General features: G+C 45.6%; 2 protein-coding genes across 2 annotated transcripts; both read right to left on the bottom strand.

Moving 5' to 3' along the window:
• Positions 1 to 5331: 5331 nt before the first annotated feature.
• LOC135545158 (homeobox protein Nkx-2.5-like) lies at positions 5332 to 6955 on the bottom strand. Its single transcript, XM_064972790.1, has 2 exons — positions 6503 to 6955; positions 5332 to 5972 (listed from the first exon to the last, which is right to left on the bottom strand). The coding sequence occupies exons 1-2, from the start codon at positions 6834 to 6836 to the stop codon at positions 5359 to 5361; spliced, it is 948 nt and encodes a 315-aa protein (XP_064828862.1). The 5' UTR covers positions 6837 to 6955; the 3' UTR covers positions 5332 to 5358.
• Positions 6956 to 21176: 14221 nt separating this feature from the next.
• Positions 21177 to 37028, bottom strand: LOC135545157 (stanniocalcin-2-like). The gene is made up of 4 exons (XM_064972789.1): positions 36703 to 37028; positions 26443 to 26585; positions 22582 to 22793; positions 21177 to 22266 (listed from the first exon to the last, which is right to left on the bottom strand). The coding sequence occupies exons 1-4, from the start codon at positions 36839 to 36841 to the stop codon at positions 21900 to 21902; spliced, it is 861 nt and encodes a 286-aa protein (XP_064828861.1). The 5' UTR covers positions 36842 to 37028; the 3' UTR covers positions 21177 to 21899.
• Between the last annotated feature and the right edge of the window lie 35061 nt (positions 37029 to 72089).

Here is a 72089-nt window from a genome sequence, read left to right as displayed (position 1 = left end):
GGGTACAGTGCTGACCAACCAGGGCAGAAAAGCTAGCAGCAAGGTGAACAGTACTGGGTACAGTGCTGTCCAACCAGGGCAGAAAAGCTAGCAGCAAGGTGAACAGTACTGGGTACAGTGCTGTCCAACCAGGGCAGAAAAGCTAGCAGCAGGGGGAACTGAGCAGCCCAGGCACCAGGGCAGAAAGGCTAGCAGCAGGGGGAACTGAGCAGCCCAGGCACCAGGGCAGAAAGGCTAGCAACAGGGGGAACTGAGTAGCCCAGGCACCAGGGCAGAAAGGCTAGCAGCAGGGGGGAACTGAGTAGCCCAGGCACCAGGGCAGAAAGGCTAGCAGCAGGGGGAACTGAGCAGCCCAGGCACCAGGGCAGAAAGGCTAGCAGCAGGGGGAACTGAGCAGCCCAGGCACCAGGGCAGAAAGGCTAGCAGCAGGGGGAACTGAGCAGCCCAGGCACCAGGGCAGAAAGGCTAGCAGCAGGGGGAACTGAGCAACCCAGGCACCAGGGCAGAAAGGCTAGCAGCAGGGGGAACTGAGCAGCCCAGGCACCAGGGCAGCCCAGGAAAGGCTAGCAGCAGGGGGGAACTGAGCAGCCCAGGCACCAGGGCAGAAAGGCTAGCAGCAGGGGGAACTGAGTAGCCCAGGCACCAGGGCAGAAAGGCTAGCAGCAGGGGGAACTGAGTAGTCCAGGCACCAGGGCAGAAACAAATCTGAAAAGCTGTGGCAGTAATCACATAGTCACCGATAAGGAACCATGCATCTCTGCCTTTCTTCAGATAAGACCCAGAAAAGCAGATTACTCTGACCCGTTTCCCTCTCCTGCTCCCTTTCTTTCCACCGGGGGTGGAGGGTGGGGGGGTATTTTTAGGTTGGCGTGGACCTGTTATCTGACGTTGTCTTTTCAACACTTTGTAAGGGATGTGTGTAGAGGGGGGCTGGTAGCTGCATGACCTCTCCACCCTCTTTGTGGTGATGGTCTCACATGTAATTTGGGAAATATAAATCTGTTTTCATGTTGACGTTTCTGTTCAGTGTACCAATAAAGGCCTCTGACTTTGTCTACCTGAGTTGCCTCAGTTGCGTGTGTTATATGTCATATCTGACTCTGAATCAGTGGGGACAGACTGTGCAGATAGTGGTTACAGCGTTGGGCCAGTAACCGGTAGGTTGCTGGTTCAAATACCCAAACTGACAAGGTGAAAAATCTGATAAGCCCTTGAGCAAGGCACTTAACCATCATTTGCTCCAGGTACGCTGTACTACTACGGTTGACCATATACAACCACAGATTTTACTGCACCTATGTGACAATACAACATAAAAAAACTATTTTTGACAGTGACACGCATTAGTGAGTACATGTGGAGAGAGTCAATAGACCTAAGAGAAGGCTAAGCGGTTCTGACTCGTTTTAAAGTGGCAGCCATTGTGTTCGGCCAATTCCTCATCCCGTCCCTTTAGCTGCACACTTATAGCAGCTCTATGTCAAGCAAATGGAGCTATTCTTACAGAGCACCGTGATAGTGTCAATCAAGAGGAGAGGTGTGCATGATCTTGAGATGTGAATAGGTCCTGTTTAGTGGCAGGCCCTGAACTGTGTTCCACACTGAGTACCACAGAGTGAGGGGAAGTGGGCTCCCCCACACAATGCTGCCTAAAGGGCTTTTTAATGTGCTACAGGGCCTTCAGAAAGTATTCACACCCCTTAACCTTTTCCACATTTTGTTATTACAGACTGACTTTAAAATGGATTAAATTGGGATGTGTCACTGATCTACACACTCCTCCATAATATCAAAGTGTGTCTTTAGAAATGTTATTAATTACAAATGAAAAGCAGGTATTTCAGTTTCCAACCCTTTTGTTATGGCAAAAGCCTAAATACATTCAGGAGTCAAATAGTACTCAAGTCACATAACAAATTGCATTGTATTTTTGATCAACTACCTCATCTCTGTACCCCACACATACAATTATCTGTAAGTCTCAGTCGAGCAGTGCATGTTTCCAATGCCTCGCAAAAGAAGGGCACCTAAAGTATTGGTAGATGAGTAGGAAAAAAAATGCAGACATTGAATATCCATTTGAGCATGGTAAAGTTATTAATTACCTTTTGGATCGTGTATCAATACACCCAGTCACTGCAAAGACGCAGGCTTCCTTCCTAACTCAGTTGCTGGAGAGCAAGGAAACCGCTTAGGGATTTCACCATGAGGCCAATGGTGACTGTAAAACAGTTGCAGAGCTTAATGGCTGTGATGGGAGAACTGAGGATGGATCAACAACATTGTAGTTACTCCACAAAACGAATCTAATTGACTGAGTGAAAATAATTAAGCCTGTAAAGAATAAAAGTTTTCCAAAACTTGCATCCTGTTTGACCTTTATTTAACCAGGCAAGTCAGTTAAGAACAAATGCTTATGTTCAATGACGGCCTAGGAACAGTCGTTCTGCCTGTTCAGGGGCAGAACGACAGATTTGTACCTGGTCAGCTCAGGAGTTTGAACTTGCAACCTTCAGGTTACTAGTCCAATGCTCTAACCACTAGGCTACCCAGCCGCCCATTGTGACAAGGCACTAAAGTAATACTGCAAAAACTGTCCTGAATAGAAAGTGTTATATTTGAGGCAAATACAATTCAACACATTAAGTACCACTCTCCATATTTTCAAGCATAGTGGTGGCTGCATCATGTTATATGTATGATTGTAATCATTAAGGACTGGGGAGTTTTTCAGGATACATTTGTTTGTGGAATGGAGCGAAGCACAGGCAAATTAATAGAGGGGAAACCATGTTCAGGCGTGTGAATAATGAAGTCAATGTTATATTTCTGTATTTCATTGTAAATACATTTGCTAACATTTAAAAAAAAAAACAACATGTTTTCACTTTATCATTATGGGATAGTGTGTGTAGATGGGTGAGAATATATTTAATCCATTTTGAATTCAGGCTGAAAGGCAACATGTGGAATAGGTCAAGGGGTATGGATACTTTCTGAAGGCACTGTATATAAATCTTTTGTAAGACACTGGATAAGTGTCTGTTAAATTACTAACATGCAATTATCATATAGGCATATTAATGTAGGTATCAATAAATATTATGGCTATTACTTGTCCACTCTACAGGCACATTAAACAATGCTGTTTTAATTTAGGGCCTGCATGTGCAGTGATGGTTTTGTAGGTTATTCGGTGCCGTTTCAAAATACATTTGTCAGTGTATTTCTGGGGGCCTGTGGGCGATTTCAGAATTTGACTGTGGATCAGCGGTAACTGTCTGATTAATGATGAGGATGATGAACGCATTTCCCCAAACCCTGAACTGTTTCTGCTGACGAGACGTCTGATGGACTTTAAACACAACCCCTCTGAACGTCACAGACCTTTCTGTAAATATTTAAATTATGTCAGTGATGCTATCTCGCCTAATGGGGACTGACATGCACCTGTAGAAGAAGGTCTAACTGGGCGTGACCTTGTAGGCCGGACCTATAGACTTAGCCTATATACAAAAAACGTCTAAAGCCCTCCACATATTTTTCTTATTTAGTCAAAATTGCGTGACATGCTCCAAACATATTTTTTGGAGAGGCCGGCAAGTCGTTGTGTTAAAAAACAACAACTTTAGTTTCCGGTTATAGTAGATTGAAGGTCTCTAATAGCCACTTGAATGGTTTAACCTGACGTTAAACATACGTGAACCGCTTTACGGGTAGCGGGTGCGATTGTTTGACATGGATTACTGGTAATGTGTGCTGGCTATAGACAATGGCAATTACTATAGGCTACCGTGATGGAAGATTTTCCTGATATTAAAACACACTGACATATGGTATCTTTATGTGCTAGGATTGGCCTGGTGTTTATTCAATTTGTAGGCTAGTGAGTCGTGAAACTGAAGAAAAAACCCTGGAGATTTAATGGTTGTAAAGTTAAAAATGATTTAAATGCTTTAGATTGTGTGATCTTGAACATTATTTCCTTATCGATTTGACAATTGTTGTCGTCTAGGCCTATTGTAACGATTTTAGTGTAGGCTATTATTATATAGGATTAATAATACAATGCAATTAGGCGAATCCATGTTTTATTAAGCATAATAGTAATGAATATTAGAAATAAAATACTACATTTAGACTTTTAAATAATTAATGGTTGATAGAATTCGTAGTGATAGGCTATAGTTCTATGAAAGCACTAGGCCTAAAATTATAATTGGTCGATAAGTTACATTTCATATTTAGAAATAATTTCTAAATAATTGATGATGATTAGAAATAATAAGGTGATATAATTGTATCCCGTTCTAGTTGTTTGTTCATATTTATTCATTTACAAAAAAATGTCCTTCAGGACAATGGTTTAATGTACTAAAGTAAACAATACTTTTGAAGTAATACTTAAGTAGTTTTTTGAGGTATCTTTACTTTACTATTTATATTTTTAACAACTTTTATTTCACTACATTCCTAAAGAAAAGTATGTACTTTTTACTCCATACATTTTTTCAAAAGTACTCGTTACATTTTGAATTCTTAGCAGGACAGGAAAATGGTCAAATTCACACACTTATCAAGAGAATATCCCTGGTCATCACTGCTGTCTCTGCTCTGGTGGACTCACTAAACATATGCTTTGTTTGTAAATGATGTCCGAGTGTTGGAGTGTGCCCCCTGGCTATCTGTAAATAAAATAAAACAACTAGAAAACGTGTCCGTATGCTTTGCTTAATATAAGGAATTTGAAATACAGTACATTTTAGTAATTACATTTACTTTTGATACTTAAGCATATTTAAAATCTTTAGGATTTTACTCAAATAGTATTTAACTGGGTGACTTTCACTCTCTATTAAGGTATCTTTACTTTTACTACAGTATGACATTTGGGTACTTTTCCCACCACTGCCTCAAAATATGTCCTTTCGTCCGCCCCCGTGAAATAGCCTATGAAATTCATGCAGAAAAATTATAATTTACATAAAAGAAAAGCTTTATTTACATATAATACGTGTATTAAGTACCTCCAAACATAATTGCCTTACAGTACATTTGTGAGCTGAAAGAAAACGGTGATAGTGAGGGTAAGATGTCCACTGACAAATTGTATACATATTTTCCCTTCCCACTGAAGTAGATACCTACATCTCATATACAACTTCACAATTAACTCCCTATTCCATCTCAGAAACGAGTAACCTAATGAAAGAGTTTGCCAGTCAAGAGTTTGCCAGTCGAGGTACAGTACATGGAATATATCGACATAACACTCAAGTAAGCCTATGCATCCATTGCAAAAGCGCATGCAATTTAAAACCATTTGTCTGACGATAATGTTATATTCCGATCCTTCGTTCACCACGCTCGGATTCCATGTAAAGAAGACACTCCATTGCCGGACGGAAACGTGTTTGGAACGTTATTTAACTCCCCAATGCCGAAGTTGATGTAATTCCCGTTGTTTTGTGAGGGCTGGATAGACTGCACCGCAGTGGTGGGATAGTCACACGCATGGTTCATATTACAGCCAGGACTGGGATAATTACTGAACGCTGGGTAACTGTTATACGTGAAATGGTTAAGGCCCACATTATATGAACTATTATAGGTCGTCGAGTCTCCAAGGCAGGGCTTCCCATCTCGGACCAGTACTGGGACTGAGATGCGTCTCGGCGGCGGGATACCGACCATCTCCAGGCTCTGGTCCTGTCGCTGTCTCTTGCACTTGTAGCGGCGGTTCTGGAACCAGATCTTGACCTGTGTAGGGGTCAGTTTGAGCACCCCGGCCAGGTGATCTCTCTCCGGAGCCGACAGGTATTTCTGCTGCTTAAAGCGACGCTCCAGCTCATACACTTGCGCCTGTGAGAACAGCACGCGCGGCTTCCTGCGCTTCCGGGGTTTGGTGGGCAGATCCGGGCCCTCTGACTTCAGGTCCACCACCGGCTCGCTCTGAGAGATGTAGGACATGTCTAGTGGAATAGAAATAAACGAATAAATTAAGACGTATTTAATTTAATTCCAGTATGTTAAATTGTATGAATGACCCAACAATAGGAATTCAGCTCGGAGACTTTTAGCAAGACATAGTTTAGACAAGCGTTCTAGGTCTGCCCTACATCCTAGAGTCCAAAAAGTAAAATGGGTTCAGTCGATTATGATTGCTATATTTTCTAAATTGTAATCAAACTTCCATGGAACTGTTTGGTATCCCGACGAGAGAATTCAATCTAAACTTCAAACAACTTTCCTTTATTTTCTCCTTAATTGTAAAATAGATTAGGCCTCTTTGACTGTTCTTATTCCAGAATAAGTGTGTACACTAGTAGTAGCATTACTATTACATCCCTTGTGAAATGTCTTATCCTTAGCCTACACGTTTTAGATTGTGTCCGACGCAAATCTGTTTAGTTACTTACATAATTATTCAGATTTTCACATCGGCATAATTATTCAGATTTTCACTGAGGGCTGTTTCGATGTCAATATCATAAACTGCTACCTTTTCTGTATTCCACCGCCAAGCTGTCCGTCTTGCCATCCTTGATGTCCATTTCTAAGAAAGATTTCCCATAGAAGGCAGCGGCGAAGTTGAGTGCAGTATTTCTGTTGTCTTTAGCCTCATGGAGCTCCTCTCCAAACAGCGAGCCTCCAGACGACATCTCCCGAAGCGGCTCCTGTTTCAGGCGGCCCAGCATGCAGGAGGAGGTCGGTAAGGCACATTCCATCCGTGGAGAGATGTCAAGTGAGACCAGATCTTCAGCACTAGTGTGCTGCTCCAGGTTTAATATATCCTTAACCGAGAAGGGTGTGGACGTACTGGGGCTGGAAAACATTGCCAAAGAACAGTTGATCTGACATATAAATGGCAACAAACCGATGATTCCAAAATCTCCTCTTCTTAGTAATATTTACTGAGCTCAAGTACTCGTTCGTTTGTTTAACCGAGGGGGATCTTGACTATCAACTCGAGTCCCTAACTTTTCTTGGCCTCTTTCTGCTATGCATGGGGAAAGAGAGAGGGGGGATGAGGGGGAGGTTAAGTCTCTCATTGGACGTTGTTAGGGGGCATCCTATTGGTGTTACCAGTTCCGGTGATGTTGAAATAATAGCTGGTAATGTAACCCTACATGTCCGTGGTGCATCTGAATCCAGAATGCAACTTCAGCCCCATGACGCACCGTCACAAACACGCCTTTTGTCCTTAATAGATGGTTGGAATTTATTATCATTTTTATTAATTTTTCCCCTAAAATGTATATGGTTGAAGGCAAAAGAGTATAGAATAAATACTGGAACCTTTTTCTATGTGTGCACGAGCCTGTCTGTTTTGTTCTGTTTAATAGTTTAATGATGATACATATTATTTATTATTGCTTAGCCAGTTGCACAACTGAATGCATACACCCGAAATGTGTCTTCCGCATTTAACCCAACTCCTCTGAATCAGAGAGGTGCGGGGGGCTGCCTTAATTGACATCCACGTCATCGGCGCCCGTTGAATAGTTGTTTGTTAACTGTCTTGCTCAAGGGCAGAACTGCAGATGTTTCCACCTTGGGGATTCGAACCAGTGACCTTACGGTTACATGCTTAACCGCTAGGCTACCTGCTTCCCTACATAAAAACAAGTGCAGAGCATAAGATCATAAAATCATAAAATCGATTACATGAACGAAATCAACATTTAAATTAAAGGACCAGACGAAACAGGATGGTTGGGTAGAGGATATGAACCTGGTTTAAGGTCAATATTTAGGGGGTATGGTTGGTGATAGGGTACAAACCCGGTTTAGGGTAACTGTGTTGGTTGGGGGACACACAGGGATGGAGAGGTATACTGATAATGCACAAAGGGGTGGGAATAAGAGCAGACAGACAGCAAAGCGTCTAGGTGGAGGGAACTTCCCTGGCAGCAAGACCATAGGGACCAACATGTCTCTTCCTCCGCTGGCCTGACTTTCAGGAAGTGATAACAGACAACAAACCAGCATCCACCCACGCAGCACACCCGGGCTAGAAGTGTCACACATAACATGTAGCCTAGTGGTTAGAGCGTTGGACTCGTAACCGGAAGGTTGCAAGTTCAAACCCCCGACCTGACAAGGTACAAATCTGTCGTTCTGCCCCTGAACAGGCACTTAAACCCACTGTTCCTAGGCCCTCATTGAAAATAAGAATTTGTTCTTAACTGACTTGCCTAGTTAAATAAAGGTAAAAAAACAAACATTATTGAAGCCATGCCTTATGACACATTTGTCTAGAGCTACATTATGTACAGGCTATGTACACCACAAATGTACACTAGGCCCTACTTTTGTACACTACAAAATTCGGGCCTATCATATGCCTAGTTATTCGATAAGTCACGTTATTCTCTAACAATGCATCCAATAAAAGATTAGTAGGACAAGGTTTTTGGGGACAATTGGTGGCGTAAAAATTCCAAGGGGACCTCGCACATGGCTGGCATCACACCCATTATTAATGCTGGTGGAGACAGCGGTGCCGAGACAGACAGTATTATCGTTTGTTTTATCTTCAGCAGCGTTTAACACAGACCCCGGGAACTAAATGGGTCCCTCTGTCTCCGACCCGGCTCGCGGTGTTTATAGTTTTTAAGACTATTTGCGCGCATCGAAAGCTGATGAATGGTCGCGAGGAGTAGAGCGTCAACACTGCCGTGTCTCGCGCAGCAATAATTGGTGAAATAAAGTAAACGAACCGAACTCAGACGAGCCTCAGTGTAGCGCATGGAAACCGTTTCATTCTTCATGTCAGATTCTTTCCTCTTAACGTTCGCAAACAATTAACATTGAGTTGGCTGCAGTCTGTTGTGACGAATCTCAATAAAAGTTTGAAGGTTATTCACAGTTGATGACAGACAGGCCTGTCCTCGGGCCTTCAGGCCTATCTGACAGAGTTTGAGTTAATTCCATTTCAATCTTAATTCATTTCATAACATGGAATTTCAGTTGCATTGACCTCAATTCTGCAAGACCGACTGCAAAGCTCTCAGTGTCAACTGGCCAAATGAAACGTGACAGGCCTCTTTGATGCATGGTTCATATCCCTAATGCATTCTTTCTCTCTCTCTTTCTCTCTCTCTCTGTCTCTCTCTCTCGTTTCTCTCTCTCTCGTTTTCTCTCTCTGTAGCTCTCTCTCGTTTTCTCTCTCTCTCGTTTTCTCTCTGTATCTCTCTCGTTTTCTCTCTCTCTCTCTCTGTATCTCTCTCTCATTTTCTCTCTCTCTCTCTGTATCTCTCTCTCTCTCTCTCTCTCTCTCTCTCTCTGTCTCTCTGTCTCTGTCTCTCTCTCTGTCTCTGTCTCTGTCTCTCTCTCTCTCTTGTTTTCTCTCTCTGTATCTATCTCTCATTTTCTCTCTCTCTGTCTCTCTCTCTCTCTCGTTTTCTCTCTCTGTATCTCTCTCTCATTTTCTCTCTCTCTCTCTGTATCTCTATCGTTTTCTCTCTCTCTGTATCTCTCTCTCGTTTTCTCTCTCTCTCTCTCTCTCTCTCTCTCTCTCTCTCTCTCTCTCTGTCTCTCTCTCTCTCTCTCTGTCTCTGTCTCTCTGTCTCTGTCTCTTTCTCTCTCTCTCTCTCTCTCTCTCTCTCTCTGTATCTCTCTCTCGTTTTCTCTCTCTCTCTGTATCTCTCTCGTTCTCTCACTCTCTCTCTCGGACTCTCCCTCTTTCTCTCTCTCTCTCGATGAAAAAGTACGAACATGAATGCACTCACTAGTATACATGGCTCTGGATAAGAGCATCTGTTAAATTACTAAAATGTTTTTTTTTTTTAAGTACAATGTATTTCTCTCCCTCCCCAAACCGTCTTTCCTTAGCACCAGTCAGATAAAGCGATAGATAAGGCTGCTTAAAAACTTCCGCTGGACGGGATAATTGAGAATATTCTGGGGCGCTGTGTGTGTGTTTTATCTAATGAGTCTGCGACTGTTCCCGTGTGTAGACTGTGGGGAAAGCGGCACGAGCAGACGCCACGCGCATTAGCACCGGGGTCTGGCGTCTTTCCGCGGTCCTCGAGACCTGTCAATCATATTGGTGATCTCGACACCTTTTTAATGGCGCTGACTAATTACCTCGGAAAGATAAACAGGTTTAATCGTTGATCTGATAAACAATTAGATTAAATATCGTCGATCATTGATTTTTAGCCTAATGGAAGTCGATATTGTTATGCAGTATTCAGTTGTAGCCCATCTTTAGGTCTACTCTACTGTGGATGTTAGTTTCAATTAACTTGCCCTTCGAGATAAATTAAAAAATGTATTAGTGCGTGATTTAGACAAACAACTGTTATTAGTGTTTTTTTTGTCACAGATTATGTGACAAACGTAGATTTATTTGTTTTGGGATTAAATTAAGATAAATCAAATTAGGCCTACAGAAATATTGAAATTGTCATTTGTAAATGGAGAATGCTGTTTGATCAGACAATATTGTTAGGTGTGATGCAGTTAAATGTTCGTTCTAAAAGAAACATAATAAATGATTATTTGATCATTATGAATTAGCATTTAGGCCTACCACATTTCCATAATGTTATTTATTCAATGCAACAAAACTAATTTAGCTAGATTCAATACATTTGTTCATCAGTCATCTGAGAATGTCGCCAATATGCCTTTATGGCCTACTAAAATACACATTTATCACATTTGAATTGTTTATATTAAATCATCCATATGAAGTTGACCTATTTAGGTTGTTTGCAAACACTTATGGATTTGTTATGTCAATTACAAACACAAGTTATTGTTTGGTAGGCTGAGAGCCAACAGAAGTTATGTGTAGGCTAGACCTAAATAAAGTGGGAAAACATAATAATTAACAACTAACACATTACCTTATCATGAATATACATTTTGTAATTGTAACATTAAAAAAATCATACATCTGATTCAAATATTCAAATATGAACACAATTTAAAAATCATAGTCCTAAATGGTTTAATCTTGTATTGTCCCAACACAGTCGAAACAAAGTCCCCTAAAGTATTTTTTCACTCTCAACACCTGTTTGAGGTTGAAGAGTTCATCTGTTCCCCTTCATATAACTCTATTCCCCCCTGTATCAATTAATCCTCAGACACAATACGGTACAACTCTCTCTTTCTTCTCTCATTTTCTTTCTTCCCTCTCTCTATTTCGTGCTCTCTCTGCCTCTCTGTCTCCTCTTGCTCTCTCTCTGTCTCCTCTCTCTCGCTCTCTCTGTCTCCTCTCTCTCGCTCTCTTCTCTCTCGCTCTCTCTCGCACTCCTCTCTGTTTCCTCTATCTCTCTCTCTCTCTCTCTCTCTCTCTCTCTCTCTCTCTCTCTCTCTCTCTCTCTCTGTGTCTCTCTCTGTCTGTCTCTCTCTCTTCTCACTCTTGCTGTCTCTGCCTTCTTTCTCTGTCTCCTCTCTCTCGCTCTCCATTCCAAGGCCGGACAACATGTGGTGACGGATCTGTCACCCAGGTGTCTCTCCATCTCTCTAACACCCAGATTAATTCCATATAATATTAGCAACAGCTGGATCCAGATAGGATTGTATCATCTTTAGTTTTCTTGACATAGCTGTGGCCAAGACAGAGGCTGTTCCTTGCTGTGTCACTGGCAGCCCTCTGGACAGTTAGGTCAGGTTAGGACACAGACATGCCCATTCTCTCTCAGAATACTTGAATATGCTTTATTTATACACACACATATATATATATATATATATATATATATATATATATATATATATATATATATATATATATATATATATATATATATATATCTATATATATCCCTTTATTTAATGTATCTGTGGATTTTGTCACCCAGAATTGTGTTTTGTTTTTGGTGGCTGTCACATGACATCTTTGTCAGTAGTCCTAGTACACCACCATGTGGTCATTACTGTAGTTGAAGCAGTGTGCATTGTGATGTGTGAGCAGCCATGTGAAGTGTCTTCTGTCTGTGCACCATTTGACTTAAATTCTCCTCTCCTCTCCTCTCCTCTCCTCTCCTCTCCTCTCCTCTCCTCTCCTCTCCTCTCCTCTCCTCTCCTCTCCTCTCCTCTCCTCTCCTCTCCTCTCCTCTCCTCTCCTCTCCTCCTCTCCTCCCCATAGACCTCTAGACCCTCCCCATAGACCTCTCCTCTCCATAGACCTCTCCTCTCCTCCCCATAGACCTCTCCTCCCCATAGACCTCTCCTCTCCATAGACCTCTCCTCTCCTCTCCATAGACCTCTCCTCTCCTCCCCATAGACCTCTCCTCTCCTCTCACCTCTCCTCTCCTCTCCTCCTCTCCCTCCCCATAGACCTCTCCTCCCCATAGACCTCTCCTCCCCATAGACCTCTCCTCTCCATAGACCTCTGCTCCCCTCCTCTCCCTCCCCCATAGACCTCTCCTCTCCTCTCCATAGACCTCTCCTCTCCTCTCCTCCCCATAGACCTCTCCTCTCCTCCCCATAGACCTCTCCTCTCCATAGACCTCTCCTCTCCTCTCCTCCCCATAGACCTCTCCTCTCCTCTCCATAGACCTCTCCCCCCTCTCAGCTCATGTTCTGAGGCTTGGCTGGGGATCAGTGAATGTGTTACTGAGTTCAAGGTAGTGTGATGGTCCCTATGGGGGATGATATGTGTTCTGGCCTGTATTACGTGCTGTGATAGTTTGGTCTACAGCTTTTCCCAGCTGATGTTGGGCCTCTTAGGTCTCAGATCTCTTCTCAATTAAAGCATAGAAGATAATCAATCATTGTCAAGATGGTGAAGTACAGGGCTATGTAAATCTTACCATATGACACGTGCCAAACTCATTCCACGGAGGGTCAAGTGTCTGCAGGTTTTCTCTCCAACCTTGTACTTGATTGATTGATTAAGGTCACTAATTAGTAAGGAACTCCCCACACCTGGTTGTCTAGGTCTTAATTGAAAGGATAAACCAAGGGGCCTCCCGAGGGGCGCAGTGGTCTAATGCATTGCATCGCAATTACACACCCGGGTTCGATCCCAGGCTATGTCACAACCAGCTGTGACCGGGAGTCCCATAGGGTGGTGCACAATTGGCCCTGTGTCTTCCGGGTTAGGGGAGGGTTTGGTTGGGGGGGGGTCTCTGCAGGCGACTCCTTCTGGCAGGCCGGCCGCCTGCAGGCTGACTTCGGTCATCAGTTGAACGGTGTTTCCTCAGACACATTGGTGCGGCTGGCTTCCGGGTTAAGCGGGCGGGAGTAAAGATGCACGGTTTGGCGGGTCATGTGTTTCGGAGGACATGTGACTCGACCTTCGCCTCTCCCGCGCCTGTAGGAGAGTTGCAGTGACGAGACAAGATCGTAAATGGATCGCAATGGGATATCAGGGAAAAACGAAGAAGAAGAAGAAAGGAAAAAGCATAAACGTGCAGACACTCGGCCCTCCGTGAGTTTGACACCCCTGCCCTGCGATGTACAGAGCAGCTGCTTTTCTCTTTACCTGATCACCTGGTGTCCCAGGTCTCAATCAGCCCCTGGTTAGAGGGGACCAATCAAATAAAGCAGGGCAACCGGCTTTGAGTTCCACATTAGAATTTGAGGGTGAAGTGTGGTGCAGGCTGATAGTTAGGTGGTTTGTATTGCCCATGACAAAGATATTCACAGGCTTACATTTTTCAGTGTTTTTGTGATAAATATTAGAAAGTGAAATTTAAGTTCATTTCCTTGTGTACATGAATATATTTTGGATTGTGAGACAGCTAGTTTGTTTCTTTCTGTAGTTCTGATACTGTAAGATCTGCCATGACAGCCGGTTGTTGTTATGTAGTGATCATTGTAACTTCACAATAACATTTTAAAGGTGTAAGGGGGTATTTAAAGGTGTAATCAAATCACAGATGGTCACATTTCTGTGTGATATGCCTCTTTTCACAACAATGTGTCAGACTGATTCTGAAAAGTATGATTGTGCAGTATGTGGTTTGCCCTGAAGGAGGCGGTATCACACAATATTACACTATAATGATCGGGCACGTTCAGCACGACACAAGTTTTAAAATGTTCAGATAGAAATACGTTACGTAGAACAAACATGGCCCTCTGACCTGTAGAACAAGGAATAATGTCTGCTCTATTCATGGCGTTACTATCTGCAATGTTTGACAACATTTGGCAACTGAATGTTGACCTGGTGTTGAAGAAGACATTAATTGTAGCTGAGAAAGTCCACCCTCAGTGTCTTGTGCATTCAAATAATTCCTTGTCTTATCTATGTGGTATGCATATTTTTCAACATATCTTTCTGGATAGTCGTGTCAATATTATCTAAGTGGAAATAATTCCTCTGAATTGTTGTCATGCCACGCAGTTCATGATCAGAGCTACCTACTGAACACACAAAACCTTGATGACTAAACACAGTGTACAAAAATATCCACAAAAAAAGTCACTTTTAATGATAACAAGATACATTTCTGTTGATTTTGATTTCAGAGTTTCATAGTACTGTTTGTATACACATTATCAGACACGTGAAGTAAAACCAGACTACATTCTGCAAGGTCATTCTGATGCCCAACTGGGGTGTAGAGGAAGTGATGTACTGTAAGGAACACTGAGAAACAAGAAGTAGGAAGCCCTGCCAGTCTATTTCTCCTGGAACACAAAATGAAGAAGATAGTGACAGAGTATGGAACAGATGGTCAGTTACAGTCATTTACATTCTTAATAGAGTTACACACCTGGTGCCCAAAGATAAGTCAATACACTGCAATAGGTTGTCACATCATCTGAATAGAAACAGAGGGTGAGGATAGCATGACTGGCCAACAGACACCTCAGAACTACAAGAAGAGGTGGAAGAAGGAACAGGGAGGACGTGGAGGAGAGAAATCTAGAAATTGTGTCTCCTCAGGAACCGTTGAGTGTCGTTCTCATCCTCCTTTCCCCTTCATCTCTCTCTCTCCCCGTGCGGCCGGCCAGCTCTTGGCTGTAGCACAGAGGAATTCTCTGGTGGCCTTGGTAAATATACAATTTAGAATAACAGCGGACTGAGCCCCAAAGTGTGGACTTGCTGGGTTGCGTCCCAATGGCACCCTATTCCCTATATGGTGCACTACTTTTGACCAGTGCTCATAGCACTACTATGGACCAGGGCCCATAGTAGTGCACTATGTAGGGAATAGGGTGCCATTTTAGCATAGGACTCTGGAAATGAAGAGAGAGAGGGGGCAAGAACAGAACGCGTTCATACCACCTCCTCTACCACCTCCTCCTCCTCTACCACCTCCTCCTCCTCTACCACCTCCTCCTCTACCTCCCCTGGTCTGACCTGGGGATTATACAGGAAGACACTGTTGATTGGCTGCTTCCAGTTACTTGATTGCATACAACGCTTCGATGGCAGAAAGCACAATATTTGTGTTATCTCCCTGGGGTAATGCCTAAGCGTTTAGCTCAGTGGGCTTTCATAGTCTTGTGGTGTCACGTTAGTGTACAGACTGTCTTCAGTTAGAGTGGTGAGTCTGGAGATGGCTGTACAGCAATCAGTGGTATCATAAGGACAACACCTGTCAATCAATCAATCAATCAATCACACAAATCAATCATACTAATCAATCAAATCAATCACACTAGTGATGCTTGCTGAGATGCAGTTACTGGGGTGCTACTGTCTGTAGGACTATCTGGAGCATGTCTGTAGCACTGTCTGTAGAGTCTCTGTAGGACTGTCTGTAGCACTGTCTGGAGCACGTCTGTAGGACTGTCTGTAGCACTGTCTGGAGCATGTCTGTAGCACTGTCTGTAGGACTGTCTGTAGAGTGTCTGTAGGACTGCCTGTAGCATGTCTGTAACATGTCTGTAGGACTGTCTGTAGCGTGTCTGTAGGACTGTCTGTAGCGTGTCTGTAGGACTGTCTGTAGCGTTTCTGTAGCATGTCTGTAGGACTGTCTGTAGCACTGTCTGTAGCGTGTCTGTAGGACTGTCTGTAGGACTGTCTGAAGCCTGTCTGTAGGACTGTCTGGAGCGTGTCTGTAGGACTGTCTGTAGCGTTTCTGTAGCCTGTCTGTAGGACTGTCTGTAGCATGTCTGTAGCGTGTCTGTAGGACTGTCTGTAGCGTTTCTGTAGCGTGTCTGTAGGACTGTCTGTAGCGTTTCTGTAGCATGTCTGTAGGACTGTCTGTAGCATGTCTGTAGCGTGTCTGTAGGACTGTCTGTAGCGTTTCTGTAGCATGTCTGTAGGACTGTCTGTAGCGTGTCTGTGGGACTGTCTGTAGCAGCATGTCTGTAGCATGTCTGTAGCACTGTCTGTAGCGTGTCTGTAGGACTGTCTGTAGCATGTCTGTAGGACTGTCTGTAGCGTTTCTGTAGCATGTCTGTAGGACTGTCTGTAGCATGTCTGTAGCGTGTCTGTAGGACTGTCTGTAGCGTTTCTGTAGCATGTCTGTAGGACTGTCTGTAGCACTGTCTGTAGCGTGTCTGTAGGACTGTCTGTAGCGTGTCTGTAGCATTTCTGTAGCACTGTCTGTGGCGTGTCTGTAGAACTCTCTGTAGCGTGTCTGTTGTGTGTCTGTAGGACTGTTTGTATGAATGTCTGTAGGACTGTTTGTATGAATGTCTGTAGGATTGTCTGTAGCGTGTCTGTTGTGTGTCTGTAGCGTGTCGGTAGGGCTGTGTGTAGCGTGTCGGTAGGACTGTCTGTAGTGTGTCTGTGGGACTGTCTGTAGAGTGTCTGTAGCGTGTCTGTAGCGTGTCTGTAGGACTGTCTGTAGCGTGTCTATAGTGTGTCTGTAGGACTGTCTGTAGCGTGTCTGTAGGACTGTCTGTAGCGTGTCTGTAGGACTGTCTGTAGCGTGTCTGTAGCCTGTCTGTAGGACTGCCTGTAGCATGTCTGTAGCATATCTGTAGCACTGTCTGTAGGACTGTCTGTAGCACTGTCTGTAGCGTGTCTGTAGGACTGTCTGTAGCGTGTCTGTAGGACTGTCTGTAGTGTGTCTGTAGTGTGTCTGTAGGACTGTCTGTAGCGTGTCTGTAGTGTGTCTGTAGGACTGTCTGTAGTGTGTCTGTGGGACTGTCTGTAGGACTGTCTGTAGTGTGTCTGTAGGACTGTCTGTAGCGTGTCTGTAGTGTGTCTGTGGGACTGTCTGTAGCATGTCTGTAGCGTGTCTGTAGCGTGTCTGTAGGACTGTCTGTAGCGTGTCTGTAGCGTGTCTGTGGGACTGTCTGTAGTGTGTCTGTGGGACTGTCTGTAGCATGTCTGTAGCGTGTCTGTAGCGTGTCTGTAGGACTGTCTGTAGCGTGTCTGTGGGACTGTCTGTAGTGTGTCTGTGGGACTGTCTGTAGCATGTCTGTAGCGTGTCTGTAGCGTGTCTGTAGGACTGTCTGTAGCGTGTCTGTAGGACTGTCTGTTTGAATGTCTGCGAGTCTGTTCCCACAACAACAGAAATGTTTGTACCTAAGAGTCCAATAAAAGTTTCAATAATTAATATTTAAAGCGAATCAATTGAAAATCACCTTTGAATTGTTCTAGTGCTACTTACTGTACGACATTGTCACCCCAGTCGAGTGAACTCTATTAAACCTCACAGAGAGGAGTCACTACAGATGGAACCAGCATGTTGAGGCACCTGGATGCATTAGCACATTAGCTGAGATCAGAGGAGGGTTTTCTGAGAGAACTAAACCTACGCTATGTCTGCAACCCAAATGGCCCATACGGCCCTGGTCAAAAGCAGTGCACTCTGTAGGGAATAGGGTGCTATTTGAGACACAGTATGCATATGCTGCTACAGACAGAGACTGTGTCCTGGGTGCCCTAATAGTAGGAATCCTAACGATGGAAGCTGGCCATCGGAGAATGTACCAGTTTGTTTACTTTGCCATGGTAACCCAACCTCATGCACTACAAGCCATATGTGCCAGAACTGGGCTTCAAAACCTGTACAGTTTGTATTTAATCATCAAGTATCTAGTATTATAATACTAACAACACATTCCCACTTTGAAACAACAATGCTGAATGTTGCATATCTACAGATGGGTGGTGATGGAGTCTGGTGTGGTATACAACAGAACACACCATGTACTATAATCTTATATGGTGACTATATTTATACATGTTCATACTGTATAAATATAGATATGTATATTTCTATGTACATTTGGATATTTAAACATTGCATAAAGAATAAAATAAATAATACAAATATAATCAGATGTTACAGTGAGTATGATTTGAGAAACGCTATTAGAGCCCAAGAAGTCCTCACACTTCAAATACAAATCAGGATAATAATACTAAACAGAAACAACATTGTGGACTACAATCTGGAGGAACTGAACGAGTTACACCAAGTTACCCTGCAGATGTACCATTTAGGACTTCTGGAATTACTGGAGAGGAGAGGGGAGAGAGGGAGAGAGGACGGAGAGAGGGAGAGAGGACGGAGAGAGGACGGAGAGAGGGATAGAGGACGGAGAGAGGGAGAGAGGACGGAGAGAGGGAGAGGACGGAGAGAGGGATAGAGAGGACGGAGAGAGGGATAGAGGACGGAGAGAGGGAGAGAGGACGGAGAGAGGGATAGAGGACGGAGAGAGGGATAGAGGGGACGGAGAGAGGGATAGAGGACGGAGAGAGGGATAGAGGACGGAGAGAGGGATAGAGGACGGAGAGAGGGACGGAGAGAGGGATAGAGGGGACGGAGAGAGGGATAGAGGACGGAGAGAGGGGAGAGAGGACGGAGAGAGGGATAGAGGACGGAGAGAGGGAGGACGGAGAGAGGGATAGAGGACGGAGAGAGGGATAGAGGACGGAGAGAGGGATAGAGGACGGAGAGAGGGGACGGACGGAGAGAGGGATAGAGGACGGGAGAGAGGACGGGATGGAGGACGGGGAGAGAGGACGGAGAGAGGGAGAGAGGACGGAGAGAGGGATAGAGGACGGAGAGAGGACGGGAGAGGAGGACGGAGAGAGGACGGAGAGAGGGGAGAGAGGGATAGAGGACGGGAGAGGGATAGAGGACGGAGAGAGGGATAGAGGACGGAGAGAGGACGGAGAGAGGGAGAGAGGGATAGAGGACGGAGAGAGGGATAGAGGACGGAGAGAGGGATAGAGGACGGAGAGAGGACGGAGAGAGGGAGAGAGGGATAGAGGACGGAGAGAGGACGGAGAGAGGGATAGAGGACAGAGAGAGGGATAGAGGACGGAGAGAGGGATAGAGGACAGAGAGAGGGATAGAGGGACGGAGAGAGGGATAGAGGACGGAGAGAGGGATAGAGGATGGAGAGAGGGATAGAGGACGGAGAGAGAGGACGGAGAGAGGACGGAGAGAGGGATAGAGGACGGAGAGAGGGATAGAGGACGGAGAGAGGGATAGAGGACGGAGAGAGGACGGAGAGAGGACGGAGAGAGGGATAGAGGACGGAGAGAGGGATAGAGGACGGAGAGAGGGATAGAGGACGGAGAGAGGGATAGAGGATGGAGAGAGGGATAGAGGACGGAGAGAGGGATAGAGGACGGAGAGAGGGATAGAGGACAGAGAGAGGGATAGAGGACGGAGAGAGGGATAGAGGACGGAGAGAGGGATAGAGGACGGAGAGAGGGAGAGAGGGATAGAGGACGGAGAGAGGACGGAGAGAGGGATAGAGGACAGAGAGAGGGATAGAGGACGGAGAGAGGGATAGAGGACAGAGAGAGGGATAGAGGACGGAGAGAGGGATAGAGGACGGAGAGAGGGATAGAGGATGGAGAGAGGGATAGAGGACGGAGAGAGGACGGAGAGAGGACGGAGAGAGGGATAGAGGACGGAGAGAGGGATAGAGGACGGAGAGAGGGATAGAGGACGGAGAGAGGACGGAGAGAGGACGGAGAGAGGGATAGAGGACGGAGAGAGGGATAGAGGACAGAGAGAGGGATAGAGGACGGAGAGAGGACGGAGAGAGGGAGAGAGGGATAGAGGACGGAGAGAGGGATAGAGGACAGAGAGAGGGATAGAGGACGGAGAGAGGACGGAGAGAGGGGGATAGAGGATAGAGGACGGAGAGAGGACGGAGAGAGGGATAGAGGACAAAGAGAGGGATAGAGGACGGAGAGAGGGATAGAGGACAGAGAGAGGGATAGAGGACAGAGAGAGGGATAGAGGACGGAGAGAGGACGGAGAGAGGGAGAGAGGGATAGAGGACGGAGAGAGGACGGAGAGAGGGATAGAGGACAGAGAGAGGGATAGAGGACGGAGAGAGGACGGAGAGAGGGAGAGAGGGATAGAGGACGGAGAGAGGACGGAGAGAGGGATAGAGGACAGAAAGAGGGATAGAGGACGGAGAGAGGGATAGAGGACAGAGAGAGGGATAGAGGACGGAGAGAGGGATAGAGGACGGAGAGAGGGATAGAGGAGGGAGAGAGGGATAGAGGACGGAGAGAGGACGGAGGGATAGAGGACGGAGAGAGGGATAGAGGACGGAGAGAGGGATAGAGGAGGACGGAGAGAGGGATAGAGGACGGAGAGAGGGATAGAGGACGGAGAGAGGGATAGAGGACAGAGAGAGGGATAGAGGACGGAGAGAGGGATAGAGGACGGAGAGAGGGATAGAGGATGGAGAGAGGGATAGAGGACGGAGAGAGGACGGAGAGAGGACGGAGAGAGGGATAGAGGACGGAGAGAGGGATAGAGGACGGAGAGAGGGATAGAGGACGGAGAGAGGACGGAGAGAGGACGGAGAGAGGGATAGAGGACGGAGAGAGGGATAGAGGACGGAGAGAGGGATAGAGGACGGAGAGAGGGATAGAGGATGGAGAGAGGGATAGAGGACGGAGAGAGGGATAGAGGACGGAGAGAGGGATAGAGAGGACAGAGAGAGGGATAGAGGACGGAGAGAGGGATAGAGGACGGAGAGAGGGATAGAGGACGGAGAGAGGGATAGAGGACGGAGAGAGGACGGAGAGAGGGATAGAGGACGGAGAGAGGACGGAGAGAGGACGGAGAGAGGACGGAGAGAGGGATAGAGGACGGAGAGAGGACGGAGGGAGAGGACGGAGAGAGGGATAGAGGACGGAGAGAGGGATAGAGGACAGAGAGAGGGATAGAGGACGGAGAGAGGGATAGAGGATGGAGAGAGGGATAGAGGACGGGAGGAGAGAGGGATAGAGGACGGAGAGAGGGATAGAGGACGGAGAGAGGGATAGAGGACGGAGAGAGGGATAGAGGACGGAGAGAGGGATAGAGGACGGAGAGAGGACGGAGAGAGGGATAGAGGACGGAGAGAGGACGGAGAGAGGGAGAGAGGACGGAGAGAGGGATAGAGGACGGAGAGAGGGAGAGAGGACGGAGAGAGGGATAGAGGACGGAGAGAGGGATAGAGGACGGAGAGAGGACGGAGAGAGGGATAGAGGACGGAGAGAGGACGGAGAGAGGGATAGAGGACGGAGAGAGGGAGAGAGGACGGAGAGAGGGATAGAGGACGGAGAGAGGGATAGAGGACGGAGAGAGGACGGAGAGAGGGATAGAGGACGGAGAGAGGGAGAGAGGACGGAGAGAGGGATAGAGGACGGAGAGAGGGATAGAGGACGGAGAGAGGGATAGAGGACGGAGAGAGGGATAGAGGGCGGAGAGAGGACGGAGAGAGGGATAGAGGACGGAGAGAGGGAGAGAGGACGGAGAGGGAGAGAGGACGGAGAGAGGGAGAGAGGACGGAGAGAGGGAGAGAGGACGGAGAGAGGGAGAGAGGACGGAGAGAGGGAGAGAGGATGGAGAGAGGGAGAGAGGGATAGAGGACGGAGAGAGCGAGAGAAAGAGAGAGTGAGTCTGTGTATGTGTGTAGATGTGTGTGTTCATGCATGTACAGTATCTGTCTATGTGTATGTCTGTGTGTGTGTATGTGTGTGTGTGTTGGGTGGGGGCTATGATGGTGACACGGTCAGGGAGGGCTCTGGATAGTTAGGGTTCAATGTCTCTTCACCTCCGGATGTCTGTGGCCTCAGAGCCTTCCTGCTCCGCCGCCACCCCAGCCTCGGGGCTCTGTCGACGGGGACCCTGGCTGCGGCTGCGGGGGTGGGCGTTGAAGCCGCCTTTACTGGGCTTGTCCTTGTCCCCCTGTCGGGGGGGTCTGGGGTGGTCTGGCTCGGAGTGGGGGGACCTGTGGCGGCGGTGGTCGGGGGAGGCGGGGGCCTGACCAGGAGGGGGGGTGAGGGAAGAGCAGACACTCAGGCTGTCACAGAGAGCCCCCCAGTTCTGCTCACACTGCAGTCGGACGCTCCTGGTTAAGGCCTCCTTCACCTCCTCCCCACAGCTCAGTAGGATGTTGACCAGCTCCACATACGGCCTGTGGGTAGGAGAGAGACCGAGAGAGAGAGAGGTCATGGGATTATTATACTATTATATGAATATAGGGCTGCACATCCACAGCTTGGTATGGGTGGTTTACCTTCTAGGTAAGTCAAAATGGGAAGAGGCAGAGAGAAGAGTAGAAAGAGGTAGTAGAGAAAGGCAGCGAGAGTGATGGAGAGGGAGGACGAGACAGACAAAGGGTCAGAGAGAAAGAGAGACATAGTACTTCTCACCCTTTAGGGAAGAGAAGAAGGGATGATACGGAGAGAGGGAGAGAAAAAAACACACTGATGAATGCCTACATCCTCACCCTTTAGGGAAGAGGTCCTGGAAGTGGATCATCTCCACCATGACAGCAACGTTCTGCTTGGCTGCAGAACACAGGTTGTGTCTGAGGTAACACTCTCTCTGCAGCTGGAACACCATCTCTTTAATGGCCAAGCACTTCCTGCTGATGCAGCTGAACTTGTGTCTTAAGCCATGGGCCATGCACTTCAGAGCATCCTTGATGAACGACTTACCCTAAACACACACAGTAGACATAGAACACTCAACCCTGACCCTAAACACACACAGTAGACATAGAACACTCAACCCTGACCCTAAACACACACAGTAGACATAGAACACTCAACCCTGACCCTAAACACACACAGTAGATATAGAACACTCAACCCTAAACACACACAGTAGACATAGAACACTCAACCCTGACCCTAAACACACACAGTAGACATAGAACACTCAACCCTGACCCTAAACACACACAGTAGACATAGAACACTCAACCCTGACCCTAAACACACACAGTAGATATAGAACACTCAACCCTGACCCTAAACACACACAGTAGACATAGAACACTCAACCCTGACCCTAAACACACACAGTAGACATAGAACACTCAACCCTGACCCTAAACACACACAGTAGACATAGAACACTCAACCCTGACCCTAAACACACACAGTAGATATAGAACACTCAACCCTAACCCTTACCCTAAACACACAGACATGTAGAACACTAAATCCTAACCCTAACAGACATATAGAACACTCAACCCAAACAGAACTATAGAACACTCAACCCTAACCCTAACAGAACTACACAACACTCAATCCTAACCCTAAAAGAACTATAGAACACTCAACCCTAACACTAACAGAAATATAGAACACCTAACCTTTACAGAACTATACAACACTCAAACCTAACCCTAGCATACATATAGAACACTCAAACCTAACCCTAGCATACATATAGAACACTCAAACCTAACCATAACAGAACTATAGAACACTCAACGCTAACCCTAACAGAACTATAGAACACTCAACACTAACAGAACTATAGAACACTCAACCCTAACCCTAACAGATATATAGAACACTCAACCCTAACCATAACAGACATATAGAACACTCAACGCTAACCCTAACAGAACTATAGAACACTCAACGCTAACCCTAACAGAACTATAGAACACTCAACCCTAACCTTAACAGAACTATAGAACACTCAACGCTAACCCTAATAGAACTATACAACACTCAAACCTAACCCTAACAGAACTATAGAACACTCAACGCTAACCCTAACAGAACTATAGAACACTCAAAACTAACCCTAACAGAACTATAGAACACTCAACCCTAACCCTAACAGAACTATAGAACACTCAACGCTAATCCTAACAGATATATAGAACACTCAGCCCTAACACTAACAGACATATAGAACACCTAACCTTTAAAGAACTATACAACACTCAAACCTAACCCTAGCATACATATAGAACACTCAAACCTAACCATAACAGAACTATAGAACACTCAACCCTAACCATAACAGACATATAGAACACTCAACCCTAACAGAACTATAGAACACTCAAACCTAACCATAACAGACCTATAGAACACTCAACCCTAACCATAACAGAACTATAGAACACTCAACGCTAACCCTTACAGATATATAGAACACTCAACCCTAACCCTAACAGAAATATAGAACACTCAACCCTAACCCTAACAGAACTATAGAACACTCAACCCTAACCCTAACAGAACTATAGAACAATCAACGCTAACCCTTACAGACATATAAAAAAACACTCAACCCTAACCCTAACAGATATATATAACACTCAACCCTAACCCTAACAGAACTATAGAACACTCAACCTTAACCCTAACAGAACTATAGAACACTCAACCTTAACCCTAACAGATATATATAACACTCAACCCTAACCCTAATAGACATATAGAACACTCAACCCTAACCCTAACAGAACTATAGAACACTCAACTTTAACCCTAACAGATATATATAACACTCAACCCTAACCCTAATAGACATATAGAACACTCAATCCTAACCCTAACAAAACTATAGAACACTCAACGCTAACCCTAACAGAACTATAGAACACTCAATCCAAACCCCAACAGACATATAGAACACTCCACCCTAACCCTAACAGAACTATAGAATACTCAAACCTGACCCTAACAGAACTATAGAACACTCAACCATTGTACTTAACATGTATTTTACCAGTTAGATTGACTGAGAAGACATTCTCTTTTACAGCAATGACCTTGGGAATAGATGCAAGGGAGAGGAGAGTGGTTGAATTGACCAATTGGAAGCTGGGGATTATTGGATTGGTTGATTGTGCTGTACCAATAAAAACCTACTAACCCCTGAACATACAGTGCATTCGAAAAGTATTCAGACCCCTTGACTTTTTCCACATTTTGTTACGTTACAGACCTATTCTAAAATTGATTACAAAACAAATCCTCATCAATATACACACAATACCTTATAATGACAAAAAAAACTGTTTTTTAAATATTTTTGCAAATGTATTAAAAATAAAAAACTGAAATATCACATTTACATACGGTACCAGTCAAAGTTTGGACACATCTACTCATTCAAGGGTTTTTCTTTATTTTTACTATTTTCTACATTGTAGAGTAATAGTGAAGACATCAAAACTTTGAAATAACACATATGGAATCACATAATAACCAAAAAAGTGTTAAACAAATGAAAATATATTTGATATTCTTCGAAGTAGCCACCCTTTGCCTTGATGACAGCTTTGCAGACTCTTGGGATGTGTGCTTAGGGTTGTTGTCCTGTTGGAAGGTGAACCTTCGCCCCAGTCTGAGGCCTGATTGGTAGAGTGCTGTAGATATGGTTGTCCTTCTGGAAGGTTCTCTCATCTCCACAGAGGAGTTCTGGAGCTCTGTCAGAGTGACCATTGGGTTCATGGTCGGCACCCTGACCAAGGCCCTTCTCCCCCAATTGCTCAGTTTGGCCGGGCTAGCAGCTCTAGGAAGAGTCTTGGTGGTTCCAGATTTCCTCCGTTTAAGAATGATGGAGACCACTCTGTGGTCATGCACTGTCAACTCTGGGCACTTATATAGAAAGGAGTGTGCCTTTCCAAACCATGTCCAATCAATTGCTTTTTTTTCACCTTTATTTAACCAGGTAGGCTAGTTGAGAACTAATTCTCATTTACAACTGCGACCTTACCACAGGTGTTCTCCAATCAAGTTGTTGAAACATCTCAAGGATGATCAATGGAAACAGGATGCACCTGAGCTCAATTTCGAATCGCATAGCAAAGGGTCTGAATACTTGTGTAAATAAGAGCTTTTATACATTTGCTGAAATTTCTAAAAACCTGTTTTGACTTTGTCACTATAGTGTATGGTGTGTAGATTGATGAGGATTTTTTATGTATTTAATCTATTTTAGAATAAAGCTGTAACGTAAGAAAATGTTGTAAAAGTGAAGGGGTTTGAATAGTTTCTGAATGCACTGTAGATGTTCTAGTTGTAGGATGGTTAGAACTCCTTCTGATGGCCCAGTGAGAGGCCGGGACAGAGCCTGTTCTACCCGTCTGAAAGGGGATCTGGCTAGGCATGGTGCCAGCTGGCTACCCCTGGCCCTGGAGCCCTCTGACCTGACACACAGAGACCTGACCTCTGTGGGAGAGGGAAGGGAATTGGGGAACACAAACACATACAAACGCACATGTTGGCAAACACACTCAATAAATCCATGTGTGCACTAACATACACGCATGCACACACATACACATGTAGACTTAAACACACACACACACACACGCAGAGTGCCTTACCTGGGAGTCGAACTTTCCGGCGTTGTGTAGGAAGGTCAGACAGATCTCCTGCAGGCCTCTGATCTCACAGGAGTTGTTCTCAAAACACTCAAACACACCACAGCCCACATCTCCTGCACTCACCAGACAGTGCTGGATCTCAGCTGGAGCGAGAGAGAGATGGAGAGAGTTGTCACTGACACTTACAGTCTACTATCAAGCATCAACCTCTATCCCCATTACATGTAATGATACAGGCCATGGTCTTAAGCATGGTCTCAGAGCTGTTATTTCCTTTTTATCCCTAAACTGTTATTTCCCTGTTGTCTCAGAGCTGTTATTTCCCTGTTGTCTCAGAGCTGTTATTTCCCTGTTGTCTCAGAGCTGTTATTTCCTTGTTGTCTCAGAGCTGTTATTTCCTTGTTGTCTCAGAGCTGTTATTTCCCTGTTGTCTCAGAGCTGTTATTTCCCTGTTGTCTCAGAGCTGTTATTTCCCTGTTGTCTCAGAGCTGTTATTTCCCTGTTGTCTCAGAGCTGTTATTTCCTTGTTGTCTCAGAGCTGTTATTTCCTTGTTGTCTCAGAGCTGTTATTTCCCTGTTGTCTCAGAGCTGTTATTTCCCTGTTGTCTCAGAGCTGTTATTTCCCTGTTGTCTCAGAGCTGTTATTTCCTTGTTGTCTCAGAGCTGTTATTTCCTTTTTATCCCTAAACTGTTATTTCCTTGTTGTCTCAGAGCTGTTATTTCCCTGTTGTCTCAGAGCTGTTATTTCCCTGTTGTCTCAGAGCTGTTATTTCCTTGTTGTCTCAGAGCTGTTATTTCCTTGTTGTCTCAGAGCTGTTATTTCCTTGTTGTCTCAGAGCTGTTATTTCCCTGTTGTCTCAGAGCTGTTATTTCCCTGTTGTCTCAGAGCTGTTATTTCCCTGTTGTCTCAGAGCTGTTATTTCCCTGTTGTCTCAGAGCTGTTATTTCCTTGTTGTCTCAGAGCTGTTATTTCCTTGTTGTCTCAGAGCTGTTATTTCCCTGTTGTCTCAGAGCTGTTATTTCCTTGTTGTCTCAGAGCTGTTATTTCCCTGTTGTCTCAGAGCTGTTATTTCCTTGTTGTCTCAGAGCTGTTATTTCCCTGTTGTCTCAGAGCTGTTATTTCCCTGTTGTCTCAGAGCTATTATTTCCCTGTTGTCTCAGAGATATTATTTCCTTGTTGTCTTCTTTTTAACTCTCTAACCTATGATTCTGTTAGTAGAGTAAGAGTTCTAGGCCCCTTTCCTCAAATACAGACCCCCCCCCTCCTTTGTCCATGCGTAACAAACAAAATATGTATTTCATGTTTTCATCATTTCCCACCAGGTGACTCTCTGGCCAATCAGTACCATGAATCATTCCGTTAGGGAGAGGAGAAGAAGGAACTGTACTTAGGTCTGGACATCCAGGCTGAGAGTTGAATTCCCATGGCAGAGAGACTGGCTCCTATGTGGACCCTGGTCCACAGTAGTGCACCATATAGGAAACAAGGTGTCATTTGGGACGCTCCCTCTTTCTACTGTCAGTGTAGTAGATACATACTAAACCAGCCTCCAGGCTTCAGCGTCAGAGATAAGAAAACTACATCTCTCCTCTTCTCTCCACAGAGAGAGACAGACCAGAGGGGTGTGCAGATGAATGCAGGGTGACAGAGAGATTATTACTGTGTCATTCTGCGTCAAAATACATCTGCATTGCCTGGCGTGAGGATAGGAGGGGATGCTGCACTGCAGATACCGATACAGCGTTGGGTATTACAGGAGAACATACCAACGCAGAAGTCATTACTATTGTGCCTTTAGTCAACCGGTGTCCGTTTTCCTGGTATTAAACAAGCATGTAGATGAGTGACTGTGTATTCGTTTATATATAATTAGTCTTTCCTGTCTGTGCTGCCAGGTACACATATTTGACACCCTTCAACTTTTCACAGGATCTTTCTAAGTGACTAACTGGCCGGGATGCTGTGGAGAGATGGACTAGACTGGTGATTGGACTGGAGCGGACAGGTGACTGGACTGAAGTAGACAGGTGACTGGACTGAAGTAGACAGGTGACTGGACTGAAGTAGACAGGTGATTGGACTGAAGTAGACAGGTGACTGGACTGAAGTAGACAGGTGACTGGACTGAAGTAGACAGGTGACTGGACTGAAGTAGACAGGTGACTGGACTGAAGTAGACAGGTGACTGGACTGAAGTAGACAGGTGACTGGACTGAAGTAGACAGGTGACTGGACTGGACTAGACTGGTGACTGGACTGGAGCGGACAGGTGATTGGACTGAAGTAGACAGGTAATTGGACTGAAGTAGACAGGTGACTGGACTGGACTAGACTGGTGACTGGACTGGAGCGGACAGGTGATTGGACTGAAGTAGACAGGTGTTTGGACTGAAGTAGACAGGTGATTGGACTGAAGTAGACAGGTGACTGGACTAGAATGGTGATTGGACTGAAGTAGAGAGGTGATTGGACTGAAGTAGACAGGTGACTGGACTGAAGTAGACAGGTGATTGGACTGAAGTAGACAGGTGACTGGACTGAAGTAGACAGGTGACTGGACTGAAGTAGACAGGTGACTGGACTGAAGTCGACAGGTGATTGGACTGGAGTAGACAGGTGATTGGACTGAAGTAGACAGGTGACTGGACTGAAGTAGACAGGTGACTGGACTGAAGTAGACAGGTGATTGGACTGACGTAGACAGGTGATTGGACTGAAGTAGACAGGTGACTGGACTGAAGTCGACAGGTGATTGGACTGGAGTGGACAGGTGATTGGACTGAAGTAGACAGGTGATTGGACTGAAGTAGACAGGTGATTGGACTGAAGTAGACAGGTGATTGGACTGAAGTAGACAGGTGATTGGACTGAAGTAGACAGGTGATTGGACTGAAGTAGACTGGTGACTGGACTGGAGCGGACAGGTGATTTGACTGAAGTAGACAGGTGACTGGACTGAAGTGGACAGGTGATTGGACTGAAGTAAACAGGTGATTGGACTGAAGTAGACAGGTGATTGGACTGGAGTAGACAGGTGATTGGACTGAAGTAGACAGGTGACTGGACTGAAGTAGACAGGTGACTGGACTGAAGTAGACAGGTGATTGGACTGACGTAGACAGGTGATTGGACTGAAGTAGACAGGTGACTGGACTGAAGTCGACAGGTGATTGGACTGGAGTGGACAGGTGATTGGACTGAAGTAGACAGGTGATTGGACTGAAGTAGACAGGTGACTGGACTAGAATGGTGATTGGACTGAAGTAGACAGGTGATTGGACTGAAGTAGACAGGTGACTGGACTGAAGTAGACAGGTGATTGGACTGAAGTAGACAGGTGATTGGACTGAAGTAGACAGGTGACTGGACTGAAGTAGACAGGTGACTGGACTGAAGTAGACAGGTGACTGGACTGAAGTAGACAGGTGATTGGACTGACGTAGACAGGTGATTGGACTGAAGTAGACAGGTGACTGGACTGAAGTAGACAGGTGACTGGACTGAAGTAGACAGGTGACTGGACTGAAGTAGACAGGTGATTGGACTGAAGTAGACAGGTGACTGGACTGAAGTAGACAGGTGATTGGACTGACGTAGACAGGTGACTGGACTGAAGTCGACAGGTGATTGGACTGGAGTGGACAGGTGATTGGACTGAAGTAGACAGGTGATTGGACTGAAGTAGACAGGTGACTGGACTAGAATGGTGATTGGACTGAAGTAGACAGGTGATTGGACTGAAGTAGACAGGTGACTGGACTGAAGTAGACAGGTGATTGGACTGAAGTAGACAGGTGATTGGACTGAAGTAGACAGGTGACTGGACTGAAGTAGACAGGTGACTGGACTGAAGTAGACAGGTGACTGGACTGAAGTAGACAGGTGACTGGACTGAAGTAGACAGGTGACTGGACTGGACTAGACTGGTGACTGGACTGGAGCGGACAGGTGATTGGACTGAAGTAGACAGGTAATTGGACTGAAGTAGACAGGTGACTGGACTGGACTAGACTGGTGACTGGACTGGAGCGGACAGGTGATTGGACTGAAGTAGACAGGTGTTTGGACTGAAGTAGACAGGTGATTGGACTGAAGTAGACAGGTGACTGGACTAGAATGGTGATTGGACTGAAGTAGAGAGGTGATTGGACTGAAGTAGACAGGTGACTGGACTGAAGTAGACAGGTGATTGGACTGAAGTAGACAGGTGACTGGACTGAAGTAGACAGGTGACTGGACTGAAGTAGACAGGTGACTGGACTGAAGTCGACAGGTGATTGGACTGGAGTAGACAGGTGATTGGACTGAAGTAGACAGGTGACTGGACTGAAGTAGACAGGTGACTGGACTGAAGTAGACAGGTGATTGGACTGACGTAGACAGGTGATTGGACTGAAGTAGACAGGTGACTGGACTGAAGTCGACAGGTGATTGGACTGGAGTGGACAGGTGATTGGACTGAAGTAGACAGGTGATTGGACTGAAGTAGACAGGTGATTGGACTGAAGTAGACAGGTGATTGGACTGAAGTAGACAGGTGATTGGACTGAAGTAGACAGGTGATTGGACTGAAGTAGACTGGTGACTGGACTGGAGCGGACAGGTGATTTGACTGAAGTAGACAGGTGACTGGACTGAAGTGGACAGGTGATTGGACTGAAGTAAACAGGTGATTGGACTGAAGTAGACAGGTGATTGGACTGGAGTAGACAGGTGATTGGACTGAAGTAGACAGGTGACTGGACTGAAGTAGACAGGTGACTGGACTGAAGTAGACAGGTGATTGGACTGACGTAGACAGGTGATTGGACTGAAGTAGACAGGTGACTGGACTGAAGTCGACAGGTGATTGGACTGGAGTGGACAGGTGATTGGACTGAAGTAGACAGGTGATTGGACTGAAGTAGACAGGTGACTGGACTAGAATGGTGATTGGACTGAAGTAGACAGGTGATTGGACTGAAGTAGACAGGTGACTGGACTGAAGTAGACAGGTGATTGGACTGAAGTAGACAGGTGATTGGACTGAAGTAGACAGGTGACTGGACTGAAGTAGACAGGTGACTGGACTGAAGTAGACAGGTGACTGGACTGAAGTAGACAGGTGATTGGACTGACGTAGACAGGTGATTGGACTGAAGTAGACAGGTGACTGGACTGAAGTAGACAGGTGACTGGACTGAAGTAGACAGGTGACTGGACTGAAGTAGACAGGTGATTGGACTGAAGTAGACAGGTGACTGGACTGAAGTAGACAGGTGATTGGACTGACGTAGACAGGTGACTGGACTGAAGTCGACAGGTGATTGGACTGGAGTGGACAGGTGATTGGACTGAAGTAGACAGGTGATTGGACTGAAGTAGACAGGTGACTGGACTAGAATGGTGATTGGACTGAAGTAGACAGGTGATTGGACTGAAGTAGACAGGTGACTGGACTGAAGTAGACAGGTGACTGGACTGAAGTAGACAGGTGATTGGACTGAAGTAGACAGGTGACTGGACTGAAGTAGACAGGTGACTGGACTGAAGTAGACAGGTGACTGGACTGAAGTAGACAGGTGATTGGACTGACGTAGACAGGTGATTGGACTGAAGTAGACAGGTGACTGGACTGAAGTAGACAGGTGACTGGACTGAAGTAGACAGGTGACTGGACTGAAGTAGACAGGTGATTGGACTGAAGTAGACAGGTGACTGGACTGAAGTAGACAGGTGATTGGACTGACGTAGACAGGTGACTGGACTGAAGTCGACAGGTGATTGGACTGGAGTGGACAGGTGATTGGACTGAAGTAGACAGGTGATTGGACTGAAGTAGACAGGTGACTGGACTAGAATGGTGATTGGACTGAAGTAGACAGGTGATTGGACTGAAGTAGACAGGTGACTGGACTGAAGTAGACAGGTGATTGGACTGAAGTAGACAGGTGATTGGACTGAAGTAGACAGGTGATTGGACTGAAGTAGACAGGTGACTGGACTGAAGTAGACAGGTGACTGGACTGAAGTAGACAGGTGATTGGACTGGAGTGGACAGGTGACTGGACTGAAGTAGACAGGTGACTGGACTGAAGTAGACAGGTGACTGGACTGAAGTAGACAGGTGATTGGACTGACGTAGACAGGTGATTGGACTGAAGTAGACAGGTGACTGGACTGAAGTAGACAGGTGACTGGACTGAAGTAGACAGGTGACTGGACTGAAGTAGACAGGTGATTGGACTGAAGTAGACAGGTGACTGGACTGAAGTAGACAGGTGATTGGACTGACGTAGACAGGTGATTGGACTGAAGTAGACAGGTGACTGGACTGAAGTCGACAGGTGATTGGACTGAAGTAGACAGGTGATTGGACTGAAGTAGACAGGTGATTGGACTGAAGTAGACAGGTGACTGGACTGAAGTAGACAGGTGACTGGACTGAAGTCGACAGGTGATTGGACTGAAGTAGACAGGTGATTGGACTGAAGTCGACAGGTGATTGGACTGAAGTAGACAGGTGATTGGACTGAAGTAGACAGGTGATTGGACTGAAGTAGACAGGTGATTGGACTGAAGTAGACAAGTGATTGAACTGGTGACTGGACTAGACTGGTGACTGAACAGGTGACTGACCTGGACTAGACAGTGTTCCTGTCCCTATACTGCACTATAGAAGATAGAGTGGGACACATACAACGTTTCATAATGCAGCCCAGTGTGACATGACTCTGGTAAGACCAGTGGTTGATGTTTACATTCAAACCGGATTATCCAAATATACAGAAGAGAAGATGTGTAACAGTCCAGTCCAAGGCTGTAGTAGGTTGGCAGTTGGCATCACCCTTGGGGCTCTCGCTGTCCATGTAACTCAGTTGGTAGAGCATTACGCTTGCAATGCCAGGGCTGTGGGCTCAATTCCCACGGGGGATCAGTATGACAAATGTATGTACTCACTCCAGTAACTGGCTCTGGATAAGAGCATCTGCTAAATGGCTAAAATGTAGATGTTATACAATCTTATACAACGCCTGGCCAGTGGCAGCCAAGGAGGACAGGAATAAAACAAATGATAGTGGACAGAAATGAAATGACCAGGAGAGAGGGAAAAGTCTGCCTGTTAACCCCAAATGGTAGGATATTTAGAGAGGCCTTCCCTTTGGCTCCAGACTAAGGCGCAGCGGTCTAAAGCACTGCATCTCAGTGCTCGAGGCATCACTACAGACCCTGGTTCGATTCCAGGCCGTGATCGGGAGTCCCATAGGGCGGTGCACAATTGGACCAATGTAGTCCGGGTTAGGGTTTGGCAGGGGTAGGCCGTCATTGTAAACAAGAATGTGTTCTTAACTGACTTGCCTAGTTAAATAATGTATAGTGTATTTGGCACGCGGTGTTCGGCTGCACATGGGCCTATTATAAGTGTTTATTTTGGACAACATGGGTTCAAACAAAAATGTATTTTCAAAACTTCTGTAATCAGTCTTGAAGAGCCACAGAGAGAGTGAGTCCCCATCATCTCCCTCTCCTCTCCTCGTCACTGCCACTGAGGCATTCGGTAAACATAGGATAGTACCGATTACTATACTGCGATGGTATTCCATATGGGCCAATCTTGAAAGGGTAAGCATGTTTTAGACATCATAGGATATATGAGTCTTGGACATACAGCATGTGTCCTAGTTGGAGATATGCATTAATATACCCAGAGCAAATCACTGGAAGTGTCATATTTGATAGCCTAGGCAGATTAATCTCACGAGCCCTCCGGTCGGAGTAAATAAAGAATTAAAGCAGCATATTTACTTGAGAAATGATGCTTGTCAACAAGGACTGCTCTGTTGGGGGGGTGTGTGTGTGTGTGTGTGAGATATGCATTAATATACCCAGAGCAAATCACTGGAAGTGTCATATTTGATAGCCTAGGCAGATTAATCTCACGAGCCCTCCGGTCGGAGTAAATAAAGAATTAAAGCAACATATTTACTTGAGAAATGATGCTTGTCAACAAGGACTGCTCTGTTGGGGGGAGGTAGTGTGTGTGTGTGTGTGTGTGTGTGAGAGAGAGAGAGAGAGAGAGAGAGAGAGAGAGAGAGAGAGAGAGAGAGAGAAGGGTATGTAGTCACTGGGTTTAACTTGGTGCGCTGCAGGAAAGTGAGCTGCTCTCGGCAGCGAGTGCTTGTGTTGGCGTTTACACGGGAATGTGCCTGGCTCGTCCGATCTGGCCGCAACGTGCATTGAATTACACAGTGGTGTGGGACTCTGACTGACTGAGGGACTCTACTGTGCAGAGCTGCATCAGGGCTGTCCCTGCAACTACAAGGATTAGAAACCCTTACATTCTCGTGATTTTTATATTGAATAAGAGATATAAGTATTTATTTCATAACATTGGTTATTTAGCATTGACCGTAGGCCTTTCCGAAGGGACTAGGATTCCTGTTAAGGATGCGGAGCCTCAGCCCTGCATGAGGCGATTGCATCATTCCCTATCAGCATGCTTTGTAGGAGCCTAACAATCAACAGTTAACGCCTGGAGTCCACTGTAAGGACCAGGACAACAAAAGCGTTTGCTGGACAAGAGTACTTAACATCTTTGAACGTAATTTGCGAACCGATTTTACATGCAGACTCGTGTGAAACATTTCGGCAGTCAGACGTTTGTAGCGGGTGTCCCTAAAACACAGCGCGCTGAATGATCGGCAGTTGAACGCTAGATCCAGATTAGGTGCGATGTGTGCCTTAAAGCGGTTACCGTGAATTTCACAGTATTTTACATGCAGCTGTAATACTATTGACTGTATTATACTTAAGCAATAAGGCCCCATGGGATGTGGTATATGGTCAATATACCACAGCTAAGGGCTGTTCTTAGGCACAACACAAAGTGGTAAAATACCACACACCCCTGAAGTGCCTTATTGCTATTATAAACTGGTTACCGACGTCATCAGAGCAGTAAAAGTACATATTGTGTAATAACCCTTGGTATAGTCTGATATACCACGACTGTCAGCCTATCAGCATTCAGGGTATGCTACTTTAATCCGAATGAATGAACGACTAAATTAATTAATGGATGAATGAAATTCATTCAGGGGAGGGGGGTTTGTATTTCACAGTATTTACTGTAATTACAATGGATTTGTGCAAGCAGGTTGGCCACTTGATAAAATGTCTAAACATTACACTATATTAATGAATATTTTGTGTTTTATATCAATTGCACTTTATATCAACTGGCAACAACTACAGGGCAAAACAGACCAAAAGAACTTGGCGAAATGCTCAACCATTTCATTTAAGACGTACTGCCACTCTAATATGGCCCCTATACATTTTAAATTGATTTGCCACTATAACCCAATAGGAGTTAAATTGGTACAGCATTCTCACTCACAGGTGCAACAAATATAGCATGTTACAAGGCACGCCTCAAAATATGTTAATAAGCCAGACACAACAATACCTTTCCCCCACTAGTGGTCAAATGTGTTTGATGCTCCAGAGATACAGTAAGGCACTGTATTATATGGGGTGAAATTACAGTAACATTCAAAAATACAGCAATTTTCACATAATGCACCATCATTTACATTATTCTGCAATTAAACATTTCAGAGTTGTATTTTATTTTACTGTTTAGAATACCTCAAATGACCTTATAAATTACAGTTTTCCATTACAGTGTAGCCTAGGCTCTATTGTAGCCACATGATAGTCACTCAACTGTGGTAGCTTGTTCATAGGCTAAGTAATTTTGCCAAGTTTGTTTCATTTAAATGCAAAACGCATACTGGTTGCCAATGGATCGGCTGGATGTTGGCTAACTTTGAACCAAGCACATTGTAACGAGCATACGCGGAAAAAAAAAACAACTCAAACGCGCACACGCACAAACACCTAGAGGCGCTGCCATATACGTTATCTATCTTGACCTACCTTGTGCCTGTCTATTAATAGTTTACTAACATATTGCATTTCTGTCACCCTGTATTTACAATATATCCCCTTTCTGGGGGATATATTAATCTCATCCATGATAAAGCCAGTATTTCGGTCAAGAAACAGATGAATGCAGAGGGAGAGAGAGAAATAACTGTTCCTCGCTCCAAAATACACCGCGCTGAGGGCACGTGCACACAAGCATGCGGTCCCGCTCGCGCAAATGTATCCCACTGATCTGTATTCTGATAACATCATTTCAACATCGACCCACTTCCCATACCAAATCCGTCAGCGTTCTCTCTCTCTCTCTGCGCGTGCGTGCTCTTTCTTACCTGTGTTCTGCAGAGACATCCGTCCTTTCTGGCTTGCCGGTTTCTCTGACGGGTTGTCATGAACATCGATATTATCCAATCCCACCACTTGCTCCAAAAGTGACAAAACCAGCAGCACTATTGCAAATTTAAACAACATTTCTGCCTCTAGCTGTGAAGACCAGTATGTACCTGTGCTAAAGTCTGCCTTCCCTCTGCTCTGAGACAATGATGCAGTGTTGTATCGGAAACGCGCCGGTCCAACCAGCCAGTCTGCTCTCTGTCTGTCCGTGGTAACTCTGTAGCACTCACGGCTGTAGACTGTATTCTAGCGGGCAGCGCAGAGAGTGAGACAGAAAGAGAGAGTGAGCGCTGGGACAGCAGGGATGCTGCCTATATTTCCCAGAGCCCGGGCGGGTCGTCAATTTAGATGGAGTCAAGCAGGTGTTGTCAGCCAAGCTCAGCGACCAATCAGAGACGCAGACATCCACGTCCAAGGTTGAGATGGGAGTGTCCAGTGAAAGTCCCGTCTTGCCATAAAAGCTCCTCTTGTTAAAAAAAAAGAGTGTATGAGTAGGTGGTTATTTACTAGTGTTTGGCTAAGAAACCTGTCTCTTGTTGTTGCTTGCATCTGAGGAAGGAAAACATTTTTAAACAGACTTGTCAGAATCATGTTGGCATGCCAACAGCTATTAGCCTACAATGTAATAACATGTAATGATATTAACAGGACACATCTGTTGTGGTTTGATTTATGTAATACTTTGAATAACATATTGGTGGATATAAGGTAAAACATTATTGGCAAATAGATTTTCCCACAACGTATGAGGAAACAGTGTATTGAGTGGTATTATATTGTTCCCATTGCTAGCATTACTCTATTTTGGCTATAATATATTTGCTACTTTATTACATGTTTCTATTTATGAATTTGTTGTTAATTGCAGTTGCACCATCCACTATGCCTATATGATGCACGTTTCCTAATGGATCAGTCAACTATTAACTCATGCAAGTGCCCACTGTCAGTGCTTCCTCTCCAAGAGAAACTGTAGCTTAGTAAGAGTCAGGCTGAAGGATTCTGAACAGATTGTCATTGTCCATGTATACAGTACAGGGCATACTCTTCTTGCCCCACTTTCACTGAATTCACTCCTTTTAAATACAGTCAATCAGTGGACTCTGCAGGTGTTGGTGTTGTCCTGGAGACATGCATGAACTGGAGAGGTATGATTGGATTCTCATCAAACACACACTGAGAGACCCATATCTGAGACTGTCTGGTATGGTGCACCATCATGCCAGGGCCAAGACAATAAGGGAAGTGAAGAGAGGAGGAAATGAGGAGGAGGACAAGAAGAGGGGAAAAGAGCAGGAGAAGAGAGAGGTGATGAGAAGAAAGGAGAGGAGAACAGAAGAGGATAAAAGAAAATGAACGGGAGGAGAGGATAAGAGAAACGGGAGGAGAGTATAAGAGGAACGGGAGGAGAGGATAAGAGGAACGGGAGGAGGGGATAAGAGAAACGGGAGGAGGGGATAAGAGGAACAGGAGGAGAGGATAAGAGGAACGGGAGGAGAGGATAAGAGGAACGGGAGGAGACGATTAGAGAAACGGGAGGAGAGGATAAGAGGAACGGGAGGAGAGGATAAGAGGAACGGGAGGAGAGGATAAGAGGAACGGGAGGAGAGGATAAGAGGAACGGGAGGAGACGATTAGAGAAACGGGAGGAGACGATAAGAGAAACGGGAGGAGAGGATAAGAGGAACGTGAGGAGACGATTAGAGAAACGGGAGAGAGGATAAGAGGAATGGGAGGAGGGGATAAGGGGAACGGGAGGAGAGGATAAGAGAACGGGAGGAGAGGATAAGAGAAACGGGAGGAGAGGATAAGAGGAACGGGAGGAGAGGATAAGAGAAACGGGAGGAGAGGATAAGAGGAACGGGAGGAGAAGATAGAGAAACGGGAGGAGAAAAGAGAAACGGGAGGAGGGGATAAGAGGAACGGGAGGAGAGGATAAGAGAAACGGGAGGAGAAGATAAGAGAAACGGGAGGAGAGGATAAGAGGAACGGGAGGAGAGGATAAGAGAAACGGGAGGAGAGGATAAGAGAACGGGAGGAGAGGATAAGAGAAACGGGAGGAGAGGATAAGAGAAACGGGAGGAGAGGATAAGAGGAACGGGAGGAGAAGATAAGAGAAACGGGAGGAGGGGATAAGAGGAGCGGGAGGAGAGGATAAGAGGAACGGGAGGAGAGGATAAGAGGAACAGGAGGAGAGGATAAGAGGAACAGGAGGAGAGGATAAGAGGAACGGGAGGAGAGGATAAGAGGAACAGGAGGAGAGGATAAGAGGAACGGGAGGAGGGGATAAGAGGAGCCGGAGGAGAGTATAAGAGGAACGGGACGAGGGGATAAGAGGAGCGGGAGGAGAGGATAAGAGGAACGGGAGGAGAGGATAAGAGGAACAGGAGGAGAGGATAAGAGGAACGGGAGGAGGGGATAAGAGGAACGGGAGGAGAGGATAAGAGGAACGGGGAGGAGAGGATAAGAGGAACAGGAGGAGGGGATAAGGGGAACGGGAGGAGAGGATAAGAGGAACAGGAGGAGGGGATAAGAGGAACGGGAGGAGAGGATAAGGGGAACGGGAGGAGAGGATAAGAGGAACGGGAGGAGGGGATAAGAGGAACGGGAGGAGAGGATAAGAGGAACGGGAGGAGGGGATAAGAGGAACGGGAGGAGAGGATAAGGGGAACGGGAGGAGAGGATAAGAGGAACGGGAGGAGGGGATAAGAGGAACGGGAGGAGAGTAGGTGTGTGTGTGTGGATGTGTTTAAGACTAGAAGTCCCCAAAATAATATTTAACAAACAAAAATTTGACCAACTGGGGGCATTTTGCTAGTTCCCACAAGGAAAATGGTTATTTCTAGGTTATAATTAGTGTTAGGGTTAGAATTCGGGTTAGTAGTTTATGGTTAGGGTTACGAGTTAGGGTTAGGTAAAATATGATTTGAATGGGAATCAGTTGTGTTAGAGCTAGGGGCTTTTTGACAGCACCCCTTTTGATTTGAACAAAACCTACCATACATATTTGCCCATTGTAGAAGTGCTCAGAAAGTGACTTTTTAAACCTGAATGACAAAACATTCAAGAGATAAAGGTGTTCAAAGTTAACCCATTTTGCATACCCCACCATACCATGAGACATCCGTGTCTTCATCACTGGAAAAAATAAATATAATTTTAAAGCTTATGAACAGGGTTTTCAAACTATGTTATGATAAAAAAAATAATAACACTGTTTTTAAACTTTTAACGTCAATTAAATGTGTAACTCAGATTTTTTTCTTCTTATTAGCATATGTTGTAGCTTAGACCACATTTTACATCATTTTAGGTTTCTGTGTTGTGACAACCATCAGTTGAGACACAGCATGCTCTTGAATACAGGGTGGGTGTCATGTTTTAGCTGATAAATGTACTGAAATGGGAATACAATTGAAGTATCAGTTTTCAAGTAGCACCGCACATATGGTGTTGGAGGTCCACACATCAGAGAATGTTGACTTGAATGGCAATATCTGTTGTTTTAAATGACACTGTCAATCCTCCATAGGAAACCTATTGAAATCATTGAAACATACATAACAGAATAGACATGACCATTCCACCCACGGCATTCGACGTGGGTGGATTGGCGGTCATCTTTGTGGTAGTTATTAGAAGTTAAACATTCAACTAAAGTCAATTTCAATGGTGTACCAGCTAAATTTCAGTGGTCTGAATGGATAGGTCCATTCTGTGAATTATATTTCTATGATTGATTGACACCCACACTGAAGGTGAATTCCATTCTGTGAATTATATTTCTATGATTGAAATGACGCCCACCCTGAAGGGATAGGTCCATTCTATGAATTATATTTCTATGATTGAAATAGCACCCACCCTGAAGGTGAATTCCATTCTGTGAATTATAGTTCTATGATTGAAATGACACCCACCCTGAAGGGATAGGTCCATTCTATGAATTATATTTCTATGATTGAAATGGCACCCACCCTGAAGGGATAGGTTCATTCTATGAATTATATTTCTATGATTGAAATTACACCCACCCTGAAGGGATAGGTCCATTCTATGAATTATATTTCTATGATTGAAATGGCACCCACCCTGAAGGGATAGGTTCATTCTATTAATTATAGTTCTATGATTGAAATTACACCCACCCTGAAGGGATGGGACCATTCTATGAATTATATTTCTATGGTTGAAATTGCACCCACCCTGAAGGGATAGGTTCATTCTGTGAATTATATTTCTATGATTAAAATTACGCCCACCCTGAAGTGATAGAAATATAATTCACAGAATGAACCTATGGTTGAAATTACACCCAACCTGAAGGGATAGGTTCATTCTATGAATTTCACCCACCCTGAAGGGATAGGTTCATTCTATGAATTATATTTCTATGGTTGAAATTACACCCACCCTGAAGGGATAGGACCATTCTATGAATTATATTTCTATGATTGAAATGTATTCAAGAGCATGTTCTGTCTCAATCAATGATGGGCACAACACAAAAAAACTCAGATTAGGTGAAATAGGGTCTAAAATACAACATAGGAGTTTATGCATTTTTAGATAATTTACATTAATGGTTTAAAAATGATGATTATTGTTAAAAAAATAAAAATAATAATAAAATAGTTTGACAAGCTTTTAAATGATATCAAACTCAACCATTCATCTCTCCAGTGATGAAGACATGGATGTTTCATGGTAGGGTATGCAAAATGGGTCAACTTCGAGCAGCTTTATCTTCTGAATGTTTTGCTGTTCAGGTCCAAAACATCACTTTCTGACCACTTCTTCCATGGACAAACATGTATGGAAAGTTTTGTTTAAACCAAAAGGGATGTTGTCAAAAAAGTGATTGAATTCAAATGGATTTAACCATGAGGAATGTTGGTCCAAAGTTGCTACCAGCTATATGCCAATATGCTCCAGACCACTTGGCAGAGGCAGTGATGTGATCTTATGTAAGCTGCAGTGATAGGCTACTGACACTAGCCTATAAGCTACTCGGCCCACCACTATGACTAGCCCCAAATATAATAAACATGTAATTGAGATTTATATTGCACTGCGTGCTATCTGTTGTTTTTGCCAAATGTGTCAAGCAACGTTTTATGCGTGGTTTTGGCACGGGTTCGGATTTGCCTAATAAGCTCCTATTTTTAGTCTGGCCATGCAATCACATGCACATTTAGGTTATACCGCATAGTCTTCTAATTGTTTACCAAAGTTATGATGGTCATGCCACGACTCGGAAATATTCCCGTCTGGTTTGATTATTTATCGTTTTAAATTGGCCTGCAGTGCTGCGAGCGGGATGAATCGTGCTAAATTGACCACATCTGTGGAAAAAACGGAACGAGATGCAGCTTGGCCATCTCGAGGAATTCAGAGCCGCTGAGAAATAGTCGTTTTGGCGAAGTTCCCGCTAAAGCTGAAAATAGCCCGGAGAGACTCACAGACAGTGAGAGCAGTGGTAAGGTTTTACTCGGCAGCCACACGAATCGGAACGGAATGAGATGAGCAACGGGAATCCGAGAGTGTTATCTTGATAAATAGATGAACGGAAGAATCTACATCTCCACTTTAAACGACAGTGTGCTTATTCTTTCTCTCTGAAAACAAAACATTGCCTACTTTAGCCTATGTAACGTGACGTAGGATATAACCTAACATTATTAAACACCATAACAGTGACATAAAACGATCCACCTCTCAAGGAACCCTGGGTGCACGAATGATCACTTTTGGAAGCAGTGTAGGTGTTGTGTATGTCTTGTTTGTTTCTCTACTCCGCTGGCCCGCTGCCTGTAGGTTGGCTGTACCTTCCACGGTTTGGAATCTCCTTCTGAATCCACGTCTGTCCAAACCCTACCCATGCTGCGAACACACCCTCGATCTAGGCCAATCAGCGCGGAGCAGGGCCCCGCAGGCTGGTAATGGCGCGGAGGCAGACTGGCCAGCAAGCAGACTTGCCCGCGGATGATAGACTACAACCAACCATGTATTTAGCACTTCTTAGATCCCAAAATATGTCTTAGGAAAGACAGAATGCAGGTACTCTACCGTTCAAAAGTTTGGGGTCACTTAGAAATGTTCTTGTTTTTTTAAAGAATATCATTTTTTGGGGCTTTTAATAACCCTGTCAACATCTTGACTATATTTCCTATTCATTTTACAACTAATTTCATGTATGTTTTCATGGAAAACAAGGACATTACTAAGTGATCCGAAACTTTTGAACGGTAGTGTATGTCCAGATCGTGTCATTCATTAGGGCTATTCACAATGACTACATATAGGTAACCTACGGTGTCTGTATTCTCTTTTACAGTGATATAACGCTTTTAGTTTTAAACCCAATGCATGGGAATGAGTCAGACCCATATACCCACTGAGCACAGACACTAATTCAAAGTATATTCCACGTTGGTTGAAATGACGTGGAAACAACAATTTAACCAGGTATGTGCCCAGTGGGTAGCTGAGGAAGATACACGTATACAGAACAAAAATATAAAGGCAACATTCAATAATTTCAAAGATTTGACTGAGTTACAGTTCATATAAGGAAATCAATCAACTAAAATAATTGGCCCTCATCTATGGATTTCACATAACTGGGAATACAGATATGCATCTGTTGGTTAGAGATACCTTAATAAAAGGTATAGATGTGGATAAGAAAACCAGTCAGTATCTGGTGTGACCACCATTTTCCTCATGCAGCTAGACACATCTTCGCATGGAATTGATCAGGTTGTTGATGGTGGCCTGTGAAATATTGTCCCACTCCTCTTCAATAACTGTGTGAATTTACTGGATATTGGCGGGAACTTGAACATGCTGTCGTGCACGTCGATCCAGAGCATCCCAAACATGCTCAATGGGTGACATGTCTGGTGAGTATGCAGGCCATGGAAGAACTGGGACTTTTCAGCTTCCATGAATTGTGTACAGATCCTTGTGACATGGGGCCGTGCATTATCATGCTGAAACATGAGGTGATGGCGGCGGATGAATGGCACGACAATGGGCCTCAGCATCTCATCACTGTGTCTCTGTGCATTCACAGAGCTATTATGTCATGTGCGAAATGAGCAATTATGTCATGGTGCCAGTTAGCATAGGCCTATCCAACAGAGTCACTACCTCAGTGGTGAAAGAAGCCAGACTGATTTTTCAGAGACCTTGACCCCCTTCAGCCCATTTCTAGACCCATCAAGATGTCAAGTGGTCTCTGTGTCAATAGGATCATGATTATATTTCAACATTAATTGTTGAGATGAGGAGATTGGCGGTTGTGAAGTGGTCGCTGTATGGTCAGTATTGTTGAGATGAGGAGATTGGCGGTTGTGAAGTGGTCGCTGTATGGTCAGTATTGTTGAGATGAGGAGATTGGCGGTTGTGAAGTGGTCGCTGTATGGTCAGTATTGTGGAGATGAGGAGATTGGCGGTTGTGAAGTGGTCGCTGTATGGTCAGTATTGTTGAGATGAGGAGATTGGCGGTTGTGAAGTTGTCGCTGTATGGTCAGTATTGTGGAGATGAGGAGATTGGCGGTTGTGAAGTGGTCGCTGTATGGTCAGTATTGTTTAGATGAGGAGATTGGCGGTTGTGAAGTTGTCGCTGTATGGTCAGTATTGTGGAGATGAGGAGATTGGCGGTTGTGAAGTGGTCGCTGTATGGTCAGTATTGTGGAGATGAGGAGATTGGCGGTTGTGAAGTGGTCGCTGTATGGTCAGTATTGTGGAGATGAGGAGATTGGCGGTTGTGAAGTGGTCGCTGTATGGTCAGTATTGTGGAGATGAGGAGTCAGTATTGTTGAGATGAGGATGGCGGTTGTGAAGTGGTCGCTGTATGGTCAGTATTGTGGAGATGAGGAGATTGGCGGTTGTGAAGTGGTCGCTGTATGGTCAGTATTGTGGAGATGAGGAGATTGGTGGTTGTGAAGTGGTCGCTGTATGAATAGGATAATATTATATTCTCAGGTCATCTCTCTTTCATTGCTCCATGTTATTGGATGTCAGTCACATGCTGGTTCCCTGTTTAGAATTTCACCCATGACTTTATGGGTCCTTCTCTTGCCCATGCAGTCAGCATTCTGTTTTTCTGATCATCCATAGTGGTAGGGTTAGGACATTTTTATACATACACTTTAATGCCGATATTGACAGATTCTTTCAGGAGTCTGTTTCTAACAAAACTTTCCAATCAATGCATCTTCATTTAATTACTTCCAACTCTGAATGCCCATCCCAGGCAATTCCTCATTTCCAGAGTATAGGATGAACAGTCCATTATAAATGAGCTCAGAGGTAGGAAACATACTATATGACTGATGTTGTCACTAATAGCAAAAATAATAAAGGTAGGGAGGAAAATACATCATAGGTGATGAATTAATGCTATATCCAATGCCTAACATTAGGATACACTACAATACAATATGATGGAGAGGGTGGATCCTAAGTCTTAGGATAAACTACAATACATCACAATTTACAATTAAAATAACTTTCAGTGATGCCTCTCAAAGTAACTCTTGAAGAAGGAATGGAACTTCCTGAGAGACAGGAAATGCAGGCTATTGTCAAAAGCCATGAACAAAGTGCCTTTGATTTCCGTCAGACATTATGAGTACCCTACATTTCAATAAAACATTCAATTTAACAGTTGAATCACATAGAGGATATATGCTTTAACTAAACTAAACCATGTCAAGATGCACACTTAAGTCAAGAAAACCTCAATGCTGGTGGATCAGTGTGGTCACTCAAGATCCAAGGCGATATTCGACGTTCATCCAGGTCCCCAGGACGTCAGGAGATGCACTCAAAACCGGCCACTAGGGGCAACGGTGAGTGCTATAGAGCTTGCCAGCTTGTAGTCCTAAAACCTGGAATGAGTTATCTCTGGTTCGTTCAGCCATTTCTATGGGGAAATAATAGGGGTTTTGAATAAACAACGTAAATAAGGTCTGAGGTTAACACACAGGCTTAGGAGATCTTATACATTTTGTTCTATGAGATAAAATCAGTCAGTTAACATGACCTTGATGAATTATGACCTTTTGTGTTCTTTATTTGCTTTTTTTATTCCATAACTGCTTCAAAAGTCACAAAAAGTGAAGTTAGCTGATGAAGATTATTTCATAGAACAAAACGTATAAGATCTACATATTTTCATCGTTTATCCAAAAACCTTACAAAAACTCCATTCATTTTCCCATAGGCTCCCAGTGCCAGGTACTCTTTTATTTATTTATATTTTATAACCTGTCTCAAACCTTACTTTAACCATTCGGAATGAATGTCCAAACTTAACCGTCAAAATTTGACGTTTATCGGTAAGATCTTGTTGAGTGGCTAGCCATGCTGGCAGCCAGCAGATGCATCGTGCACTAGGTTCAGATCTGTGACAGCTACTTAAAGATCTTAAGACCGTTATCGTCGCCTTTAATTCCAAACACATTTGCATTACCGTTAAATGTTCTCACATGCAGAGCAGAAGCCTCTCACGGTTTAGCGGTTGGTTTCGTGTCACTGAGAGTGGTCTGTCTGTCTCTGTGCTATTTCAATAACACACAAATCTCATTTATCGTGTGTATGTCGCTCATTTTGACGTGGCCCCTTTGCAGTGACACAGTCCAGAAAGTGGGGAGGAATGCTTTGAGTACAGTAACATTGATGAGCTGTGACTTATGGTGTGTTTGTGTGGGTGTGTGATGTGTTGTATAAGGGTCTGGAGATAAAATCATGCAGTGTGGGTCAAACCCCTTCATGAAACCACACCATGAGGATCAGTGTGTGTGTGCGTGTGTGTGTGTGTGTGTGTGTGTGTGTGTGTGTGTATGTGTGTGTGTGAGTTTCAAGTTTTAATGTCACATGCACAAGTCCAGTGAAATGCCTTTCTTGCAGCTCTGATCCCAACAACAAAGTAATCAATATCAATGTAGTACTAACAATAACACGGTAGAACAAGAAGTATTCACACCCCTTGACTTTTTCCACATTTTGTTACGTTACAGCCTTATTCTAAAATGGATTAAATAGTTTTCCCCCTCATCAATCTACACACAATACCCCAGAATGACAATGCAAAGGTGTTAAGAAATTGAAATCACATTTGCATAAGTATTCAGACCCTTTACTCAGTAATTTGTTGAAGCACCTTTGGCAGTGATTACCGCCCCAAGTCTTCTTGGGTAAGACGCTACAAACTTGGTACACCTGTAATTAGGTAGTTCCTCCTATTCCTATCTGCATATCCTCTCAAGCTCTGTCAGGTTGTATGGGGAGCATCTCTGCACAGCGATGTTCAGGTCTCTCTAGAGATGTTCGATCGGGTTCAAGTCCAGACTTTGGCTGGGCCCCTCAAGTACATTCAGATACTTGTCCCAAAGCCACTGCTGCATTGTCTTGGCTGTGTGCTTAGGGTCGTTGTCCTGTTGGAAGGTGAACCTTCGCCCCAGTCTTAGGTTATGAGCGCTCTGGAGCAGGTTTTCATCAAGGATGTCAATGTACTTTTCTCCATTCATCTTTCCCTCGATCCTGAATTGTCTCCCAGTCCCTGCCGCTGAAAAACCTCCCCACAGCATGATGTTGCTACCACCATGCTTCACTGTAGGGATCACGCCAGATTTCCTCCAGTCATGACACTTGGCATTCAGGCCAAAGAGTTCAATCTTGGTTTCATCAGACCAGAGAATCTTGTTTCTCATGGTCTGAGAGTCCTTTAGGTGCCTTTTGTCAACTCTATGCGGGTTGTCATGTGCCTTTTACCGAGGAGTGGCTTCCATCTGGCCACTCTACCACAAAGCCCTGATTGGTGGAGTGCTGCAGAGATGGTTCTCCCATCTCCACAGTGGAACTCTGGAGCTCTGTCAGAGTGACCATCGGGTTCTTGGTCACCTCCCTGACCAAGGCCCTTCTCCCCCGATTTCTCCGTTTCCCAGATTGCCAGCTCTAGGAAGAGTCTTTGTGGTTCCAAACTTCTTCCATTTAAGAATGATGGAGGCCACTGTGTTCTTGGGGACCTTCAATGGTGCACAAATGTTTTTGTACACTTCCCCAGATCTGTGCTTCGACACAATCCTGTCTCTGAGTTCTACAGACAATTCCTTCGACCTCATACCTTAGTTTTTGCTCTGACATGCACTGTCAACTTTGGAACCTTATATAGACAGGTGTGTCCCTTTCCAAATCATGTCCAATCAATGGAATTCAATCAAGTTGTAGAAACATATAAAGGATGATCAATGGAAGCAGGATGCACTTGAGCTCAATTTTGAGTCTCATAGTAAAGGGTCTGAATACTTATATAAATAAGGTGTTTATTTATTTATTTTCTTCAGAAATGTGCTAAAATTGATAAAAACCTGTTTTCAGTTTGTCATTATGGGGTATTGTGTGTAGATTGATGGGAATTTTTATTTTATTTAATCCATTGTAGAATATGGCTGTAACATAACAAAATGTGCAAAAAGTCAAGTGCACTGCATGTGAGTGTGTTTGCCTGTGTGTAGAGTCAGTGTAAATGTGTGTGCATGTCATGTGTGTGTGAGCAAATCAAGTGAGTTTTTGTGTGTGTGTTTGTGTTTGTGTGTTGGAATGTCAGTGTGCATGAGTGTGTAGAATCCTGTGTGTCACGACTCCACCCTGTGTTGGGTCGGACTATTTTTCTGTCAATTTATTCGCCTATTGTTTTGGGAGTTCGTTTGGGAATCCAAATAAAGACGGTTTCCCCAGTTCCTCTGCCCTCTGTAATTGACTCTGCACCCACCACTCCAGGCGATTGTGACAGAATCCCGCATCACAAATGGAGTCAGCAGGAGCAGCTGCACCTCCTCTCCCATCTATGGAGGAGCGAGTCCTCCATCATACAGCCATTCTCCACCGTATCGGGTCGGCAATGGACCAGATGATGGAGAGGATGGACCGATGGGAGAGGAGTGGCCTCCCTACCTCACCCCCCGTTCCCCTTCTGCCAGCACCACCTACCCCTCCTCCGGCGTCCGGATCAGGTGCTCTGCGTTTGGCGCTCCCCAGGGAGTACGATGGAACGGTGGCTAGGTGCCAGGGGTTCTTACTACAGCTGGAGCTGTACCTGGCCACCGTTCGTCCGACTCCCTCAGGGGAGGAGAGCGTGAGCGTCCTCGTCTCCTGTCTGACGGATCGAGCCCTGGAGTGGGCCAACGCAGTGTGGAATGGCCCAGATTCGGCGAGGGATCACTACCCCGAGTTCACCCGCCGGTTCTGGGCCGTGTTTGACCACCCACCGGAAGGCCGAGCAGCGAGTGAACGGCTGTTTCACCTGCGACAGGAGACGAGGAGCGCGCAGGACTTTGCGCTGGAGTTCCGGACCTTGGCCACTGAAGCGGGGTGGAACGGCAGGGCCCTGATGGACCACTATCGCTGTAGCCTCCAGGAGGACATCCGCAGGGAGCTAGCTTGTCGGGACGCCACTCTCTCCCTCGACAAACTTATTGACATGTCCATCCGACTAGACAACCTGCTGGCTGCCCGTGGGTGTCCAGAACGGGCCCTGTTGGTTCCACTTCCAGGCCCTCCCGCTCCAATCCCCATGGAGTTAGGGGGGGGCGGATCGAGGGGGACCGGAGGAGGAGGCTCCTCCTGCACCAGGTGTGGTCAGAGAGGACACACTGCCGATCGGTGCTGGAGGAGCTCTTCTGGGAGTCAGGATGGTAGGCAGAGCACTCCTCGTTCACCCCAGGTGAGTCAGCACGGGGGGTGAGGTAGGGAGGCCTCTCCTCTCCCTCTCCCATCGGTCCATCCTCTCCATCATCTGGTCCATCAGCACCTGACTCACCCAGAGTTAGTCATATGTTCCTACTAATTTCTTTTCCGGTGTTTTTCTCCCTCTATACAGCATCAGGAGCTATTTGATTCAGGCGCAGCTGGGAACTTTATGGATCATGAGCTCGCGTTAAGGCTAGGGATTCCCCTGGTGTCATTAGACCAACCTTTCCCGTGCACTCCTTAGATAGCTGACCATTAGGGTCAGGAGTAATTAGGGAGGCTACGGTGCCGCTGGACATGGTAACGCAGGGGGATCATAAGGAGAGGATTAGTCTCTTCCTTATTGATTCACCTGCATTTCCAGTGGTGCTGGGGATTCCCTGGCTGACTAATCACGACCCTAAGATTTCATGTAGACAGGGGGCTCTCCGAGGGTGGTCAGAGGAGTGTTCAGGTAGGTGCATAGGAGTTTCCATCGGTGCGACGACGGTGGAGAGTCCAGACCAGGTTTCCACTGTGCGCAATCCCTCTGAATATGCCGATTTGGCTATCGCCTTCTGTAAGAAGAGGGCGACCCAATTACCACCTCATCGACGAGGGGATTGCGCAATAAACCTCCTGGTAAACGCTGCACTTCCCAGGAGTCATGTGTACCCGTTGTCCCAGGAGGAGACAGTGGCTATGGAGACATATGTCACTGAATCTCTGAGACAGGGGTACATTCGGCCCTCCACGTCACCCGTCTCCTCGAGCTTCTTTTTTGTGAAGAAAAAGGAGGGAGAACTGCGTCTGTGCATTGATTATAGGTCTAAATTCCATCACAGTGGGGTTTGGTTACCCGATACCTCTCATTGCCACAGCGGTGGAATCATTTCACGGGGCGCGTTTCTTTACAAAACTGGACCTTAGGAGTGCGTATAATTTGGTGTGTATCTGGGAAGGGAGATGAGTGGAAGACCGTGTTTAGTATCACATCTGGCCATTATGAGTACCTTGTCATGCCGTATGGGTTGAAGAATGCTCCAGCCGTTTTTCAATCTTTCGTAGACGAGATTCTCAGAGACATGCACGGGCAGGGTGTGGTAGTGTATATTGATGATATACTGATCTATTCTGCCACACGCGCCGCGCACGTGTCTCTGGTGTGTAGGGTACTTGGGCGACTGCTGGAGCATGACCTGTACGTCAAGGCTGAGAAATGTGTGTTCTCCAAACAAGCCATTTCCTTCCTGGGTTATCACATTTTCACCTCTGGGGTGGTGATGGAGTGTGACCGCGTTACAGCCGTTCGTAAATTGGCCGACTCCGACCACGGTAAAGGAGGTGCAGTGGTTTTTAGGGTTTGCCAATTACTACCAGAGGTTTATCCAGGGTTTTGGTCAGGTGGCTGCTCCCATTACCTGCAAGGCTCCTCGACACCTGCCTAGAGGGAGTTTACAGCCCCTCCCTGTTCCACAATGGCCTTGGTCGCATTTGTCGTGGATTTTCTCACGACCTTCCCCCGTGTCACGTTCTGACCATAGTTCTTTTGTGTTTTCTTTGTTTTAGTGTTGGTCAGGACGTGAGCTGAGTGGGCATTCTATGTTTTGTGTTTCTATGTTAGGTTTGTTGTTTGGCCTGATATGTTTCTCAATCAGAGGCAGGTGTTTGTCATTGTCTCTGATTGGAAACCATATTTAGGTAGCCTGTTTTGTGTTGGGTTTTGTGGGTGGTTGTCTTCTGTCTTTGTGTCTCTGCACCAGATAGGACTGTTTCGGTTTTCACATTTGTTATTTTGTATTTTGTAGTGTTCTCGTTTATTGTCTTTATTAAACATGTTGAACACTAACCACGCTGCATTTTGGTCCTCCTCTCCTTCAACGGAAGAAAACCGTTACACCCCGTCTCAGGAAAACACCACGATCCTGGTCGTTGTGGATCGGTTTTCTAAGTCCTGGCGTCTCATCCTGTTGCCCGGTCTCCCTATGACCCTACAGACTGCGTAGGCTCTGTTTACCCATGTCTTCCGGCACTACGGGGTGCTTCAGGACATCGTTTCTGATCGGGGTCCCCAGTTCACGTCCAGAGTTTGGAGGGCGTTCATGGAACGGCTGGGGGTCTCGTTCAGCCTGACCTCGGGTTTTTACCCCGAGAGTAATGGGCAGGAGGAGAGAGTGAACCAGGATGTGGGTAGGTTTCTGCGGTCGTATTGCCAGGACCGGCCTGGTGAATGGGCGAGGTATGTCCCATGGGCGGAGGTGGCTCAGAATTCCCTTCGCCACTCCTCTACTAACATGTCACCGTTCCAGTGCGTGTTGCGCTACCAGCCAGTCCTGGCTCCATGGCATCAGAGCCAAACCGAAGCTCCTGCGGTGGAGGAATGAGTGCAGCGCTCGAAGGACAGCCGTCCAGGAATCATTTATTAAACAAGCTAGTGGATGGCAGAAGAGGAGCGCTGACCAGCACCGCAGTGAGGCCCCGTGTTCACACCGGGGGACCGGGTCTGGCTCTTGACCCGAAACCTGTCCCTCCGCCTGCCCTGCCGGAAGCTGGGGCCGCAGTGTGTGGGGCCAAGTCCTGAGGAGGATAAATGAGGTGTGTTATAGGTTACAGCTTCCTCCTTACTATTGTATTAACCCCTCGTTTCCTGTGTCTCTCCTCAGGCCGGTGGTGGCTGGTCCCCTGCAGGAAGGTGAGGTGCTGGAGGTCCCTCCGCCCCCTCTGGACATCGAGGGGTCCCCGTCATACACTGTACGGCAGGGTAGCCTAGTGGTTAGAGCGTTGGACTAGTAACCGAAAGGATGCAAGTTCGAATCCCCGAGCTGACAAGGTACAAATCTGTCGTTCTGCCCCTGAACAGGCAGTTAACCCACTGTTCCTAGGCCGTCATTGAAAATAAGAATTTGTTCTTAACTGACTTGCCTAGTAAAATAAAGGTAAAATAAAATTCTGTACTCTAGATGCCAGGTGAAGGGCCTACAGTACCTCGTGGACTGGAAGGGGTACGGTCCGGAGGAGAGGTGCTGGGTACCGGTGGGGGATATTTCAGACCCTTCACTACTGAGGGACTTCCACCACCTCCACTCGGATTGCTCTGCGCCTCGAGGCCGGTGGCGGCACGCTGCGGGAGCCGCGCGTCAGTTGGGGGGGTACTGTCATGACTCCCACCGAAGATGGCTCCTCTGCCTGTTCTGGCGGCGCTCGGCGGTAATTGTCGCTAGTCTACTAGCTGCCACTGATCCCTTTTCTGTTCGTTTGGTCTTATTGGTTGCACCTGTCACTTATTTTGTTTATTGATTTATGTCTATTTAAGCCTGTTAGGCCCACCTATTGTTATGCGGGATTGTTTTCTGTTAGTCAGGGCGTTTGTGTTCCTGTCCGTTTGTGCCCTGTGTTGGGTCGGACTATTTTTCTGTCAATTTATTCGCCTATTGTTTTGGGAGTTTGTTTGGGAATCCAAAAAAAGACGGGTTCCCCAGTTCCTTTGCTCTCTGCAATTGACTCTACCACTCCAGGCGATTGTGACACTGTGAGTATGCATTAGAGACTACAGAAGTCAAAGTCAACTCAGATAGTCCGTGTAGCCATTTTGTTAGCTATTTAGTAGTCTTATGGCTGGTGGATGGAAGCTGTTCAGGAGCCTGTTGGTGTCAGACTTGATGTTCCGGTACCGCTTGCTGTGCGGAAGCAGAGGGAATGGTCTATAGCTTGGGTGGCTGTAGTCTTTAACGACTTCCCGGGCTTTCCTTTCACACCGTCTGATATAAAGGTCCTGGACGGTAGGGATCTCGGCCCCACTAATATACTGGGCTGTCTGCACCACCCTATGCAGCACCATGCGATCGAGGGCGGTGCTGTTGTCATACCAATGTACAATGGTGCAGCTGTAGAACTTTTAGAGGATTTGAGGACCCATTCCAAACCTTTTCTACCTCCTGAGAGGCAAGCGGCTCTTTCGCGTCTTCTTCATGACTGTGCGTTTGTGTGTAGACCATTTTATGTCCTTAGTGATTTGGACAATTGATTCAATTGATCCCTTCTCACTGCAGTACCGACTGATGTTAAATCCATAGGGGGTGATTCAATTGATCCCTTCTCACTGCAGTATAGACTGATGTTAAATCCATAGGGGGTGATTCAATTGATCCCTTCTCACTGCAGTTCAGACTGATGTTAAATCCATAGGGGCTGATTCTATTGGACCCTTCTCACTGCAGTTCTCTGCACCACTAACCGCAGAACAATTGACCTATATTTTGAACTTGACAATTGTTTCTGCTGTTCTCCCTAAGCTCTGGAAAGCGGCACATGTCCTCCCCCTTCATAAAGGAGGAGATCCTTCTGACTTAGATTACGAAGATTCCAATGTTTTAGAACACCTGGCCAACTGTCAGCTAGGAACTGATTTAACTACTCACTCTTTTCTTCATGTGCACCAGTCTGGTTTTAGACCTGGACACCAGATTGCGGCAACCATTACTCTTAAACCTTCGGATGGCATTCGCTTTATCACAGGTGACAGTCTTAATACTCACCACTGCATCTTGTATCAAAAGTTTGGCTGGTCCTCATTAAGGCCCTGTATATCACTTCACTATCCCCTTTATGTTTACAAAGCTCTACTACTCAAGCTTCCAACTTACCTAACTTTGTTGCTAGTGTGTAAAAGAATGAGCAACCAAACCTGCTCGCAGAATTGGTTAACTCTTGAGGTCCCTCTAGTCTTGACCAATTTAGGTAATCCTCCTTTAGTTTTAGTGCCCCCCACTGTTAAAAAAACCTAAACATTTCCTTGCATCTTGATTCCCCTGTACCGTTAGAGAAATTTAAGACTCTGGTGTTGAATGAATTGATTGAGGATTGCAGTTGTTTCGATTGATTGTAGTAGTTTATGTGTTGCAATTGTTGTGTTGAGGTTGTGGCTTTTGAGGTTGTGGTGTTGAGGTTGAGGTTGTGGTGTTGAGGTTGTGGTGTTGAGGTTGTGGTGTTGAGGTTGAGGTTCTGGTGTTGTGGTTGTGGTGTTGAGGTTGTGGTGTTGAGGTTGAGGTTGTGGTGTTGAGGTTGTGGTGTTGTGGTTGAGGTTGCGGTTGTGTTGTTGTGGTTGTGGTGTTGAGGTTGTGTTGTTGTGGTTGTGGTGTTGAGGTTGCAGTTGTGTTGTTGTGGTTGTGGTGTTGAGGTTGTGGTGTTGTGGTTGTGGTGTTGAGTTGTGGTGTTGAGGTTGTGTTGTTGTGGTTGTAGTGTTGAGGTTGTGGTGTTGAGGTTGTGTTGTTGTGGTTGTGGTGTTGAGGTTGTGGTGTTGTTGTTTTATTTGAAATGTAATTTTTTTTTTGTAAGAAAATGTTTGTACTCAGGGCACCATTGGGAATGAGACCCTGGTCTCAAATTGGCTACCACAAATAAATTAAAGTAAAAAAACATACATTTGTTTTTGTTTTTTCCTAAGGTATGTATGCAGCAGTCACGGTAACAGCTGAAAACTCCATCGGGACGTAGATGGGTCAGCATTTGACCATCAGTGTCATGACCGTCGTATGAATAATTGGACCAAGGCGCAGCGTGAGTAGAGTTCCACATTTGAATAATAGTGAGACTTCCAAAACAACAAAGATATAATGATCGTGAAATATGTAGCTCACATAGGCACTCATACAAAACAATATCCCCCATAGCAGGTGGGAAACAGGACACACTAAGTATGATCCCCAATTAGAGGTAACGATCATCAGCTGGCTCCAATTGGGAACCATACACACAGAACCAACATAGAAATATAATACTTAGAAACCCCCTAGACACACCCTGACCTAAAACACCATAGAAACCCCGAGGGCTGTCTATGGTCAGGGAGTGACAATCAGGTATTCCAAGACGGGTGAACAATGAGTCGAGACTTCCACTGCGCTCAAGTCAGCACACCATTTGTTGTTGATAAATAAACAAACCCCTCCACTCTTGATTTCCCCGTCTCCACTGTCCTGTCTGCTCGGTGAATGGAGAATCCGTCGAGTTGGATAGCCATGGTGGGTATCTTGTCCGAAAGCCATGTTTCAGAAAAGCAGAGAATAATGCGGTCATCCATCTATTTATCAAGTCATAAGCCAATAGAATGGAGGGAAAAGGTGATCAGTTCTTCCGTCGCCTTAATCTCACCAATCTCTTGCCTCTGTAATGCCGGCCTTTCCGCTTGGATACACCAAAAAAATTGGCTCAGAATTACAGAAAGAGCCCAGGGAAAGTCGAAGTTGAAGCCAAAATTGAGGTAAGTAACTGCCGATCTGATGTTCAAAAGTTCGTGTCGGTTATGAGAAAGGATAGCGGATACATTTCGTGAAATTAATTCAAATAAATGCCCAAAGAATCACAACATATCAAAGTTGGTCCAGGGCTCGCAAAACAGTGGCCCTCCAGTATGGCGCCATCTTTGTGTGTTTGTGTGTGTTAGGGCAGAACAACGAAGCTTTTACATGATGACATGGAGATGCTGTTTTTCAGTCATTCCAAGTTCAATAAAGGCGTATGCATTTTGCAGCATTTTGATTGGTTTTCTTATAGTAACAACACAGGTATTAACTAGTGGAACTCTGGTATTAAGGCCTTCTAGGGCTGCAATATTCCAGCAACGTTCCCAAATTCCCTGTTTTTCCTGAAATCCTGGTTGAAGATTGCCAGAATTGGGAAAGAATAAACAGTCATTCTGGAGTCTTTCAATCAGATTTTCTGGAAAATCAGGGAATTTTGGGAAAGTTACTGGAATTTTGCAACCCTTTACTCGAGAGAAGTCCTGAAATATTTAAGGAATGGGCACACCAGAAAGGGCCTACACTAAAGTCTTTGAGGAAACTGAGTTTGACAGCTGGAAGATGATAGCTTGTAGCTAGTGTGTGTGTATTCATATGCAAGTGCTTGTAGAAGGTGGAGCAGGCTATTGAGAGCTTCTCCCTCTCTCTCTCTAATTATCTATCTTCTCTTTAATGTCACCCCAGGTCTGTAAACTCACCTGACTCGTGAAAAGACTACTTTTACAGGCCCAACACTCTTACTTCAAACGGTGCAAGATTTCTACCTCTCCGACCCTTGTTTTTGGCCTCAAACAATGTGCTATTATATTGTTAGTTCAGTGTAAATAATATTGCTACAGTCCTGCTAGATGGACAGTCCCATTTACTGTCCGTGGTTCCACGTGGGTCACCAATCCATCCAGGCTGTGTCTGAAATGGCATGCTGTTCTCTATATAGTGCACTGCTTTTGACCAGAGCCCTATGGGCCAGAGCCCTATGTGTCAAAGCCCTATGCTTCAGAGCCCTATGGGTCAAAGCCCTATGCGTCAGAGCCCTATGGATCAAAGCCCTATGCGTCAGAGCCCTATGGGTCAAAGCCCTATGCGTCAGAGCCCTATGGGTCAAAGCCCTATGCGTCAGAGCCCTATGGGTCAAAGCCCTATGCGTCAAAGCCCTATGTGTCAAAGCCCTATGTGTCAAAGCCCTATGTGTCAAAGCCCTATGCGTCAGAGCCCTATGGGTCAAAGCCCTATGTGTCAAAGCCCTATGTGTCAAAGCCCTAAGCGTCAGAGCCCTATGGGTCAAAGCCCTATGTGTCAAAGCCCTATGTGTCAAAGCCCTATGTGTCAAAGCCCTATGCGTCAGAGCCCTATGGGTCAAAGCCCTATGTGTCATTGCCCTATGTGTCAAAGCCCTATGTGTCAAAGCCCTATGCATCAGAGCCCTATGGGTCAAAGCCCTATGTGTCAAAGCCCTATGCGTCAGAGCCCTATGGGTCAAAGCCCTATGCGTCAGAGCCCTATGGGTCAAAGCCCTATGTGTCAAAGCCCTATGCGTCAGAGCCCTATGGGTCAAAGCCCTATGTGTCAAAGCCCTATGCGTCAGAGCCCTATGGGTCAAAGCCCTATGTGTCAAAGCCCTATGCGTCAGAGCCCTATGGGTCAAAGCCCTATGTGTCAAAGCCCTATGCGTCAGAGCCCTATGGGTCAAAGCCCTATGCGTCAGAGCCCTATGGGTCAGAACCCTATGCGTCAGAGCCCTATGTGTCAGAACCCTATGCGTCAGAGCCCTATGGGTCAGAACCCTATGCGTCAGAGCCCTATGCGTCAGAGCCCTATGGGTCAGAACCCTATGCGTCAGAGCCCTATGTGTCAGAGCCCTATGGGTCAGAACCCTATGGGTCAGAACCCTATGCGTCAGAGCCCTATGCGTCAGAGCCCTATGGGTCAGAGCGCTATGGGTCAGAACCCTATGGGTCAGAACCCTATAGTTCTCTCTGTCACTATTGACGGATTATTCAGTGATAAGGCCCTCAGAGAATACCCATGTGACCGCTCACCTTGGCTGCTCCATCGTCCACCTCTATCTCTCATGGCGATGAGAGATGTCACCATGTTCTGAGACATATGAGGTCGCCCTCTCCGTGTACGGTGGGCGTGCGGGGACAAAAGGGACAAAAGAGGAGCAGCTTTCAACACAAAAGCCCAGTTTAATGAGTGTGAGACATGAGGGACGTGGTGGGTGGCGCAGGCAGCAGAGTGTCATAGCCATTCAAAAGAAGAAGAAGAGGAGACTGGGAGGGAGGGAGAGCAATTAATGATCAGTTTGGTGAATTGGGCATAAAGGCCTTTATTATGTAAGTCAGCCAAGTTGTGGATATCAATGAGGCAACTGCGTCATGACAGCCCCTGTTCTCGGTTATGCTTATTTCTACTGGAGCCCATAATATTGGAGCTTTGGATGTTATATTTATCACGCTGCTCAATAGACAGGGTGATTGGCCCGACACAATGTAACACACTTTACCCCTCATTAGAGATGAAGAGGTCTTTGTGGAGCCTTTAGAGAGGGATGGAGAGAGAGAAGGAGAGGGGGAATAGAGAGGGAGGGAGTTGGAAAGGGGCAGGGAGCGAGAGAGAGGGATAGAGAGAGAGAGGGGTGGAGAGGGAGGTAAATGGAAAGGGGCAGGGAGGGAGAGAGAGGGATAGAGAGAGAGAGGGGTGGAGAGGGAGGGAAATGGAAAGGGGCAGGGAGGGAGAGAGAGGGAGGGATGGAGAGAGAGGGATAGATAGGGGGAAAATATAGGGAGGGAGTTGGAAATCCCAGGGAGCGAGAGAGAGGGATGAGAGAGAGAGGGATGGAGAGGGGGAAATATAGGGAGGGAGTTGGAAAGGGGCAGGTAGCGAGAGAGAGGGATAGAGAGAGAGAGAGAGAGAGAGAAGGGTGGAGAAGGAGGGAAATGGAAAGGGGCAGGTAGAGAGAGAGAGGGATAGAGAGAGAGGGGTGGAGAGGGAGGGAAATGGAAAGGGGCAGGGAGCGAGAGAGAGGGATGGAGAGAGAGGGATGGATAGGGGGAAAATATAGGGAGGGAGTTGGAAAGGGGCAGGGAGCGAGAGAGAGGGATAGAGAGAGTGAGGGGTGGAGAGGGAGGAAATGGAAAGGGGCAGGGAGGGAGAGAGAGGGATAGAGAGAGAGAGGGGTGGAGAGGGAGGTAGATAACTATGCTCTTGGCTGGGCAGTGTTTACGTCATATTAATTATCAGGTGATTGAGAGTGTAGACTCACTAGCCCGTGATCAATCCAGTCAGGACATATAAATGGACATAGAGGGACATAACCCACTTATAAAAGCACATAAAGGGACATATGTCCCTGATAGCAGGACATAGAGGGATATAATCCACTGATAGCAGGACATAGAGGGGTATAATCCACTGATAACAGGACATAGAGGGGTATAATCCACTGATAACAGGACATAGAGGGATATAATCCACTGATAACAGGACATAGAGGGATATAATCCACTGATAACAGGACATAGAGGGATATAATCCACTGATAACAGGACATAGAGGGATATAATCCACTGATAACAGGACATAGAGGGATATAATCCACTGATAACAGGACATAGAGGGATATAATCCACTGATAACAGGACATAGAGGGATATAATCCACTGATAACAGGACATAGAGGGATATAATCCACTGATAAAAGGACATAGAGGGATATAATCCACTGATAACAGGACATAGAGGGATATAATTCACTGATAGCAGGACATAGAGGGATATAATCCACTGATAAAAGGACATAGAGGGATATAATCCACTGATAAAAGGACATAGAGGGATATAATCCATTTATAACAGGACATAGAGGGATATAATCCACTGATAACAGGACATAGAGGGATATAATCCACTGATAACAGGACATAGAGGGATATAATCCACTGATAACAGGACATAGAGGGATATAATTCACTGATAGCAGGACATAGAGGGATATAATCCACTGATAACAGGACATAGAGGGGTATAATCCACTGATAACAGGACATAGAGGGATATAATCCACTGATAACAGGACATAGAGGGATATAATCCACTGATAAAAGGACATAGAGGGATATAATCCACTGATAACAGGACATAGAGGGATATAATTCACTGATAGCAGGACATAGAGGGATATAATTCACTGATAGCAGGACATAGAGGGATATAATCCACTGATAAAAGGACATAGAGGGATATAATCCACTGATAACAGGACATAGAGGGATATAATTCACTGATAGCAGGACATAGAGGGATATAATCCACTGATAACAGGACATAGAGGGGTATAATCCATTGATAACAGGACATAGAGGGGTATAATCCACTGATAACAGGACATAGAGGGATATAATCCACTGATAAAAGGACATAGAGGGGTATAATCCACTGATAACAGGACATAGAGGGATATAATCCACTGATAGCAGGACATAGAGGGGTATAATCCATTGATAACAGGACATAGAGGGGTATAATCCACTGATAACAGGACATAGAGGGATATAATCCACTGATAGCAGGACATAGAGGGGTATAATCCACTGATAACAGGACATACCAACAAGACAGTACCGTGCAGTACCGAAGAGCCCTTACTGCTGCTCGATCATCCTATTTTTCTAACTTAATTGAGGACAATAAGAACAATCCAAAATTCCTTTTTGATACGGTCACAAAGCTAACTAAAAAGCAGCATTCCCCAAGAGAGGATGACTTTCACTTTAGCAGTGATAAATTCATGAACTTCTTTGAGGAAAAAATTATGATTATTAGAAAGCAAATTACAGACTCCTCCTTAAATCTGCGTATTCCTTCAAAGCTCAGTTGTCCTGAGTCTGCACAACTCTGCGTGGACCTAGGATCAAGAGAGACGCTCAAGTGTTTTAGTACTATATCTCTTGACACAATGATGAAAATAATCATGGCCTCTAAACCTTCAAGCTGCTTACTGGACCCTATTCCAACTAAACTACTGAAAGAGCTGCTTCCTGTGCTTGGCCCTCCTATGTTGAACATAATAAACGGCTCTCTATCCACCGGATGTGTACCAAACTCACTAAAAGTGGCAGTAATAAAGCCTCTCTTGAAAAAGCCAAACCTTGACCCAGAAAATATAAAAAACTATCGGCCTATATCGAATCTTCCATTCCTCTCAAAAATCTTAGAAAAGGCTGTTGCTCAGCAACTCACTGCCTTCCTGAAGACAAACAATGTATATGAAATGCTTCAGTCTGGTTTTAGACCCCATCATAGCACTGAGACGGCACTTGTGAAGGTGGTAAATGACATTTTAATGGCATCGGACCGAGGCTCTGCATCTGTCCTCGTGCTCCTAGACCTTAGTGCTGCTTTTGATACCATCGATCACCACATTCTTTTGGAGAGATTGGAAACCCAAATTGGTCTACACGGACAAGTTCTGGCCTGGTTTAGATCTTATCTGTCGGAAAGATATCAGTTTGTCTCTGTGGATGGTTTGTCCTCTGACAAATCAACTGTAAATTTCGGTGTTCCTCAAGGTTCCGTTTTAGGACCGCTGTTGTTTTCACTATATATTTTACCTCTTGGGGATGTTATTCGAAAACATAATGTTAACTTTCACTGCTATGCGGATGATACACAGCTGTACATTTCAATGAAACATGGTGAAGCCCCAAAATTGCCCTCGCTAGAAGCATGTGTTTCAGACATAAGGAAGTGGATGGCAGCAAACTTTCTACTTTTAAACTCGGATAAAACAGAGATGCTTGTTCTAGGTCCCAAGAAACAAAGAGATCTTCTGTTGAATCTGACAATTAATCTTAATGGTTGTACAGTCATCTCAAATAAAACTGTGAAGGACCTCGGCGTTACTCTGGACCCTGATCTCTCTTTTGATGAACATATCAAGACCATTTCAAGGACAGCTTTTTTCCATCTACGTAACATTGCAAAAATCAGAAACTTTCTGTCCAAAAATGATGCAGAAAAATTAATCCATGCTTTTGTCACTTCTAGGTTAGACTACTGCAATGCTCTACTTTCCGGCTACCCGGATAAAGCACTAAATAAACTTCAGTTAGTGCTAAATACGGCTGCTAGAATCCTGACTAGAACCAAAAAATTTGATCATATTACTCCAGTGCTAGCCTCCCTACACTGGCTTCCTGTCAAAGCAAGGGCTGATTTCAAGGTTTTACTGCTAACCTACAAAGCATTGCATGGGCTTGCTCCTACCTATCTCTCTGATTTGGTCCTGCCGTACATACCTACACGTACGCTACGGTCACAAGACGCAGGCCTCCTAATTGTCCCTAGAATTTCTAAGCAAACAGCTGGAGGCAGGGCTTTCTCCTATAGAGCTCCATTTTTATGGAACGGTCTGCCTACCCATGTCAGAGACGCAAACTCGGTCTCAACCTTTAAGTCTTTACTGAAGACTCATCTCTTCAGTGGGTCATATGATTGAGTGTAGTCTGGCCCAGGAGTGGGAAGGTGAACGGAAAGGCTCTGGAGCAACGAACCACCCTTGCTGTCTCTGCCTGGCCGGTTCCCCTCTTTCCACTGGGATTCTCTGCCTCTAACCCTATTACAGGGGCTGAGTCACTGGCTTGCTGGGGCTCTCTCATGCCGTGCCTGGAGGGGGTGCGTCACCTGAGTGGGTTGATTCACTGATGTGGTCATCCTGTCTGGGTTGGCGCCCCCCTTGGGTTGTGCCGTGGCGGAGATCTTTGCGGGCTATACTCAGCTTTGTCTCAGGATGGTAAGTTGGTGGTTGAAGATATCCCTCCAGTGGTGTGGGGGCTGTGCTTTGGCATAGTGGGTGGGGTTATATCCTTCCTGTTTGGCCCTGTCCGGGGTGTCCTCGGGTGGGGCCACAGTGTCTCCTGACCCCTCCTGTCTCAGCCTCCAGTATTTATGCTGCAGTAGTTTATGTGTCGGGGGCTGGGGTCAGTTTGTTATATCTGGAGTACTTCTCCTGTCCAATTCGGTGTCCTGTGTGAATCTAAGTGTGCGTTCTCTAATTCTCTCCTTCTCTCTCTCGGAGGACCTGAGCCCTAGGACCATGCCCCAGGACTACCTGACATGATGACTCCTTGCTGTCCCCAGTCCACCTGGCCGTGCTGCTGCTCCAGTTTCAACTGAACCGCGGCCCTAGGACCATGCCCCAGGACTACTTGACATGATGACTCCTTGCTGTCCCCAGTCCACCTGGCCGTGCTGCTGCTCCAGTTTCAACTGTTCTGCCTTATTATTATTCGACCATGCTGGTCATTTATGAACATTTGAACATCTTGGCCATGTTCTGTTATAATCTCTACCCGGCACAGCCAGAAGAGGACTGGCCACCCCACATAGCCTGGTTCCTCTCTAGGTTTCTTCCTAGGTTTTGGCTTTTCAAGGGAGTTTTTCCTAGCCACCGTGCTTCTACATTTACATTTACATTTAAGTCATTTAGCAGACGCTCTACACCTGCATTGCTTGCTGTTTGGGGTTTTAGGCTGGGTTTCTGTACAGCACTTTGAGATATCAGCTGATGTACGAAGGGCTATATAAATAAATTTGATTTGATTTGATTTGACATAGAGGGGTATAATCCACTGATAACAGGACATAGAGGGATATAATCCACTGATAACAGGACATAGAGGGATATAATCCACTGATAAAAGGACATAGAGGGATATAATCCACTGATAACAGGACATAGAGGGATATAATCCACTGATAACAGGACATAGAGGGATATAATCCACTGATAACAGGACATAGAGGGATATAATCCACTGATAACAGGACATAGAGGGATATAATCCACTGATAAAAGGACATAGAGGGATATAATCCATTTATAACAGGACATAGAGGGATATAATCCACTGATAACAGGACATAGAGGGGTATAATCCACTGATAACAGGACATAGAGGGATATAATCCACTGATAACAGGACATAGAGGGATATAATCCACTGATAACAGGACATAGAGGGATATAATCCACTGATAACAGGACATAGAGGGATATAATCCACTGATAAAAGGACATAGAGGGATATAATCCACTGATAACACGACATAGAGGGGTATAATCCACTGATAACAGGACATAGAGGGATATAATCCACTGATAACAGGACATAGAAGGGTATAATCCACTGATAGCAGGACATAGAGGGATATAATCCACTGATAACAGGACATAGAGGTATATAATCCACTGATAACAGGACATAGAGGGATATAATCCACTGATAACAGGACATAGAGGAATATAATTCACTGATAACAGGACATAGAGGGGTATAATCCATTTATAACAGGACATAGAGGGATATAATCCACTGATAACAGGACATAGAAGGGTCTAATCCACTGATAACAGGACATAGAGGGGTATAATCCACTGATAACAGGACATAGAGGGATATAATCCACTGATAACAGGACATAGAGGGATATAATCCACTGATAAAAGGACATAGAGGGATATAATCCACTGATAACAGGACATAGAGGGGTATAATCCATTTATAACAGGACATAGAGGGATATAATCCACTGATAACAGGACATAGAGGGATATAATCAACTGATAACAGGACATAGAGGGATATAATCCACGATAACAGGACATAGAGGGATATAATCCACTGATAACAGGACATAGAGGGATATAATCCACTGATAACAGGACATAGAGGGGTATAATCCACGGATAGCAGGACATAGGGGGGTATAATCCACTGATAGCAGGACATAGAGGGATATAATCCACTGATAACAGGACATAGAGGGGTATAATCCACTGATAACATGACATAGAGGGGTATAATCCACTGATAACAGGACATAGAGGGATATAATTCACTGATAGCAGGTCATAGAGGGATATAATCCACTGATAACAGGACATAGAGGGATATAATCCACTGATAACAGGACATAGAGGGATATAATTCACTGATAGCAGGACATAGAGGGATATAGTCCACTGATAGCAAGACATAGAGGGGTATAATCCACTGATAACAGGACATAGAGGGATATAATCCACTGATAACAGGACATAGAGGGATATAATTCACCGATAACAGGACATAGAGGGATATAATCCACTGATAACAGGACATAGAGGGACATAATCCATTTATAACAGGACATAGAGGGGTATAATCCATTTATAACAGGACATAGAGGGATATAATCCAGTTATAACAGGACATAGAGGGATATAATCCATTTATAACAGGACATAGAGGGATATAATTCACTGATAGGAGGACATAGAGGTATTTAATCCACTGATAACAGGACATAGAGGGATATAATTCACTGATAGCAGGACATAGAGGGATATAATCCACTGATAAAAGGACATAGAGGGATATAATCCACTGATAACAGGACATAGAGGGGTATAATCCACTGATAACAGGACATAGAGGGATATAATTCACTGATAACAGGACATAGAGGGATATAATTCACTGATAACAGGACATAGAGGGATATAATCCAGTTATAACAGGACATAGAGGGATATAATCCACTGATAACAGGACATAGAGGGGTATAATCCACTGATAACAGGACATAGAGGGGTATAATCCACTGATAACAGGACATAGAGGGATATAATCCAGTTATAACAGGACATAGAGGGGTATAATCCACTGATAACAGGACATAGAGGGGTACAATTCACTTATAATTAACAATAGAGTCTGAATCCCTCCAAATGGTACTGAGTTTACCAAGCATTAGGAACACTAGTATTGACTGGTCCTTTGACACCCAGCTGACCTTCTCTAAGTGGTGAGACTAAAATGACGTCCCAAATGGTATCCTTTTCCCTACATAGTGCATTACTTTGACTAGATGCGGCCCAGAATAAAGGGCCCATATCGTACACCTGCTGCATTTGTTGCCTGCTACAAGTACGACCAAAGTAAAGCTGTTTTTGAACTCTTTCAGTTAATATATCCTGAGTATAACCATGGTAATATACACATTCAAGCGTACAGGTATCTCACACACATATCCCAGCTACATTAAACACTACTCGATACATTTACTACAAGAACAAGTCAGTCAGAGTTATTTCAGCTATTTACTTTTCTATATTGAAATATCTGAATTTTTTCTTGGATTGATAAACCAATATTACTTCACTCCTCATTTGGAACTGTGGTTATTCTGTGTTAGTGAACAATGATATTACTGTTTGGTAGCTCATTATAAAATGTATTTCTGGTTTGGATTGTTCTGGCAATGTTGCTTCTATACTGGCATCTTGGTTTACAACAAACGTTTCAGGATTGTTAGGATGTTAATATGAAAAAGTGTCATATAAAACTGTGTGTGAAGTTATTATTAAACTCTTATTATGCTGGTCATGCAAAAAGAGTATTTTACTAGGACACTTTGTTGATGACTTTATTGATAAAGAGTCATGGTTTCACATAGTGATCATTACCTTGTGGGCTGCATCGGGTTCAAGAGAGGACAAGTAGCTTCGTCAGTGTGTTATTATTAGTGCCTTCATGACAAGCTGAAGAGCTTTCGGTCTGGTCTAATCATCATGTCAGAAATGTATGAAAACCCCCAAAGATAGAAGATTGCTGTTGTAGATGTTTTGTGATTTTTGTTTACAACGTGTTTACTAGAGATGTGTGTGTGTGTGTGTGTATATGTTGGAACATGTTTTATTTTTCCATGAGGCTGGCGGTTGGGAGGGGGGCAGGGACACTAGGGAAGATTAATAGACTTCTAGCAGAGTCAAATCTCCTCAGGAATTTTTTTTAGGAATTCCGCCTCGCAATTATGACATCCGGGGTGGAAAGCATGGTTCCCAAGAACCTCCCCCTCTCCTCACCTCTCTCCTCCTCTCCCTCTCCTCTCTCCTCCTCTTCCACCCCTTCTCCTCACCTCTCTCCTCCTCTCCCTCTCCTCACCTCTCTCCTCCTCTTCCACCCCTTCTCCTCACCTCTCTCCTCCTCTCCCTCCCCCTCTCCTCACCTCAACCGTTCGCTGCCCTGCACCCGCCCGCCCGACTAGCATCACCACCCTGGACGGTTCTGACAGAGTGGACAACTATAAATACCTAGGTGTCTGGCTAGACTGAAAACTCTCCGTCCAGACTCATATTAAACATCTCCAATCCACAATCAAATCTAGAATTGGCTTTCTATTTTGCAACAAAGCCTCCTTCACTCACGACCATCAAACTTACCCTAGTAAAACTGCCTATCATACTGAGCCTCGACTTTGGCGATGTCATCTACAAAATAGCTTTCAATACTCTACTCAATAAACTGGATGCAGTCTATCACAGTGCCATCCGTTTTGTTACCAAATCACCTTATACCACCCAACACTGCGACCTATATGCTCTAGTCGGCTGGCCCTTGCTACATATTTGTTCGCCAGACCCACTGGCTCCAGGTCATCTATAAGTCTATGCTAGGTAAATCTCCGCCTTATTTCAGCTCACTGGTCACGATAACAACACCCACCCATAGCACACGTTCCAGCAGGTATATCTCACTGATCATCCCCAAAGCCAACACCTCATTTGGCCGCATTTCCTTCCAGTTCTCTGCTGCCAGTGACGAATTGCAAAAATTGCTGAAGCTGGAGACTTATATTTCCCTCACCAACTTTAAACATCAGTTATCTGAGCAGCTAACCGATCGCTGCAGCTGTACATAGTCCATCTGTAAATAGCCCACCCAATCTACCTACCTCATCCTGTCACGCCCTGACCTTAGAGATCATTTTTATGTCTCTATTTTGGTTTGATCACGGTGTGACTTGGGGTGGGCATTCTATGTTTTTGTGTTCTATGTTTTCTGTTTTGTGTCTTTCTGCACCAGATAGAACTGTTTCGGTTTCGTTCGTTCTCTTCGTTGTTTTTTTGTTAATCAGTGTTCAGTCAAATAAGAAAGATGAACACGTACCATGCTGCACCTTGGTCCTCCACTCCTTCCAACAGCTGTTACAGAACTACCCACCACAAACGGACCAAGCAGCGTGGTAACAGGGAGCAGAGGGTTCAGGACTCCTGGACTTGGGAGGAGATATTGGACGGACAGGGACCCTGGAGAGGCTGGGGAATATCTCTGCCCCAAAGAACTGGAGGCAGCTAAAGCTGAGCGGCGGCAATATGAGGCAAGGCAGCACATCAGGCACGAGAGGCAGCCCCAACAAAAACATTTGGGGAGGCACACTGGGAGATTGGCGGAGTCAGGCAATAGACCTGAGCCAACTCCCTGTGCTTACCGGAAGCAGCGTGGTACTGGTCAGGCATCGTGTTATGCGGTGAAGCGCACGGTGTCTCCAGTGCGCGCTCATAGCCCGGAGCGCTACATGCCAGCCCCCCGCAAGTGCCATGTGAGAATGGGCATCCAGCCAGGGTGTATTGTGCCAGCTCAGCGCGTTTGGTCTCCAGTGCGCCGTTTCAGCCCAGGGTATCCTGTGTCTCCGGGGCGCTGGGAGGGTTCAGTTCGCCCTATGCCTGTGCTCTGCCGGTGCCGGGCGGAAGTGGGCATTGAGCCTAAGGGAGAGGTGCGAGAGATAAGCACCAGACCTCCAGTGCTCCCCCACAGCCCGGTTCGACCTGTGCCTGCACTCTGGAGGGGCCGGGCTAAAGTGGGCATTCAGCCTGGAGGAGTGGTGCCAAGGCTGCGCACCAGAGCTCCAGTGCTCCCCCACAGCCGGTTCATCCGGTGCTTCCTCCATGCACCAGGCCTCCTGTAGGGCTCCCCAGCCTGGTGGGCCCTGTGGCAGCCCCACGCACCAGGCTGTCTCTGCGTCTCCTCCCTCCAGAGTCGCCCTCCTGTCCGGAGCTGCCAGAGTCGCCCTCCTGTCCCGGGGCCCGCGGCGAGGGTCCCCAGTCCCGCACCAGAGCCGCCACCGCGGATAGATACCCACCCAGACCCTCCCCTACCTTTGGGGGAGGGGGGGGATACTGTCACTCCCTGACCTTAGAGATCCTTTTTATGTCTCTATTTTGGTTTGGTCAGGGCGTGAGTTGGGGTGGGCATTTTATGTTTTTGTGTTCTATGTTTTCTGTTTTGTGTCTTTCTGCACCAGACAGAACTGTTTCGGTTTTGTTCGTTCTCTTCGTTGTTGTTTTTTGTTAATCAATGTTCAGTTCAAATAATAACGATGAACACGTACCATGTTGCACCTTGGTCCTCCACTCCTTCCAACAGCCGTTACACATCCCCATACTGTTTTTAGTTACTTTTCTGCTCTTTTGCACACCAGTATCTCTACTTGCACATCATTATCTGCTCATTTATCACTCCAGTGTTAATCTGCTAAATTGTAATTCTTCGATACAATGGCCTATTTATTGCCTACCTCCTCATGCCTTTTGCACACACTGTATATAGACTTTCTTTTTTCAACTGTGTCATTGACTTGTTTATTGTGTTATTGGCTTGTTAATAGTTTATTCCATGTTATTCCACGTGTAACTCTGTTGTTGTCTGTGTCACACTGCTTTGCTTTATCTTGGTAAGGTCGCAGTTGTAAATGAGAACTTGTTCTCAACTAGCCTGCCTGGTTAAATAAAGGTGAAATATATATATACCCTCCCCCTCTCCCCATCTTTCTCATCCTCTCTCTCCCCCTCTTCTCACCTCTATATTTCTGGGGATGGAGCTGGGATTGGAGCTGGGGATGGAGCTGGTGATGGAGCTGGGGATGGTGCTGGGGATGGAGCTGGGATTGGAGCTGGGAATGGAGCTGGGATTGGAGCTGGGAATGGAGCTGGGATTGGAGCTGGGGATGGAGCTGGTGATGGAGCTGGGATTGGAGCTGGGATTGGAGCTGGGATTGGAGCTGGGAATGGAGCTGGGAATGGAGCTGGGATGGAGCTGGGATTGGAGCTGGGGATGGAGCTGGTGATGGAGCTGGGATTGGAGCTGCGAATGGAGCTGGGGATGGAGCTGGGATTGGAGTTGGGATTGGAGCTGGGAATGGAGCTGGGATTGGAGCTGGGAATGGAGCTGGGATTGGAGCTGGGATTGGAGCTGGGATTGCAGCTGGGATTGGAGCTGGGGATGGAGCTGGGATTGGAGCTGGGGTTGGAGCTGGGGATGAAGCTGGGGATGGAGCTAGGATTGGAGCTTGGGATGTAGCTGGGATTGGAGCTGGGAATGGAGCTGTGATTGGAGCTGGGATTGCAGCTGGGGTTGGAGCTGGGATGGAGCTGGGGCTGGAGCAGGGAGGGGCTGGGGTTGGAGCTGGGGATGGAGCTCGGGATGGGTTCCCAAGGACACAAGCACACACAATCTGGACCCTCTCTTTCTAAAATTATCTGCCGAAATTGTTGCAACCCCTATTACTAGCCTGTTCAACCTCTCTTTCGTATCGTCTGAGATTCCCAAAGATTGGAAAGCTGCCGCGGTCATCCCCCTCTTCAAAAGGGGGTGACACTCTCGACCCAAACTGCTACAGACCTATATCTATCCTACCCTGTCTTTCTAAGGTCTTCGAAAGCCAAGTTAACAAACAGATTACTGACCATTTCGAATCCCACCATACCTTCTCCGCTATGCAATCTGGTTTCAGAGCTGGTCATGGGTGCACCTCAGCCACGCTCAAGGTTCTAAATGACATCATAACCGCCATCGATAAGAGACATTACTATGCAGCCGTATTCATCAACCTGGCCAAGGCTTTCGACTCTATCAATCACAACATTCTTATTGGCAGACTCGACAGCCTTGGTTTCTCAAATGATTGCCTCGCCTGGTTTACCAACTACTTCTCTGTTAGAGTTCAGTGTGTCAAATCGGAGGGCCTGTTGTCTGGACCTCTGACAGTCTCTATGGGTGCGCCACAGGGTTCAATTCTCGGGCCGACTCTCTTTTCTGTATACATCAATGATGTTGCTCTTGCTGCTGGTGATTCTCTGATCCACCTCTACGCAGACAACACCATTCTGTATACTTCTGGCCCCTCCTTGGACACTGTGTTAATTAAATAACCTCCAGACGAGCTTCAATGCCATACAACTCTCCTTCTGTGGCCTCCAACTGCTCTTAAACGCAAGTCAAACTAAATGCATGCTTTTCAATCGATCGCTGCCCGCACCTGCTCGCCCGTCCAGCATCACTACTCTGGACGGCTCTGACTTAGAATACGTGGACAACTACAAATACCTGGGTGTCTGGTTAGACTGTAAACTCTCCTTCCAGACTCACATTAAGCATCTCCAATCCAAAATTACACCAGAATCGGCTTCCTATATCGCAACAAAGTATCCTTCACTCATGTTGCCAAACATACCCTCGTAAAACTGACCATCCTACCAATCCTCGACTTCGGTGATGTCATCTATAAACTAGCCTCCAACACTCTACTCAACAAACTGGATGCAGTCTATCACAGTGCCATCCGTTTTGTCACCAAAGCCCCATACACTACCCACCATTGCGACCTGTACGCTCTCGTTGGTTGGCCCTCGCTTCATACTCGTTGCCAAACCCACTGGCTACAGGTTATCTACAAGTCTCTGCTAGGTAAAGCCCTGCCTTATCTCAGCTCACTGGTCACCATAGCAGCACCCACTCGTAGCACGCGCTCCAGCAGGTATATATACCAATTTGTAAGTCGCTCTGGATAAGAGCGTCTGCCAAATGACTTAAATGTAAATGTAAATGATATCACTGGTCACCCCCAAAGCCAATTCCTCCTTTGGTCATCTTTCCTTCCAGTTCTCTGCTGCCCATGACTGGAACGAATTGCCAAAATCTCTGAAGCTGGAGACTCACATCTCCCTCACTAGCTTTAAGCACCAGCTGTCAGAGCAGCTCACAGATCACTGCACCTGTACTTAGCCTATCTGTAAACAGCCCATCTATCTACCTACCTCATCCCCATACTGTATTTATTTATTTTGCTCCTTTGCACCCCAGTATCTCTACCTGCACATTCATCTTCTGCACATCTACCATTCCAGTGTTTAATTGCTATATTGTAATTACTTCGCCACCATGGCCTATTTATTTCCTTATCTTACCTCATTTGCACTCACTGTATATAGACTTTTTGTTTTCTTTTGTTCTACTGTATTATTGACTGTATGTTTTGTTTATTCCATGTGTAACTCTGTTGTTGTATGTGTCGAATTGCTACGCTTTATCTTGGCCAGGTCACAGTTGCAAATGAGAACTTGTTCTCAACTAGCCTACCTGGTTAAATAAAGGTGAAATAAAAATTTAAAAATAAAAAAAAAC

Source organism: Oncorhynchus masou, chromosome 9 (genome assembly GCF_036934945.1).
Source record: "Oncorhynchus masou masou isolate Uvic2021 chromosome 9, UVic_Omas_1.1, whole genome shotgun sequence".
In the NCBI taxonomy this organism is placed as follows: Eukaryota; Metazoa; Chordata; class Actinopteri; order Salmoniformes; family Salmonidae; genus Oncorhynchus; species Oncorhynchus masou.
This window is presented reverse-complemented; position numbering and strand designations above follow the sequence as displayed.

Coding starts and splice junctions, on each gene's coding strand:
- LOC135545157 (XM_064972789.1), bottom strand. CDS start 36,841: ATGTTGTTTAAATTTGCAATAGTGCTGCTGGTTTTGTCACTTTTGGAG. Junction 22,794..26,442: donor CCGGAAAGTTCGACTCCCAG/GTAAGGCACTCT, acceptor GTGTGTGTTTAG/GGTAAGTCGTTCATCAAGGA. Junction 22,267..22,581: donor CAGGACCTCTTCCCTAAAGG/GTGAGGATGTAG, acceptor TCCTACCCACAG/GCCGTATGTGGAGCTGGTCA.
- LOC135545158 (XM_064972790.1), bottom strand. CDS start 6,836: ATGTTTTCCAGCCCCAGTACGTCCACACCCTTCTCGGTTAAGGATATA. Junction 5,973..6,502: donor GGCGGTGGAATACAGAAAAG/GTAGCAGTTTAT, acceptor CTATTCCACTAG/ACATGTCCTACATCTCTCAG.